The sequence below is a fragment of the Meles meles genome, chromosome 13 (assembly GCF_922984935.1).
Source record: "Meles meles chromosome 13, mMelMel3.1 paternal haplotype, whole genome shotgun sequence".
Taxonomy (NCBI): domain Eukaryota; kingdom Metazoa; phylum Chordata; class Mammalia; order Carnivora; family Mustelidae; genus Meles; species Meles meles.
In genome coordinates this window covers 6712594-6784682 of record NC_060078.1, presented here as the reverse complement: position 1 = coordinate 6784682, position 72089 = coordinate 6712594, and the positions used below count along the sequence as shown (strand labels likewise).

The following is a 72089-nucleotide window of genomic DNA, read 5'->3' as shown; positions in this document are numbered from 1 at the left end:
GGCCAGTGTTTTTCTTAACAATCAACTCTATTAAAATAACCCCACAATAATTAGTTCTTTTTATCTAATCATTTTTCTCAAAGTGTGTTACATTCCTGTTTCCTGGGCATTAGTATGTGTAGTCTAGTCTATTTCAAAAGTTGGTAATATATGGCTATTGATTGCTCCAGTCATTCAATTTGCAATCTATAGCTACTTTCCAGTTCAAGTTATTAAATGTGGGAACACGGGATAATGGACCATTTCCTGAATTGAGGATACTGATGCTCATACTGCAAATTGGAAAGGATAATTCTAAATGTTTAAACAATGTTAGGAAAAGGCTTTTTGTTTGATCATTGGTTGAAAATAAAAGGTCCAAGTAGAGTGCTCAGTTTTTTAGGTGGAATCACTGAAAGTCAGGATTGAAAAACTCTGAAAAATCACCTGGTCTCATCATTCATTTGATGCTTATGTTCCCTTATAACCCCCCACCCACCCACCTGCTGAGCAGTGGCCTGTCTTTAGCTCCACCACCACGGAAGTGACTACTTTATTCCTCTATGTCATAGAAATTCATCAACAAAAACACATTAGTAGCTTTCTATTGAAAATTACTTTTTGGGGGGCACCTGGGTGGCTCAGTGTGTTAAGCCACTGCCTTCGGCTCAGGTCATGATCTCAGGGTCCTGGGATCGAGTCTCGCATCCGGCTCTCTGCTCAGCAGGGAGCCTGCTTCCCTCTCTCTCTCTCTGCCTGCCTCTCTGCCTACTTGTGATCTCTCTCTGTCAAATAAATAAATAAAATCTTTAAAAAAATTATTTTTGGAACAGTCAAGAGATTTTCTAGTTGTTACTCAAAAAACATAAATCAGAATTGGGCTTTTTTACATAGACACAAAATGAGATGTGCAGATGGCATACATATATTGTGGAGTAGGGGGAGGTGCAGAGAATCCTCAGCTAATCCTGGTATGAAGTGCTAGTCCTTTCATAGGTGAGTGTACACAAGGTTATACAGAGTCTGAGCTGTAAGGTGCTATCTCAAAGGAAGGCTATCTTCATTTTCTTTCTTTCTTTTTTTAAAGATTTTACTTATTTGAAAATGAGAGAGGGAGAAGAGAGAGAGAGAGTGTGTGTGTGTGTGTGTGTGTGTGTGTGTCTCCACAAGCAGGGGGAGGGACAGGCAGTGGTAGAGGGAGAAGCAGACTCCTCACCAAGTAGGAACTAGCCCCATGTGGGACTCCATCCTGGGACTCTGGGATCATGACCTAAGCTGAAGGCAGATGCCTAACTGAATGAGCTGCCCAGGTGCCCTATACCTTCAATTTCTTCCATAACCTTGACAGTGCTATAGACACTTCTTTTGTCTCTGCCTTAATACAAGATATCCGTATGGCTACATTCAAAAATCCCACCCTCCTGTGTCATAATTGTGGTCAGAAGATTGAACTGATGATCATTAACGTTTAGTAAGATAACTGGACACCACTACACATTTTTTTCCCTCTTGAAATCACATCATGTAGAGTGAAGAGAAACCTTATTTGAGCTTAGTTGAATTTGATGTTTTGCTTTTGATCTTGATGAAGTCCCAAAAGTTCATTTTCGCTTTTGTTTCCTTGGCCTTTGGAGATATATCTTGAAAGAAGTTGCTGTGGCTGATATCGAAGAGGTTACTGCCTATGTTCTCCTCTAGGATTCTGATGGATTCCTGTCTCACATTGAGGTCTTTTATTCATTTCGAGTTTATCTTTGTGTACGGTGTAAGAGAATGGTCAAGTTTCATTCTTCTACACATAGTTGTCCAGTTTTCCCAGCACCATTTATTGAAGAGACTGTCTTTTTTCCACCGTATATTTTTTCCTGTTTTGTCAAAGATTATTTGACCATAGAGTTGAGGGTCCATATCTGGGCTCTCTACTCTGTTCCACTGGTCTGTGTGTCTGTTTTTATGCCAGTACCATGCTGTCTTGGTGATTACAGCTTTGTAGTAAAGCTTGAAATTGGGTAACGTGATGCCGCCAGTTTTGTTTTTGTTTTTCAACATTTCCTTAGCAATTCTGGGTCTCTTCTGATTCCATACAACTTTTAGGATTATTTGCTCCAGCTCTTTGAAAAATACCGGTGGGGGGGCGCCTGAGTGGCTCAGTGGGTTAAAGTCTCTGCCTTCAGCTCAGGTCATGATCCCAGGACCCTGGGATGGAGCCCACATCAGGCTCTCAGCTCAGCAGGGAACCTGCTTGCTCCCTCTCTCTCTGCCTGCCTCTCTGCCTACTTGTGATCTCTGTGTGTCAAATAAATAAATAAAATATTTTTTAAAAAAAAGAAAGAAAAATACTGGTGGAATTTTGATCGGAATGGCATTAAAAGTATAGATTGTTCTAGGCAGTACAGACATTTTAACAATGTTTATTTTTTATTTTTTTAAAGGTTTTATTTATTTATTTGACAGAGAGATCACAAGTAGGCAAAGAGGCAGGCAGAGAAAGTGAGAGGGAAGCAGGCTCCCCGCGGAGCAGAGAGCCCGATGTGGGACTCGATCCCAGGACCCCGAGACCATGACCCGAGCCGAAGGCAGAGGCCCAAACCACTGAGCCCAATCCAAGAGCATGGAACAGTCTTCCATCTTTTTGTGTCTTCTTCAATTTCTTTCATGAGTGTTCTGTAGTTCCTTGAGTACAGATACTTTACTTCTTTGGTTAGGTTTATTCCCAGGTATCTTATGGTTCTTGGTGCTATTAAATGGAATCAATTCTCTAATTTCCCTTTCTGTATTTTCATTGTTAGTGTATAAGAAAGCCACTGATTTCTGTACATTGACTTTGTATCCTGCCACGTTACTGAATTGCTGTATGAGTTCTAGTAGTTTGGGGGTGGAGTCCTTTGGGTTTTCCATATAAAGAATCATGTCATCAGCAAAGAGAGAGAGTTTGACTTCTTCACTGCCAATTTGGATACCATTTATTTCTCTTTGCTTTCTGGTTGCTGTTGCTAGGACTTCTAATACTATGTTGAACAAGAGTGGTGAGCGTGGGCATCGTTGTCATGTTCCTGATGTCAACGGGAAGGCTGCAAGCATTTTCCTATTAACGATATTTGCTGTGGGTCTTTCATAGATAGATTTTATGAAGTTCAGGAATGTTCCCTCTATCCCCATACTTTGAAGCGTTTTAATCAGGAATGGATGCTGGATTTTGTCAAATGCTTTTTCTGCAGCAATTGAGAAAACCATGTGGTTTTTCTCAGTTCTCTTATTGATTTGTTCTATCACATTGATTGATTTGCTAATGTTGAACCATCCTTGTAACCCAGGGATGAATCCCATCTGGTCATGGTGGATAATCTTTTTAATGTGCTGCTGAATCCTGTTTGCTAGGATCTTGTTGAGAATCTTAGCATCCATATTCATCAATGATATTGGTCTGAAATTCTTTTTGGTAGGGTCTTTGCCTGTTTGGGGGATCAGGGTAATGCTGGCTTCATAAAAAGAGTCTGGAAGTTTTCCTTCTGCTTCCATATTTTGATACAGCTTCAGAAAATAGGTGTTATTTCTTCCTTGAAAGTTTGGTAGTACTCCCCAGGGAATCCGTCAGGTCCTGGGCTCTTGTTTTTGGGGAGGTTTTTGATCACTGCTTCAATCTTGTTACTACATATCGGTCTATTCAGGTTGTCAATTGCTTCCTGCTTCAATTTTGGGAGCTTATAGTTTTCCAGGAATGCATCCATTTCATCTAGGTTGCTTAGCTTATTGGCATAAAACTATTGATAATAACTTCAGATGATTGTTTATACTTCCTTGGTGTTAGTTGTGATCTCTCCCTTTTCATTCATAATTTTATTAATTTGGGCTTTCTCTCTTTTCTTTTGGATTAGTGTGGCCAATGGTTTATCGATCTTATTGATTCTTTCAAAAAACCAGCTTCTAGTTTCATTGATACGTTCTACTGTATCTCTGGTTTCTACCTCATTGATCTCTGCTCTAATCTTGATTATTTCCCTTATGTGTGGAGTTGGTTTGATTTGTTGTTGATTCTCCAGCTCTTTAAGGTGTAGAGACAGCTGGTGTATTCTGGACTTTTCAATTTTTTTCAGGGAGGCTTGGATGGCTATGTATTTCCCCCTTAGAACCACCTTTGCTGTATCCCACAGGTTTTGGACCAAAGTGTCTTCATTCTCATTTGTTTCCATGAATTGTTTAAGTTCTTCTTTGATCTCCTGGTTGATCCAAGCATTCTTAAGCAAGGTGGTCTTTAGCTTCCTGGTGTTTGAGCTCCTTCCAAACTTTTCAGTTTTGAGCTCCAGTTTCAAAGCATTGTGATCGGAGAATATGCAGGGAATAATGTCAGTCTTTTGGTATCGGTTGAGTCCTGCTTTGTGACCCAGTATGTGGTCTATTCTGGAGAAGGTTCCATGTGCACTTGAGAAGAATGAGTATTCTGTTGTTTTAGGGTGGAATGTTCTGTATATATCTATGAGGTCCATCTGGTCCAATGTGTCATTCAATGCTCTTGTTGCTTTATTGATTTTCTGCTTGAATGATCTGTCTATTACTGAGAGAGGCATGTTAAGATCTCTTACTATTAGTGTATTCATATCAATATGACTCTTTATCTTGATTAATAGTTTTCTTACGTAATTGGCTGCTCCCATATTGGGGGCATAGATATTTACAATTGTTAGATCGTCTTAGTGGATAGTCCCTTTAAGAATTATGTGGTGTCCTTCTTTATCTCTGACTACAGTCTTTAGTTTAAAATCCAATTTATTTGATATGAGAATCACTACCCCGGCCTTCTTTGATGTTTTGCTTTGTTTTATTCTACATAGTTAGAATTAATTCCGACTGATACAGATTTTCCCATTTATGACATGAACCTCGGGGCAGGAAAGTTAATGAAAAGGTGATTTCACTGAGGAAGGAGACACAAATAGAGCACAGGATTTTTAAGGCAGTGAAACTTCCATCTGATAGGACAAGGGTGGATACATGTCATTACACATTTGTCAAAACTCATCAGATGTATAACACACAAAAAACAAACCCTAATATCAACTATGGGCTTTGGGTGTTAATGATGTATCAGTGTTGGTTCACTGATTATAACAAATACACCATTCTAGTGGGGGATGTTGATTATTCGGGAGGCCACACAGGTTATGGGAGGGGTAGAGGGGAACTGCACTTTCCACTCCATTGTGTTGTGAACCTAAAATTACTCTATTAAAAAATAATTCCACAAACCTTTCAGATACAAACATAGGTTTTAAAGAAGTGGAACCTCTCATTTCCAAAGTGTTCTCTTGTCATTAAAAACCTTAGAGCCATTCTTGAAAAATTAGTAAATTTCTATACATGGCAATTAAAATAGTACAATGAAGTCATTTGAAAAGAGGACTTCTTTGATAAATAATTTTGTACAGTGAAGAATCACGCTAATTTAGTGGTATGATAAACCCAGAGATGTCTGGAAAAAAGCACCACAGACTAGGAGCATGAGATTTTAAGACATTTTAAAAACAGAACCTGAAAATTGGGGAAAAGATTGTCTCAAGTAATTGTAAAGTTATCTTTAAAGTTATTTTTTAAATAACTGAATATTTTCTCTGTGTTTTCTGACTGTTTTATAACCCAGTGGAAATTGCAGCCTCATAAAAATTGGTAGTATTTTCTAAGAAATTGTAATTGATTTTATTTTTTTAAAGATTTATTTATTTATTGGGAGGGCAGAGGGAGAGGGAGAGAGAACCCCAAGCAGACTCCATGTTGAGCACAGAGTGCAATTGGAGGCTCCATTCCAGGACCCTGAGATCATGACCTGAGCTGAAATCAAGAGTCAGATGCTTAACTAACTGAGCCACCCAGGTATCCCCTTTGATTTTATTATATAGCAATATACTGAGTCCTTGGGATCATGGAAGAAAGGAGAGGCATAAATGACCCATTTCATTCTTGGGGGACTAGAAGAATCCCAAGGATGTTATACAATGCGGTGGGTCATCCTGCTTCTGTGGGGGACTGTGGATAGTCACCGACAATGAGAATCCCACTGGGATTCCAGCCCTAAGAGGAATTATGTAAAAGGCACTTTTAGTGTCTTGAGGAGTATATGCTATGCTCCTCTTTTATTTTTTTTTTCCAGAGAAGAGCATGAGGTTTTATGTAAGATTCTAAATGCAAAATGGACATCCTGTTCAAGTAGAAGGAGAAAATCCTTAAAGTCTGTGTCTATGAGAGATCATCAGAAGTTCCTAAACAGAAGAAAGAAAATAACATAAAATGGAAGCCAGCAAGTATATTAAGGCCAAATGGAATCCAAATCTGAATCAAGATGTTGGCCAGTGAGAGAAGACAAAGCACAAGAGGTAGGGAGCCTACACAATAAAAACCAGACTCTAGGGCTGGAGGGAATGGGGAAGAGGAGACCGTAGGGCAGCAGTTGGGGAGCAAGCGTGAATGTGAGCTTTGGAAAACAAGCAGCAGCACCGAGCAAGGACGAGGCAACTGGCTGGATTCAATATACATATGAGACTGAATCGGGAAAAAACAACTGGATCTGGAAAAAACGAAACTTCTTGAGATTCCAGTGACTGCATGGGAACGCACTGACAGGACGGAAGAACTCAGTTGGGGCCAACACAGAAATACCTCCAGCAGTCACTGAGGGCTACCAACGACCTTCCCTGCCTTTGCCTCCCTGCCCTCACTCTGTCCATGACCTTGGCCCTCTCTACTTCCCGTAATGTTCATCTTCACATTGTAAGAACATCTGCGGTGGTCGCCCTCATGCGCTGTGCCCTGGATCATATGGAGAGTGGACTGTAGTGAGAGCTGGACCAAAGTCAGACAGTCCCAATGTGTAGGCCAGTGGCATAGAACTTTGGGATTATGTGAAGTCTTTTGCATTATGGACATTAGGTGGGAGAGTGAAATTGGCAAAATAATGGTTCTCATTTTCCCAGTTATTACATTAATAGATGTCCCCTGTGATCACACTATATATTAACTTCTAACATAATGCCATGTGTTTGTTACGTAAAAGAAAGTTTTGTGCAAACTGCATATATCTCCGGGTAAACTCCTTTAGAAATGGAAATAATTCTAACGTGCTCAAGTTTATCGGCTTTAATGCTGTTAAGTGAAAATACTTGAGCATGTCACAGCTGAGTAAATATTAAAGAAAAACAGTGAATGCTTTATATAGCAAGCCACAGGTCAGCCAAGGTCTTTCATTTTGATTACTTTTAGTCGCTATCCCTTGTCAAAAGAACAAGAGAAAAGATGTCCTCAGTAAAATCCAAGAAATCTTATCACCAAGCCAAAATTCCCTTTATAACTAAGTTACAGGTGGAAATCCACTTTTTAAAAAATTGCCATTGGCAGGTTGTTAACACAGCAGTACTATCTGCAAAAACACTTGTTTAAACACAACAGATTGCCTCTACTCAGCAGGTCTTTAATCACAATTCAGCTTGCTATCAGGAGTGAAAATTACTGATGTTATTAAATTTCCACCCCATTACCTTGACTTTCATTTGGAACCACACATCAATGATTTCCTTCACTAGAAATCACGAATTCACCAAGCCAAAAAAATCATCAAAAAAAAACACAATACATTTGATGGTATCTTGGAAACCTAAAGACCCAGTGCAAAGTCTCTTAAGCGTTATAGTAATCTGCTCAAGACCATTCTCACACCATTGTTTCAACAACCTTGGGTGTAGACGTTTCAAATAGTGTTTGAGAAAAAAACAAAATGCTTAAAGTAATGAATTTCCGGGAGTGGGTTTCAACCAACCCTCTGACAAGTCTGTTACTGTCCTCAGTCTTTTTGATAGTTCCCAAATACACCTCTGCTTAAGGAACTGGAATCCCTCGCCTTAATGAAAGACTGTCAGCTTCTTACTGCCTTCTCCAGGAATGTTCCTGCCCAATGACCCTATTTCCCAGCTGTCCACAGGAAACGTTCAGGGGTACCCAATCCAGGATTGGTTCTGAGACAGATACCTTCTAAGAGAAATCAAGATTGTAAGAAATAGTAACCAACAGACAAATATTCATCAACTATTGTTCATGGGAACTGAGATAGCCACTAGAGAGAATATAGTACAAGAAGACAGAGTCTTCTGAAACTTTACCGTCTAGATGTCTATAATATATGATACACAGCAAAAGCTAACTCTTGATATAGAATAGCAGATTGTTAGTGCTAAATGAGTGTCACGGGTGGGAACAGCAATAGGGCTCTAGAAAACTCACTCCAGATTACCAGATGAGATGGGCCATCCTCTCAGAGAAGGGAGGGGTATGGAGTACAAAGGAGGGGAGGGGAAAAAGGGATAAAAGGGATAGGGAGTCATTTGTATTTGAGAGCTAAATGGAGAGATACTGCAACAAATATTAGTTTGGTTTTGTGCGTGCTGTCAGTGTATCTATATTTCAAAAACGAGTAAGATTAACCTTAAGCACATTTTGACCCTATTCATTTAAAACCTAAACCACACGGGTCATCCTCGGGACACATAGGCTGATTCTGTTTGGCTCTATTAAGAATCTTGGGAAATAGAGTCATGGCTAGTCCTAGTGGAATGACCATCTACACTGAGATTGTTCCTCCAGGCTAACCCCCTCCCATAATCTGTCCCAACCAAATCAATGACAAATTCTCATTGTTTGTAATAAGGGCCTTGTACGGATTAGCTTCATAGTTGGCCCTGCCCCTTCTCAGATTAATAGATCTGGGAGGCCCATAAATTCTTCAGTTTGCAAAATGATGTCACTTTTAAGATATCTTAGTTCCAGAAAATTAGGTCCGTCCAATCCAGATGCGGCTGGCAAATCATAAATTACTACAAAAGGCAAATTGTTGCTTTTTCTGAGCTGCCAGTATCCAGTATCTGAATTACAACCATGTCTTCCTGAAGGGAAGGGTCATGTCTGACCAGCATCTCTTCCATTTTTTTCTTTCTTTCTCCTTTCTTTCGATTTTATTTGTTTACTTAGAACGAGCACATGCATGAGCAGTGGGGGGGTGGGGCAGAGGGAAAGGGAGAGAGAGAATCTGAAGGCTCCACATTCAGTGCAGAGCCAACGCAGGGCTTAATCTCATGACCCTGACATCATAATCTGAGTCGAAATCAAGAGTTGGAGCTCAACTGACTGAACCACCCAGGCGCCTCCCCCACCCCTTCCCTTTTTACTAAGAATTGAAGGTAGTAGTACACACTGTTGATTTGTGTAACATTTTGCTGATTCCCTGTAGACTTTTAGGGTTGTCAGTCAAGGGACTTGTTCCCTCCCTCCAAGCTAAATTCTAGAAGGAATTTGAATTTTGATAGGAAGGACAAAGGACTAAAAGCAATTGGCATTGACGGGCCCAAAGGCAGTGCCCTGGGAAAGACTCTGTTTAGTGCCCCTGAATGCTGTCCTCATGAACTTGCCTTCCGGGAAGCATGAACAGTGAAATCTTCCTATAAGCACTTCTACATTCTTGTCATTTGCTATTTTTTCTTGAAAAGTTTAGCAGGAGCTGGTTTTTCTTTCAACCAGTAAGGATTAGTGTTGCCACTTTCTTTCCTCTGTCACAACTTCTAGCCACAGTGTTCAAAGTGGAAAAGTTCAGAGTGTCATCGTGGAACTCTGCTGGAAGCAAGGATGACATCACTGGTACTTTGCACAATGATGGCTTCAGTGTTGTTGATTTTAGGGAAAGCAAAGGTACACAAAGAGGCAGGGGGAGAGGACAAATGGAGCAGTCTGTTCACAAAGGAACAACCCGCCCTCCTAACACTCATAACAATTAACGGTAAGACAGATCTGGTAGATGTCATTAGGTATGCATTTGGGTGCACCATATCTTATGCAAAACACCAGCACTTTCTAATTTCACTTGCTTGTTACTTCCTGGGTTGCACTGGAGTTCTGTGACCCCTTCCTCCCACTGACCACTCAAATTGTTCTGCAGGAACAAATCTAGAAGGACTCTAACTACAGACCGTGGTTGCTGCCCTTGATTTCAAAAGCACTAGAGGAACTGAGATGAAAGGTCCACTAAAGGACCTGAGATTTTGTAATAAGAAAATGTATAATCTAAACCTTTTTTTCTAAACTTTTTTTTAAACCACAACAAAAAATTCCCAGAATTTTTTTAATAACATAATCCCACAAAGTATGTGTTAGCAATAAAATAAAATGTGGTGCAGAGATGAGGAATCTTGAAAAAAAAAAAAACTCTATTGGATTGGACAAGAGAAAAGCTTTAGCAGAATGGGAAGAGATCACATTTATATAAGGGACAAAAGAAAATGGGAGGATAGAAAATAGAGGTTTGGCCAAGAAAAGAGGAAGCGTGAAAAAGTAGCTGGACAAGTCCAACAAAAATTCCAAGCTGCTGAAGAGGAAGAGGACTGACGTGGCTTAGAAGGGCCCTGCACCTGGTTGAAAGCTCTGTTGTCCCTGGTTGAAATTCTTGCCATTTTTTAAACCAGGACCCTGAATTTTCATTTTGCACGGGCCCCTCAAATTATGAAAGGCTCAGAAAGGTATAACACACTGTGTTGGCTGATCAATGTCCCCCAAACATGTGTACACCCTAATCCCCCAAACCTGTGAGTTTGTTACCCTATATGCAAAAAGGACTTTGCAGATGTGATTAAGAATTTGGGGGTCTGGTGCCCACCTACCTACCCAATAAATTTTTCTCCTGAAAATTTAAAAAAAATAATTTTTAGGTGGGTAGATTATCCTGGATTATCTGGGTGGGCCCTGTGTAATCACAAGGGTCTTTACGAGAGGGAAGCAGTAGAGTCAGGGTCAGCTAGAGAAAGAATGTAACAATGGAAACCGAGGGAGTAAAGATGTGACAGTGTGGTGTTCAGTTATGAGCTGTAAGGAACGCAGGTGGTTTCCAGAAGCTGGGGAAGGCAAGGAAACATATTGTCTCCTAAAGCCTTTAGAAGATGCGCCCTGCTGATCCAATTCGGACTTTTGATTTTCAGAACTCTACGATAATAAATATGTCTTGTTTACACCACTAAATGTGTGGTCATTTGTTACAGAAGCAATGGAAATCTAATACACACTACATAGTGTAAGCCGGAGTATTGCTAGTTTTCTAGAAATCAGGCTATTAATAAAACGAATAGCAGCTGTCGTTGAACTTCCTTTGTGCCAGCACCATCCTAAGCCCTTTACGTAGTCTTAGGCAATCCTAAAACAGGGTTCGGGTCGGGTATTATTCGCGGAAGAACAGACTGAGGCTCGCGGAGGTTAAGGAACCTCCGTACGTCTCAAGCGCCCTGAGAAACTGGGATGGTTCGGAGGCGGGGGCCGACCCAGGCCGCAGCCCTCCCAGGTCTTCCGAGCGCTCGTCCCCACCCCCACACGTTATGATCAACTCTGACCCCCTTCTTCCGCGCGCGGTCTGCCTCCGCAGGGAGTGGGAGCGGTCCGAGGAGGGGGCGGCGTCCACGCCTGCGGGGCGTGAAGCCGAAGAGGGGCCGAAACCGCCTCGCCCAGCGGCCGGTGCTTGGCGGGGCCCCGCCGGGCGCGGGAGGCCGCGGACGCTGCGGGAGGCGGAGAGCGCGCTCCGGCTCGCAGTCTAAGGCCCCGCGGGGCGCGTCGGGAGTCCCCCGGCTGTGCGGCGTCGGGGACCGGCCACGCCGGCCTGACCCTCGGCCGGGATTCCAGGAGCCACCGCCAGGGAGGGGGCGCGGCGCGGCGCGAAGACAGGCCGAGGGGGGCGGAGCCCCGCCCGCGGCTCCTCTTGTTTTGGAGGCTCGCGTGGTCCTGCCGCATTGGCCGCCGTGGGGGAGGCCCCGCCCCGGCCCCGCCCCCCCGCAGGAGGTGGGCTCGCGGCCGCGCAGGGACCACAACTCCCACAAGGCCCCGCGCTCGGGGGGGGCGTGGCCGGGGCGAAGGGGAAGCCGGAGGCGGGGCAGCCTGGGAGATGAAGTGGGGGCGCTTGGCTCTCCCGCCTCACTCGCAGCTGCCCGGCCCCGGGGAGGGCGTCCCCCGCGTCCCGACGGGCGTGCGGACCTCTGACCCTGGAGCCTCTCAACCGCCGGGAGCCGTCCTCTTGGGTCGTCACCCGGGCCTCCCACCGTTCCCCGGCCCCGAGGGGCCCGGCCGGCCGCGCTGTGGGGAGAGGTCAGCATGAGCCGGGGGGCCCGGCGAGCCGGCGCCGGGCGGGGGGCGGCCGCAGTGCAGCTGCTGGTCACCCTGAGCTTCCTCCCGCGCGTCGTCGAGGCCCAGGTGAGCCAAGGGCCGGCGGGGTGGGGACGCGGGGCCGGACGCGGGCGCTGGGGTGAGCGGGCCGCCGCGGGGGCGCGGGGAGGGTCGGGCCGGCCCCGCAGGGGCTTTGGGGACCGCCTGGTCGGGGGGCCGTGACCCGAACCGCGGCGTCCGGGGGGCGTCTGCGAGACGTTCGCGGTGAGTGCGGGACGGCGACGCTCGTGGAGGCGGCGGCAGGATGAGGGGCGGCGGTGACGGTTCCCGGAGGCGTTTCCGCTTTTTCTTCTGCTTTGTGGGGCTGCGGGGAGTGTGCGGGACACGGGCGGGAGTGGGGACGCCGTCCGCTGTGTGGGAGGGACGCGCGGACTGGGAAGCCCGCCCCTCACCGGGGGGGTCCCCGCGTCCCGCAGGAGTGCCGCGGGAGGGGAGGGACGCCAGACCCCGCGTCCGGGAGCTCTCGGGCTGGAGAGCCCCCTGCTGCGCCCCGGCTCTGCCGTCCCAGTTCTCGCCGGCTGAGCCGATCCGCGGCGTCCGGGGGGCCCGCGTGGGAAGCTCGCGGACACGGCCGGTCGGTGACGGGTGACGTGGGGAGAGTGGGCCAGCCGAGGGACCTTGTGCCACCTGCAGGACGGAGTGCTCTGGAGGTCGGGGTTGGAAGCCAGAGCCTTTCGCCCCGAGGGCCCCGTTCGTGCTTTCCTGCAGCAGCAGGTGCGGCTGTGCCTGGTCGCCCCTGCTGCGAGGCGAAGTGTCTCGGTGGCTCGACCGCTGGGGAGATGCCTTTTGAAGCGGTTGGTGCTCCCGGCTGAGCACAGCTGAAGCCGTGAGTGCAACCGTGTAAACATGTTTTTCTGACTTTGCTCACACACTTTCCTCGTGGCGTTATGGGGTCGTGCACTAAATCCCAGAAAGCCCGAACATTATATTTGTGTGGGTATTTTTTAAATGAGTGATTTGGTGAAAATCAAAGGGGCAGACAGACTTTCAGTTTCGTTATGGGCGAGCGTGTTAAAAATGCAGATTCTCTGGCCCCAGGGCCACCTGTGCTGATTTAGTGGCTCTGGATGGGACCCAGCGATCAGCAGTTTTAAACCGGTTACTTACAACTTGTTTGTAGGTAACTGTAACGCAGTTATCCTCTGAACTACCTTGTGAGCCCCGCTTAGAAAACACTGAACTAATGGAAATCTGGAAATCTTCTAAAAAGTAAATTTTCCAAATTGTCTTTAGCAAAATTATCTTCTAGCGACTGATTGGGTGATAGTTTGGGGGTATACATTTAGATATTTTTCTAAAAGGAGACTTTTTTCATCTTTTTCTTTTTATAGCCTATGTTAATTGTATACTTTGTCATCAATCTGGAAACTTCACTTTAGGTTTTTCTCATCTACTAATTACATGTGTTACTGTTTTATAATTGCATGCTTACTTTTATTATATCCAAATGAATATGTATCATTTTATCATGTCCAAATGAATACATATAGTTCAAAAATTAAAGATTTGTGCATATTCAAAGGAACATTTTGTGAAACAATCCTCAAAAGTGGATACATTTGGTTTTTGTTTCCAGTGGTATTTTCTAATACAATGTTGGAGCATATTATAGATAGTACTTAATCTCCAACGTGTCTCAGTACATATTATCTCATTTTATTGGATCTGTCTCCCAGAAGTGCTGGTTTACTGGTAAAAGCAAATATTCATTTCCTCTGGAAGAATTTATTTTCAACCCAGGCCCTAAAAAATTCTTGAAGATACAGTGTCAAGGAGAATAAACAGCTAATAGCCCAAATTACCAAACACTAGGCACCATGAATGAGGTACTAGAAATATAGACTATGGAAAAAGACCTGTGATTTCTAGAGTTGAAATTAAAAACTCAATGGGTGGATTAGAAAGCTGATTATATTCAGCAGAAGAAAGGATTACTGAATCCTGCTACCATTTTATGTCTTTTTCTACTTAATCCTCCAACACTTCCCCTTTTCTTAGCTCCATATTTCACTAACAAATTTGGAGTCATCAGTGTAATCCATATGTGTTTACCTATTAGTTTTTGTATCCACACGTCGTGACTTCCAATGGATTATCATAGATCAACTGTAAACTCTTTTCAAAGGTCAATCCCTGTCTCTTCTGCATTAGGTCCCATTCCCTCTTTCAAGCACATGGCTGAACAACTCTTCCCTTTCTCTCCTGGATCATTAGTTTTTCCTTCTATGGTGGACTGTTACCGTCATTCTAAAACATGGTGCTAATTCTAGTTTACAGTTCCCTCTCAACCTGCCCATCTCTCCTGGCTCTGCTCCATTTTTCTGTTCTCTATTAAAAAAACTCCTCAAAGGAATTATCCTTATTCCTTCCATTCTGGTCCTCTATTTAACCTACTCCAGCTCCTCGGAAACTGCTCTTGTCAAGGTCCATAGTGTCTTCCTTGTTAAAGCCAATAGTTAGTTTTTAAACCTTAGCTTTACCTATAGACAGCCGTTTTTTCCCCACGGTTCATCAGTTACTCTCCTTGAAATACTTCTTTTCTCTGGGCTTCCAGGATGCTGTCCTTTTCTGATTTTGTGTTGTCTTTCAGGCTAGTCTTTCCCGTATCCTTTGCTTGTTTCTCCTCTTTGGGCCCCACCCATGGCCACTAGGATGGGGAGAGGGGTGCTGGAGATGGAGCTCTGTAGAAGCTCTTAAAATAAGATTGATGCATTTGCAGGTGGGCGAATAGACCCTTGCTGGGAGGGTGGTTTGGAGGCAGAGAAGGTCTGTGTGCACATCCTAATACCTTGCCCTATGCCCCTATCTATTCTATTTGGTACTTCCTGGGTTGTATCCTTTACAGTAAACATAAGCGTTTCCCTGGTCCTGTGAGCCATTGCAAATTACTGAACCAGAGAAGAGAGTCATGGGAACCCCAATTTATAGCTGGTCAGTCAGAAGTACAGGTGGCTTGGAACTTGGGACTGATATCTAAGGTGGGGACAGTCTGTGTATCTGAGCCCTTAATTCTGTGAGGTCTGCTCTGACTCCAGGTGGTATCAAAACTGATTTGGGCACTCAGTTGGTGTTGGAGAGTTGGAAGATTGGTTGGTGTGAGAAAACCCCGGGTTCCATTAAAGCCAAAGTCTTATAATGGTCTCCTATTTCTCCTTTTCACCTACTACATAGTCCCCCTTATTGTTCCTCAGAAACATTGGGCAAGCCGACTGCCTCGGGGCATTTATAGTTTGTGTTCCCAATGCCTGGAGTGCTTTCCCCCACTCTCCCAAATTGTGTGGCTTGTTCCTTTTCCTCCTTCAAGCATTGCCAAAATTTTACTGAGACCTTTTGTAACTCTCCTTTTGAAAATAGTAGCACTCAGTCCTGCAATGCCTATTCCCTGGTTTTCCTGTTACTTTATTAATCTGACAGACTCTGTATGTGGCTCATTCTTTTTTTTTTTTTTTTTCTTTCCTATGAGCATGTAAGCTCATGGAGGGCACAGATTTTTTTTTTCTTTCTTTCTTCTCTTTTTGCTCTCCCAGCAGGTAGAACAGTGTAAGGCTTATGTGAGGTAGATTCTCAAATATGTTGAATGAATGAATGAATGGAAAATAAAAGCATGAATTATTCAGAAGGAAGCTCAGAGAGATAATGGGATAGTAAATTTTAAAGAGAGCTTAAGAGACACAGTCTAATATAATATGTCAGGTTGGAGTTCCAGAAGAATGTACCAGAATACGGGAAGTGTATTGATTCCTGCATGTTAATATGAAAAAGACAACACAGTAGAAAAATGAAAAACAGCTATTTCACACGAGAAATACACATGTCTTATGGAACATAAAGCATTATACTTCATTAGTAAAAAAATCAGATACCCTTTCCTGCTTACTATATTGGTAAAAATTTTTGAAATATCGAATAATGGTGGTGCCTGGGTGGCTCAGTTGGTTAAGCAGCTGCCTTCGGCTCAGGTCTTGATCCTGCAGTCCTGGGATCAAGCCCCACATCAGGCTCCCTGCTCAGCAGAGATCCTGCTTCTCCCTCTCCCTCTGCCTGTCACTGTCTACTTGTGCTCTCTATCTCTCTGTCAAATAATAAATAAAATCTTTTAAGAAAAAAGATTTTATTTATTTGACAGTCAGAGATCACAAGTAGGCAGAGAGGCAGAGAGAGAGGGGGGAAGCAGGCTCCCCGCTGTGCAGACAGCCCAATGCGGGACTCAGATCCCAGGACCCTGAGATCTTGACCTGAGCTGAAAGCAGAGGTTTAACCCACTGAGCCACCCAGGTGCCCCAAATAAAATCTTTTTTAAAAAATATCAAATAATGGTAAAGATATGATTTAGCAGTAACTTCTGTCTGCTGTTGGTAGGATTGTAAAGTGGTATACATATTTTGGAAATGAACTATAGTAATTTCACTTGTAAGCATATAAGCTGGAGAAACTCTTATAAATATATATAGGGAGATAAAGAAAAAAGTGTTTGTGTAGCATTATTCTTTAACTTAATCTGGAAACAACCTAAATATGGATTGCATTAGTTTCCTGTGGCTGCTCTAACAAATTACCAAAAATTTAGTGGCTTAAAATAATACAAATTTATGATCATGTAATGCTATAGGCCAGAAGTCTGAAAATGGGTTTTACGGGGATAAAATAAAGGTATCAACAAAGCTGCATTTCTCCTGGAGGCTCTAGGGGAGAATCATCATTCCTTCCCTTTTCCAGGCTTCTAGAGGCTGCTGTGTTCCTGGCCTGTGTCCTTTTCCATTGTCTTAAAAGCCAGTAATGTAGCACCCTCCAGTCTGACTCTGACACTGTCTTCCTCTTACAAGGATCTTATTATTGAGTCTGCTTAAATAATCCAGTATTAACTTAAATAATCCAGTATGAACTACCATCTCAAGATCTTAATAACATATGTAGAGTCACTTTTGCCATGTACTGTAACATATTCACTGGCTTCTGGAATTATGGCATGGATATCTGCCGACCTTACAGGTCAACAATAGAATAAATACACCGTGATAGTTTGATATAATGCTACATTTATAGCAGCGAAAATGAATGACCATAAAACTCATGATGGTGGGTAGCTGTCAAAATATTAGCAAAAACATGTCATTAATATTAAAGTTCAAAAACAAAAAAAACTCTATATTGTTTAGGGATATATCATATGTGATGAAATTGCAAGGAAAAGTAATTAACAAAAATAAGTTATTCTACCTCCAGGGGGAGGGAGATGGCTATAATTAGAAAGGTTCTTAAAAGATAATAGCCGTATTCTATTTCTATTTTTTTTAAAGATTATTTATTTTAGAAAGAGAAGGGGTGGAGGGTGGGGAGAGGGAGAGAAGCAGGTTCCCTGCTGAGCAGAGAGACTGCAGGGACTGCCTGAGGCTCCATCCCCATACCCTGAGATCATGACCTGAGCTGAAACCAAGAGTCAGATGCTCAGCCAAGAGGCACCCAGGCACCTATTTCTGTTTTTAAAAATTTGGTGAAATACAGGCTTTTGTTTTAGTATTTAAGAGTTAGAAATAAGTACGTGATAATCTTGTATACCTTACCCCAGCCTCTACCACAATTAAAATATTTTTTTAAAAAATATGGTGGTTTACTAAAAAGGAACAATTTAAGAAATATTTGTAAGAAAGATCAGTCACTGGATAAAGTATTTTTAAAACCTAGAAAGTTGTCAGTTGGTATTTCTACTCCCCCCACTCTCCACAATTACTTAGAATTTGAAGTTTTACAAATAGTAAGCTAGAGAAATGGAATACAATTAAATAGAGTTAGTGACAGGATCTTAGTAACTAGGATAGTAAAGCATCTGGAATTCTAGAGCCAAAATTGTTGTGAACAATCCTTTGTTCTTTAAAGATAATATACCTCTGACTCTTTATGTTGTAGGGAGTTTGGGGACACATTTACATTCCTAGGGGGAAAACATGAGAAAGACACAACTGGGAATTTCTGGTTTCCATTTTCTGATCATCTGTGCATAGATTCCTCTAAAGGATCACACGAATGATCTTTAACAACCTGGGTCCCTTTTTTTTTTTTTTTTTTTTTTGTAATTTTAACCGAGGTAAGTGCGGGTTCCATGCAGTTGTAAGAAATAATACAAAGAAATGCCACCCACGCTGTATCTAGTTTCACCCACTGGTACCATTTGGCAAACATACAGTGTGGTATTATCGCCAGGACATTGACGACACACCCGCTCAGATCCCTCCTAGTCTCCCTCATGTCTGTTCACTTTTATCACCGTACCCACCACCAAAGTCAAGATACTGAACAATTTTGTCACCACAAGAACCCTTCCTCTTGCCCTTTTTTAAAAAACTTAATTTTTTTTAGAGAGGGCCAGAGGAGGGAGAGAGAATCTCAAGCAGACTGCCCACTGAGCATGGGCCCTTTGCGAGTCTCAGTCTCATGACCCTGAAACCGTGACCTGAGCTGAAACCAAGAGTCAAAAGCTCAACTGACTGAGCTACTCAGGCACCTCTCTTCTTGCCCTTTTATAACCACTCTTCCGTCCTTTCTACCCCTCTCCCTGACTCCAATTCCTATCCTTACTCCAGTCCTTAAGCCCTGGTAACCAATAAACTTCTCTCCATTTAAAAAATTTTGTAGGGGCGCCTGGGTGGCTCAGTGGGTTAAAGCCTCTGCCTTCGGCTCAGGATTCTGGGATCGAGCTCCGCATCGGGCTCTGCTCAGCGGGGAGCCTGATTCCTCCTCTCTCTCTCTCTGCCTGCCTCTCTGCCTACTTGTGATCTCTGTCAAATAAATAAACAAAATCTTAAAAAAAAAATTTTTTTTAAATGTTGTATAAATGAAATCACATAATATGTAACATTTTGAGGTTGGCTTTTTTTCACTCAGCCTGATTCCCTGAAGATTCATCTGAGATGTGGATGTCAGTGAGTCCCATTTTTAAATTTAGCTGAAGAATGTTTTATGGAAATTTTGGATTTTGAACTCGTTTTGTAAATATCATTTTCTGTTCAGTTAATGTATACTTTGAGTAGTGGATAAAGCATGCATTTTTAAGTGTGATTATTTGGGGCTAAGTCTCATTTTTACTTTGGAAAAATTATTTTAACTATGCTAAGCCTTAATTTTCTTATGTGTAAAATGAGGATAATAATACCTATTTCATAGAATATTTAAAGAATAAACGAGGTAACATGTAATGTTCTTAGCACTATGCCTATCACATAAGTGTTCCATAAATGGCAGTAGAAAAGAAAGATGGGGTTACTACAGCAGGATTATTACAGTCTGTGACTTTTAGGTTAGTCTTGGAAGAAATTGCTTTAGCATTCCTACTACATTTGGATTTTATGTATGTTTGGGGAAGGGGGGGAGCATTCAATATATTTCTCTAGCCACTAAACAATAATGCTTAGTTCTCCAGAATAGGTATATCTGATCCTTCTGTTGTTCTTTACCTAATTGGCCACAGTAAAAAGTAAATGATTGCTTTAATGTTATGTATCTTTTTTAAAAGGATTTTATTTGAGAGAGGAAAGGAATGAATGGGCGAGTGGCAGAGGGAGAGAGAAAAACAGGCTCCCTATTGAGCAGGGCTCTTGATCCAGGACCTTGGGATCTCTACCAGAGCTGAAGGCAGAGGCTTAACCGGCTTAAAACGACTTAATCGACTTAACCAACTGAACCACCAAGGCACCCCTTTAATGTTATGTATCTTAGCAAAGACTAGTTACCTCAAATGAATAAACTATCTTTTTATACAATAGTACAGATTTGCTAAGGTTGAAATATCTATAATTTACATACTTTAAATTTTATATGTATATATTCCCCACCCCCAGGTAACCGGAGTCCTGGATGATTGCCTGTGCGATATTGATAGCATCGATAACTTTAACACCTTCAAAATCTTCCCCAAAATAAAAAAATTGCAAGAGCGAGACTACTTCCGTTATTACAAGGTATAGTTATAATTTTTGATTCCGTTAATAGCAAAAATTTTTACAAAGCTCTCTACAGATGTGACTTTTATGACCCTTTTGAAAACCCATTTTGACTTCTCAGAACGCTCTGTGTTTTGTTTTGTTTTTAATCATTGGAATATATTAAGTATTGTAGTGAAACCTGATCGTCTTTTTGAACACTAAGAACCTGAACCCTCTTCCTGTGTTTGGGAAATTCCTCTCTTTCAGTTTTGGTTTTGGGACAGAGACTACTTTCACAGAACCTGAAAGTGCCACAGACTTATCTGTCAGCCTTCGTTGTAATTTAGGCTCTGCCATCTAGACCCCTCCCCAGGCTCTGTGTTGTGCTGGTGGCCCTGTCCTGTGTTAGTGCTGTTCGCAGTGTAAGTATCACAGCAGCACGCGGTTCCTGGGGAACTCACTGGAAGGGCTGCCGAACCAGGCTGAGGGCACTAGCAGAACAGCCTTCGTAGTAATGCTGCGGGGTTGGTTCTTAAATTGAGCGCTCTGCTCTAGCCCTTTACAGAATAACCAATGCTAGTTTAAAGGTAGCAACAATAAGCAATATTCAAAAGCAGTATTTTAAATCGAAGAACAATATTTTAAAAGCTGCTGTTATGCTTTGTTTTGCTCTTGTTCTCAGTATTCAATTGGGTTTATAATTTGATATTCATTTTTAGTTTATTTTAAAAATTGAGCGTGATTTTCTTTTATATCCTGATTCTATATAGTTATCTTAGTCTTTAAATATTTCTGAGGATAAAAAAAAAAATTAGAGCAGGAACTAATGGCCATTATTTTTATGTCACCACCAAAATTTTGGCACCATTAACCATTGCCCCTTTTTTTATTTTTTGAAGGTGACAAAAAATTTTATTACGTCATGTGCCTAGCAAGAAATGCAATAGCCATTTCCCATGTTTTTGCAACACTCTATATCAAATTTCTGGAAGAAATTCCTCTCTAATTTCTGGAAAAACACTTACACAGGTGTCTAATTGGTCTAATTGACCAAAAGAGGGAAAGACACTTGGGTTAACAATCCTATGTGCATAAATATAAGGGGGAGTGATTGTTTCTCAAAGGAATGTCAGGGGTTACAGGAGGAGGAAAAAATGGAAGTTGGATAGGCAAACATAACAGTGTTCTAAGAAAACGTTCTAATCAATTTAATGAAATTATTCCATATGTAATGGGAATATCCACTTACTTCCCAAGGGAGGGTAATGCAGTGATCTGGTTAATGCATTTGTCTCCAAGTCAAGGATATTCTGGTGATGATTATTCCTTTTTCTAGTTCTGCCAACCTACAAATTAAACAAAAAGGACATTTAACCACCGACAGTATACTCTTCATACACTAGTGGCAGAAAAGGAAGGCAAAGAGAATAGGTTAATTTTAAACATGTGCAAACATACTTATGATTGAGCAAGGATACCTAGGTGGAAGCCACAGTCTACCCCTGTCAACTGCTCAGTTGGCTGCTGAGTTGGTATTTATAATTTCTTATACTATTTGTTCCATTTCTTTATTCACCAAATATTTATTGAATAATTACCTTGCAGTAGGCGCTCTTTTTTAAAGAGTTTTCCTATTTTTATTATCATTATTATTATTGTTAAAGATTTTGTTTGTATGTCAGAGAGAAAAAGCACAAGCAGGGGAAGTGGCAGGCAGAGGGAGAAGCAGGTTCCCCGCTGAGCAGGGAGCCTGATGCAGGGCTTGATCCCAGGACTCTGGGATCATGACCTGAGCTGAAGGCAGGCGCTTAGCTTACTGAGCCACCCAGGCATCCCGCAGTAGGTGCTATTCTAAGTGCTGTCAATACAATAGTGAATAACACAAAGACTCTGACTTCATGAAGCTTTTATTCAGATTAGGAAGACAAACAATAAACAGTAAAATATAATTTCATATGGTTGTTAAGGTTAATGCTATGGAGAAGAATAAAGTAGGAGACAGAATAAATTAATGGGGTGGGGAAGTTAGGTAGCTTTACTGTTAAAGAAGATGAGCAGGAAAGGAAGGTATTCGTGCTGTGTCATTTGGGTAAAGACCTACATAACGTGAAAGCCATGACAAGATACAGAGAGAGAACATTCCAGGGAAGAAGAGTAGAACTACAGGTATAAACGTCTTGAGTGCAGGCATAAAGGTTGCCCGTGTTTGAGGAATAAGTTCAGCCTGGCTGGAGCAAGGTGAGTGAGATATGGAGAGTTGGAAAGTAAGAGCCAGATGAGAAAATCTTTTGTAAGGATGTTGAATTTTAGTGTAAGTATAATAAGCTTTGGGGGGATTTGTACAAAACAGACTCTCGGGTGTGAGATAGGAAATAGAGAAACCATGTAGGTTTTTGCATGAGACCAGATGGAAAGTGATAGGGGTTGGAATAGGGTGGTAGAGTTGGAAGAGGTGAAAAGTAAACAAACGAACATTGTATGTAAGAGGTAACACCAACAAACTTACCTGATGGGGTGAATGTATGCTGTGAGAGTAGAAGTGAAATCAAAGATGATGTGGAGTTTTGAGCATATTACAGAAAAACATATCCTGACCAAGTTAATCTTATTCTAAGAATGCAAGAACAAGGCTTTTGGGTCCTCAACACAATTCAACACACATTCCTAATTTTTAAAAAATTTAATAGGAATGATGGATAGATACTTCCTTAACATGATCCTAACATTAGCATTGCCACGATCTTGCTTGTTGGGAAATAGTCGAGGAATTCTCACTTAGGTGAGGGACCAAGGGTACCCACTGTTCTTTATTGCTGGAGATATTAATTAGCATACCAAACAAGAGAGAGCAACTAGAGGCATAAACATTTTTTTTAAAGATTTTATTTATTTATTTGACAGACAGAGATCACAAGTAGGCAGTGAGGCAGGCAGAGAGAGAGGAGGAAGCAGGCTCTCTGCTGAGCAGAGAGCCCGATGTGGGGCTCAGTCCCAGGACCCTGAGACCATGACCTGAGCCAAAGGCAGAGGCTTTAACCCACTGAGCCACCCAGGCGCCCTAGGCATAAACATTTTTGAAGAACAAGTAAAACTATCTCCATTTATAAATGACAAAAGAATACTAGAAAACTCAAATAATGAACAAAAATGATAAAAAAATGCATTAAGATAGCAGGCTATAAACTTAATATACAAAATTCCATATCTTCATAAATATAAACAATAAGATACAGCAAACAAAATCCCCATTTACATTAAGCAGTCAAAAAAGTCACTATCCACCAGCCCCATTATTTTCCATCACAAAACCTGGATGTTCCTTTGTAACACTTACTACAATTTGTAATTAAACAAATATATATAATTTCTAGTCCCTCCAGTAGACTCCAGGTGGGTGAAGTACTTTTTTATATCTGTTCTTTGCCCTAGACCCTACACAGTGCAGATAGGGAGTGCTCAGTGTACACTGAGGCGGGCGGGCACTCGGGAGAACCCTAACGGGTAAGGTGCTGACAGACATCAGAGTACAATGCTGCCCACGGTCTGCAGGTGAGCAGTGTACTTGGACTTTCTTCCTTTTTTGAAGTGTCAGAGGACTAATAACAGTTACTTTTTTAAAATTAATATTACAACTGGGTGTCTGAAAAACTGCAGTTTCAAATTTTGAACCCTATAGATGCCACAGGGTAGGAAGCTTTTTCTTCTTCCCACCACCACGTCAGTGGTGCCCAGCACAGGAACACCTAGAGAGTGTTGAAGAACTGTGCCATACGTGTGCTAACGTTTATCCAATCTTTCTCTCAAGGTCAATCTGAAGCGACCATGTCCTTTCTGGGCAGAAGATGGCCATTGTTCAATAAAAGACTGCCATGTGGAGCCCTGTCCAGAGGTAAAATAAATTAAAAAAAAAAAAAACAAAAACACTGCTTCTTCTTGGGCTCTTAGATAAGCATAAATTTATATTTTAGGCCACTGTTAATGGATTTAGACTTGTCCTTGAATTCATATGCTGTCAGCTGTCTCTTTTTAACCACATTATTGAAGGTTTATTTTATACTTGTCATCAAAATGGGTTTGAAGAAACTCTTGTACCCAGTAGTATCGGTTGTGGAAGTATAGTATGCCAGGGGGAAGCCTGGGCAGCCTGTTCTAGGACTGAATCTACAATTGGCTAACTCTTATTTCATGTTTATTGAATATGCTTCTTATTTCATAAGAAAAGTGATGTTACTGGACCTTAACTTTTACATTTAGAGTGGGAATTAGAGTGATTTGTAAAGTAGAGGAATTTCAGGCTTGGTATGAGGTCTTCACTTGGTGGTTTGCTACATTAAAAAAAAGCTATACTTATATTTTAGACTTTTTTTTTTAGACTTTGTTTTTTGACATCTACCATAATTAATTCTTCTTAAACAGTAATTCATTATAAGCTCTGTTTTCATTTCACTTTTTACTTTTCTTACCTAATCAATTAATCTAGTTTGTTATCCTTAAAAATGGGGAAAAAACTTTCTTAACCAATGTCCTTTCTAAAGGGACAATTTAAAAAATTCTCTTCATTTTCCTTTAAGAATAAATTTTTTTAACTTTTTAGTCTGAAATAATTTCAGACCTATAGAAAAATTGGGAGAATAATACCAACAGTCCTCATTTATTTTTATTCAGATTCCCTGAATGTTTATCACGTTTGCTTTATTACTCTTTGTATATATTATTTTCTAAACTATTTGGGTGTAAATTACCAGCAAGGGGATACATTACCCCTAATTACTTGTGTTTCCTTAAAAACAAGATTATTCTCTTATGTAACCACAATATAACTAACAAAATCAGGAAATTAACGTTTTTATAATACAAATGTCTAATCTATAGACCTTAGTCATATATTGCTGAATGACTTAATAATGTGCTATATAGTTAAAAAAAAAAAAAAGTGTTTTACAGTGTTACATTCACTTCATGTGTATAAAATAGTGCTTCAGTGGTTCCATATACTACTCAGTGCTGATCAAGATAAGTGCACTCTCAATCCACTTCCGCCTGTTTCAGCCATTGCCCCCTCCTTATCTCCTCTCTGGTAACCATCTCTTTGTTCTCTAGTTACGAATTTGTTGTTTTGGTTTGTCTCTCTTTTTTGTTCTTGTGTTTGTTTTGCTTCTTAAACTCAGTGCACGAGTGAAATAATATGGTAATTCTCTCTAACTGGCTTGTTTCCCTAAGCATTATACTCTCTAAATCCATCCATGTTTTGCAAATGGCAGGACTTCATTCTTTTTTATGGCTGAATAATATTCCATTGTATGTGTATACACCACATCTTCTTTATCCGTTCATCTATTGATCGACACTTGGGCTATTTCATGGGTTGTCTATTATAAATAATGTTACTATAAACATAGGACTGTAGGGGCGCCTGGGTGGCTCAGTGGGTTAAGCCTCTACCTTCGGCTCAGGTCATGATCTCAGCGTCCTGAGATCGAGTCCCACATCGGGCTCTCTGCTTGGCAGGGAGCCTGCTTCCTCCTCTCTCTCTCTCTCTGCCTGCCTCTCTGCCTACTTGTGATCTCTGTCTGTCAAATAAATAAATAAAATCGTTAGAAAAAAAAAATAGTGTATATATGCCTTTGAACTAGTGTTTTTGTATTCTTTGGGTAAATACCTAGTAGTATAATTGCTGGATCATAGGGTAGTTCTGTTTTTAATTTTTCAAAGAACCCGTATGCTGTCTTCCACAGTTACTGCACCAGTTTGCATTCCCACCAACAGTGCATGAGTGTTACTTTTCTCCACATCTTCTCCAGCACTTGTTTCTTGAGTTTTCGAGTTTAATCATTCTAACAGATGTGAGGTGATAGTTCACTTTGTTTTTGATTTGCATTCCCTGATGATGCGTGATGTTGAGCATCTTTTCATGTTTCTGTTGGCCACCTGGATATTGTCTTTGGAGAAATGTCTGTTCGTGTCTTCTGCCCATTTTTTAATTGGATTATTTGGGATTTTTTTGGTGTTGAACTGTATAAATTCTTTATATAATTTGGATAGTAATCCTTAGTTGGATATATCATTGCAAATATCTTCTCCCAGTTAGGTTGTCTTTTAGTTTTATTGGTGGTTTCCTTTGCTGGGCAGAAGCTTTTTATTTTAGTGTAATCACAATAGCTTATTTTGCTTTTGTTTTACTTGCCTCAGGAGACGTACCTAGAAAGATATTGTTATGGTCAACATGAGAGAAATTACTGCCTGTGCTCTCTTCTAGGAATTTTATGGTGTCAGGCCTCACATTTAGGTCCCTAATCCATTTTGAGTTTTTGTGTGCAGTGTAAGAAGTCCCATTTCATTCTTTTGCATGCAGCCATGCCGTTTACCCTTTGTTGAAGAGACTTTTTACCATTAAATATTCTGCCTCCTTTGTCAAAGATTGACAATAGCATCGTGGGTTTATTTCTGTGCTTTGTATTCTGTTCTGTTGATCTAAGTGTCTATTTTTGTGCCAGTACCATACCTTTTTGATTACTACAGATTTGTAATATAATTTGAAATCTGGAATAGTGTTCCCTCCAGTTTTGATTTTGTTTTTCAAGATCACTTCGGCTATTCAGAGTCTTTTGTGGTTCCATACAAAGTTTAGGATTTGTTTTTTCTAGTTCTATGAAGAATGCTGTTGGTATTTTGATAGGGATTGCATTAAATGTGTAGCTTGCTTTGGGTAGTATAGAAATTTTAACAATATTTGTTCTCGTAATCCATGAGCATGGACCATCTTTCCATTTTTTTGTATCATCGTCAGCTTCTTTCATCAATATTTTAATAGTTTTCACAATCAGGTCTTTTTACCTCTTTGCTAAGTTTATTCGTATCTGTTTTATTGTTTTGGGGACTGTTGTAAATGGGATTGTTTTCTTAATCTCTCTTTCTGCTGCTTCCTTATTAATGTATTGAAATGCAACAAATTTTTGTACATTGATTTTATGTCCTGAAACTTTACTGAATTCATTTTTAGATCTAGTAGTTTTTTGGTGGAGTCTTTAGGGTTTTCTACATAGAATATCCTGTCATCTGCAAATAGTGAAAGTTTGACTTCTTCCTTAACCAGTTTGGTTGCCTTTTATTCCTTTTTGTTGTCTAATGGCTGCAGCTAGGACATCCAGTACTATGTTGAATAAAACAGTTAGGGTAGATATACGTGTCCTTTTTCTGACCTCAGGGTAAATGCTCTCAGTTTTTCCCCCCATTGAGTATAATGGATTTTCTATATAAGGCCTTTATTATAGTTGAGGTATGTTTCCTCTAAACCTACTTTATTGAGGGTTATTGATCATGCATGGTTGCTGTATTTTATTGGATGCTTTTTCTTCATCTGTTGAAATCTGAAGCTTCTTTTCCTTTCTCTTACTGATATGATGTATCACACTGATTGATTTGTATATACTGAACCACCCTTGCAACCTGGGGGTAAATGTTGATCAGGGTGAATGATTTTTTTTTTTAATGGATTGTTGGACTTGGTTTGCTAGTATTTTGTAGAGGATTTTTGTATCTATGTTCATCAGAGTTATTGTCCTGTAGTGTTTTTTTTTTTAAAGATTTTATTTATTTATTTATTTATTTGATAGAGATTGCAAGTAGTTTTTTTTAATTAAAAAAATATTTTTGTTATTTTTTGTAGTTCTGTTGTTTTTTTTTTTAAGATTTTATGTATTTATTTGACAGAGATCACAAGTGGACAGAGAGAGAGGGGGAAGCTGACTCCCTGCTGAGTAGAGAGCCCTAGGCAGGGCTCAATCCCAGGACACTGGGATCATGACCTGAGCTGAAGGCAGAGGCTTTAACCCACTAAGCTACCCAGGCGCCCCATGTTGGGAATTTTTTGATTACTGATTCAGTTTCATTGCTGGTTATCAGTCTGTTTAAATGTTCTTTTTTCCTGTTGCTGTTTTGATAGATTATATGTTTCTAGGAATTTGTCCATTTCCTCTAGGTTGTCCAGGTTTGGAGTATGTAATTTTTCATAATACTCTCCTGTAGTTGCTTGTATTTCTTTGGTGTCCATTGTTACTCTCTTTCATTTGCAGTTTTGTTTGGGTCCTCTCTCTTTCTCTCCACCCCCCCCTTTTTTTTAATGAGCCTGGCTAGAGGTTTATCAATTTTGCTTATCTTTTCTAGGAACTAGCTCCTGATTTCATAGATTTCTTCTATTTTGTTTTTAAAATTTTTTCTGTATCATTTATGTGTTCTCTAATCTTTATTATTTCTTTCCTGCTGGTTTTGGGTTTTGTTATTCTTTATGTAGCTCCTTTATGTGTAAATTTAGGTTGTTTGAGATATCTCCTACTTCTTGAGGTAGGCCTGTATTGTCCTAAACTTCCCTCTTAGAACGCTTTTGCTCCACCCACAAGATTTTGGACCATTGCATTTTCATTTTCATTCGTTTCCATATAATTTTTTATTTCTTTGATGTCTTAGATGACTCATTCATTGTTTAGTAGCATGTTATTTAACCTTGATGAATTTGCGCCTTTTCAGATTTTTTCCTGTGGTTGACTTCCAGTTTCATAGTGTTGTGGTCAGAAAAGATGCATGGTATGACTTCGATCTTCTTGACTTTGTTCAGGCTTGTTTTATGGGCTAATCCGTGATCTGTTCTGGAAAATGTTCTGTATGCACTTGCAGAGAATATGTATCTGCTGTCTTGGGATGGAATGCTTTGAAAATATCTTTTAAGTCCATCTGGTCTGGTGAATGAAGCCATTGTTTCCTTGTTGATTTTCTGTTTGGACAATCTGTCCATTTATGTAAGAGGGATGTTACAGTCTCCTATTGTTATTGCATTCCTATTGATTAGTTTTTTTATGTTTGTTAGCTGTGTATTTGGGTGCTCCCATGTTGGGTGCATAAATATTTATAATTGTGTATCTTCTTGTTGGAGTCTCCCCTTCATCATCATATAGTGTTCTTCTTTATCTCCTGTTACAGTCTTTGTTTTAAAGTCTGTTTTGTTTGATTCAGTATTACTACTCCAGCTTTTTTTTGACATCCATTTGGATGACGAATCTTTCTTCATCCTCTTACTTTCAATCGGCAGTTATTTTTAGGTCGGAAATGAGTCTCTTGTAGGCAGCATTATAGATGGACCTTGTTTTTTTATCCACTCTACGTGATCCAAAGACACCTTATGTCTTTTGCTTGAAGTGTCTAGTCCATTTACATTCAAAGTAGTTATCGGTAGATATAAATTTATTGCCAAGTTGTTACTTGCTTTGTGATTGTTTTGTAGTTTTCCTCTGATCTCTCTCTTGCTCTTTTTTGTGGTGTTTTGGCTTTCCTTAGTGATATACTTGGATTCCTTTCTCTTTATTCATTGCATATCTATTGCTCGTTTTTGATTTGTGGTTACCATTAGGTTTGTATGTAACATCTTCTGCATATAGCAGTCTGTGTTAAGTTGATGGTCACTTAAGTTTGAACCCATTCTTTATTGCTTTCTGCTTAACATTTTGTACATATGGTGTCATATTTTATATCCTTTGTGAATCTCTTGACTGATATTTACAGATATACTTATTTTTACTGCTTTTATATTTCCTACTCAGTTTTTTTTCCCCTCAAAGAGTCCCCTTTAACGTATGGCTGGTGTAGTAGTCATAACCTCCTTTAGTTTTTGTTTATCTGAGAAACTCTTTATCTTTCCATCTCTTCTGAATGATAGGCTTGCAGGATAGAGTATCCTTGGCTGCAGATTTTTCTTCTCAGCACTTGAAGTCTATCATGCCACTCTCTTCTGGCCTACAAATCTTCTGGTAAAAAAATCAGCTGATAGCTCTATGGGCTTTCCCCTTGTATGTAACGGTTTTCTTTTCTCTTGCTGCTTTAAAAAAAATTTTTTTATCACTACTTTTTGCCATTTTAACTGCTATGTGTCTTGGTGTGGATCACCTTGGGTTGATTTTGCTGGGGGATCTCTCTGCCTCCTGGATCTCAATATCTGTTTCCTTCTCCAGATGTAGGAAGTTTTAGCTATTATTTCTTCAAATAAAATTTCTGTTCTCTTCTTTTTCTTCTTTTTCCAGGATCCCTGTAATTTGAAAGTTATTACACTTAGTGGAGTCACTGAGTTCCCTAAGTCTATTCTCATTTTGTATAACGTTTTTTTTCTCTCACATGCTCGGCTTGATTACTTTCCTTTACTCTGTCTTCCAGGTTGTTAATTCATTTGCCTGTTTCCTCTAGCCTACTATTTATTCCATTTCGTGTATTTTTATTTTCATTTATTGTGTTCTTCATCTCTGAGGTGTTCCTTTTTATTTCTGTGGTAAGGGTCTCACTAATGGCCTCCATTCTTTTCTCAAGCCCAGAGAGTATGTTTATGATTGTTACTTTAAATTTTTTATCAGCCATACTGCTTATATCCATTTCACTTTGGTCTCTTGCTGTGGTTTTATCCTGTTCTTTCATTTGGGACATATTCCTTATCTCATTTTGTCTGATTCTGTATCTGTTTCTGTGTGCTAGCGAAGTCACTCTGCGTCCTCCTCTTGAAGGTCATGGTCTTATGGACAAGATGTCCTGTAGTGCCCTGTGGTAGAGTTGTCCCCTGTTCTCTGGGACCTGGCACTTGAGGGACTGTCTCCTGTGTGTGTTGCGTATGCTCTGCGCTTGTGTCCTGGCCAGCTTTTCCTTTAGTCGAGTTGTCTAAGAGCCTCTCTTAGCTTGTTGTGGGCTGTGTTTGGTCCCCCGCTGGAGTGCTGCACATTTTAACAAGGCGTGTGCTGCTCTGTTTGTGGGATGAGACCCGTTTCTTGCACTGGCGGATGGAAGGCTGTGTGGGTGGGGTACCAGTTTTAACAGGATGTGTCCTGAGCTTCTGCAAGGTCCACAACTGCCCAAACTGAGGCCCTGCAAAACGTGTGGGTCAGGAGAAGCTGCATTGGTGATGTTTATACTGGTCTTCCGTGGGAGGGGATCCAAAGCCAGAACTGAGACAAATGTGTCGAAAGGGGGACCTTATTAGGTGTGGGTGGGTGGGGCTCAGTGTAAGCAATGTAGCCAGGAAGTGTTGCATAGTGCTGGCTCCCACAGGTACCTGTGTGTTTATGCTGGGAGTCGGGGTGCGGAGGTGAGGGAAATGGTGCCTGCCTCCTTTGTTCCTGGAGGGGTCTCCCTGTGATCCCTGCCTTTCTGGACATGCTCTGAGATTAGTAAGTCTCCCTCCCATATGCCCTAGGTGCTGCTTCTATGCTGTAGCTACCTGGGTTGTTTGTCCTATCTCCCCCCCGCCCCCGCCCGCTGTCTGTTTTAAGGGCAGGAACTCTGCTTCCTAATGCCTTTCAGCTCTCCCAGAGTGGAGGTGCTGGTTTTTAAAAATCCAGGCTTCAAGTCCCACTGGTTGTAGGAACTCCTGAAATTTGGAGCCTCTGGCTTTCAAAACCAAAAGTTATGGGGATTGGTCTTCCCTGTGCAGGTGTGATAGTCTCTCACCCTTCCCCGTACCTGCAGTTCTTGACTGCGGACAGCCAAGGCCTGTTTCGTTCCCCACTGCCTCTCTACCCTTCCTACCCTATTCCATGTGGCCTCTTCTCTGCCTTTAGTTGCGGAGTTTGTTCTGCCAGTCTTTGGGTTGTTTTCTAGATTATTTGTGTGAAGTTTTTGTTTTCTAGTGGTATCTGTAGGATGAGGTGAGTCTAGGGTCCTCCTACCCCATCATCTTCCCAGCCTCAATCCCAGCTGGTTTATTGCATGCTTGATTTAGTTATTAGTTTTACATTTTTCATTACTTCTAATAATTCTCTTCTGTGATTGTTATGTGTTATTCATGACAATCATCTGTGATGCCTACCCCAGTATTTCTAAAAGGTTTATTGTTAAGCTTTGCATAAGTCAAGTTATTGTATTTAGCATCAAACCTTTAGGAAAGCTGCTAAAGATTTTGATTTTAGCATATTATACTATACTAGTCAGAGGACACACTGTAGCCAGCAGTCACTTTTGGTTAGTATTCCTTCCACATTTTTTTTTTAAGATTTTATTTATTTATTTGACAGACAGAGATCACAAGTAGGCAGAGAGGCAGGCAGAGAGAGGAGGAAGCAGGCTCCCTGCTGAGCAGAGGGCCCAACGTGGGGCTTGATCCCAGGGCCCTGGGATCATGACGTGAACTGAAGGCAGAGGCTTTAACCCACTGAGCCACCCAGGCGCCCCTCCTTCCACATTTTAAATTCAGGTTCGTGGCTGTTAGATTTGACTTAAGTTTTATAGTCTTCTCTCTTCTGCCTTTTGTTAGATGTACTAGCAAATACTAAAATAATAAAATGCTGGCAACAAGTAATGTTTTAATCTATTGATCTTTTTATTGATTAGGGAAATATCTCTTATCATTATTTATATTCTTCCACCTGACAGGAAGATATTTATTCTGAATATTTGGTTAAATTTACCTAAGTAAAAACTTACCATGACACATGAAAAGATTTTAGTAGGTATTTTGCTATAACATAGATTCCGATGCTGGAAATCAGTCCCTTAGATTGATTAGAGGATCAACCTGTGATTTTCTGCTTTCAGATACGATTTTTTGTTTAAAATTGTGTCTGATGAACCAGTTATAATGATTTCTAGGTTTGTTTATTAAAGCCTGAAACTAGTTATTGGCTTTGTAGAAAAGAAAGCTGGACATATGGATTTTCTATTCGTAAATCCTGATTACCTGGATTGGTAAACCTAGGTGAATCCTCTGCACCAAGGAACTAATTCTTTCTGTATTAATCCCAAACTGCCTTCACTTTAAATGTCAGTTTAGAGCAGAAATTAAGATTGAGCATAAAATTTTTCAAAGAACTTTGAAAATTTTTAAAGCTTCTGTTTTTGTGGTAGGAAAGTTTATGGAAAAGTGATTTTTGTCAGTTTTTTTTTTTTAAACCTAAAAATTATGTGAATTATTCCATACTGCATTACAGTTTAAATTATAGCTGATTTGGGGGTGCCTGGTTGGCTTAGTGGGTTAAGCCTCTGCCTTCAGCTCAGGTCATGATCTCAGGGTCCTGGGATCGAGCCCCACATTGGGCTCTCTGCTTAGTGGGGAGCCTGCTTCTCCCTCTCTCTTTCTGCCTGCCTCTCTGCCTACTTGTGATCTCTGTCTGTCAAGTAAATAAATAAAATCTTTTAAAAAAATTATAGCTGATTTTGACACTGTTATTTTGTATATGTCGTTCAGTTTGCTAAATTATGATTTACAAGTCCATAAATTGGTTTTTTATTAGATAGTATGAAAACAATTTGAGTGAATGTTCATTTTTTCATCATAGAATAAAATAGTCTCTGTATTTGAGCAGTGGCATTACTAATTTGTGAAGAAATCTCAAGAAAAAAAATGAAGATAACTTCCTAAATTTTTCTTGTTATTCTTTTAAGAGCAAAATTCCAGTCGGAATTAAAGCTGGGAGTTCTAATAAGGTGAGTCACTTTTCTTCCTTGAATATTTTTGCTTTACATTGTGAAACTTAACCATTTCCTGCTTGATGGTGGTTGCAGAAGAGAACTGTTCTGGAATTAGTTGGCAGTGGGAACATTTTGCTCCATAGTCCCACCTTTCTAATCCTTTCCACAGGCAGAAAGCTTGTATGTTTTTACAGTTAAATTATATAGATTCTTTTGAGATACATCAATTCTGTTTTCTCTAGAAGAACTGTGGTAGTGTAGTATAGTATGTAGAACTATGTAGTGTAGTGTAGTATCAGATGGCCTGTGCAACAGGTGTTTTATCATGCATGTATTTTTAGTCTTGTGTTCCAACTAGTCAACCTGTTATCTTCAGGATTATACTGCGTAGGGTACACAGTTATCAAGGTATTTGGGGCATAGTACTTTTAAATGGCATTAAAATTTTTTTTATTTTAAAAATATTTTTTCAGTTATTTTTTATTCTTATGGTTTTGAAATGTTGTCTCTGTTAATATATATAGCTTTGTTAATTTTAATAGTTGTGTAGTACTCCATAGTATGAGTATCTCATTGGTTAGCTCTTCCTCTGTTGATGGGCATTTCAGTTGTTTGGAGTTTTTTGCTATTACAAACAGTGATGTATCAGCATTTGCATCCTTTGTCTCATTGTGTACACATGTAAAAGCAGGTGGATATTTAGGTAGATATTTAGAAGTAAGGTTGCTGGGCCATTGATTATGCCTATCTTAGCATGATGAGATAGTACCGAATACTTTCTAAAGTGGTTGTACTTCATTTTTGGTTTTGTTTTTTAGTGTTGCTCTGGATATGGTTTTAGTTGTAAGACTGTTGGTTCAAGAGTTTATTCATTTTTACAGCTCTAGATAAACATTGTCAAATTACTTTCCAAGAGGGTTTTCTTATTTTACATGATCACCAGCATATCAGTGGTAATTGTTTTTAATGTCTTCTTTAGTTGGTGGGAATTTGTGACTCATTTTGATTTCCATTTCTTACATAAGTGAGAGGTTTTGATAGTAGGATGTATCTGTGTCATCATTGACAGATTGCCAGTGGAACTTGAAATAAAGAGAAAGCTAATAGTTATTACTAAACTTACTATGTACTTCCTTTCAGTACTCGAAAGTAGCAAACAATACCAAAGAATTAGAAGACTGTGAGCAAGCTAATAAACTGGGAGCAATTAACAGCACGCTAAGGCAAGTTTAAAAAATATTCTCTTATTTAGTATATTTATATCAGAAATATTCTGTTTTTCTTGTGATTTCGATGAAACAGTAAAGTCATTCTTTTTTTTTTTTTTCAAGTCATTCTTAAAAGAAGAAGTTACTTTTCATCCTAAACTTCATGATTGCTTTGCTTCCTTCTCGTAGTGGATTTGTCCTTAAATTTCAAAAATATATCATCAATAGTGACTTTATCAAAATGTAAAAATATAGAAGATTGTTCCGCTAGCAGGACTTAGGGATCCATTCCTCCCGGTTCTTATAGTAAAAGGAACTTGAACCTCTAAGTCTTTTGCAAATAGTAATTCAATCTGTGTGTTGTTACATTTTGAACAGTAAAAGTTATGATTACCATGACTATTAAGTTTCATAGATTTTTTTTTCCTATTGACTTTTCCTTATTTTCTCTAAGTAAAAACCTGCTTGTGAAGGCCAACATAATTTGTGAGTGGTCTCAGATGATGCACTATGAAATGACTGAACATATCTATAATTGAGAGTAGGGAATGGATTATTACTAATCTTTTCAATTTCCCTATTCGCTTAGGTTGGCATTTGTGTACTTAATAGACTTAATAAAGTTATCAGTCATTATTTACTGAAAAATTTTAGTATAGAAAACAAAGAAGATAATATAATAAGATAACATAATAAGATAATGAAATAAATTCATTCCAAGTGAATAGATATTAACTTTTTCTACTATGTTTTTAAGAAGAGAGAAATATAGATAAATTTGAAATCCCCTATGCCCTATTTCCCAATTCTATTTTCTTTCCTTCTTAGAGGTAACTACTATCATGAATCCATCTATGGTTTTGTTTTTATTATATATATATAAAATGATGGTTATTTTACATATTTTATTTTTTCCTTATGTAAAATAATACTGAATTTAACATCCAAATTTATTTTTACACTGTACATTTTGCTTTCTAGATCTGTGTTAAAACATGGGAGATTTGTCTCATTCTTTCAGCTGATGAATGGTTTTTATCAGATGACTATTACCTATTTTACTTATCTGTTCCTCTACTGATAGACATTTGAATTATTCAGATTTCTTACTTCTACAAATTATGTGACCTTGAGTGCCCTTGATAATTTTTTTGGCGTACACTAGGAAATTTGGCATGCACTAGTGAGATTGCTGAACCTTACAATGGCCCCGTGCACACCTGTTCTTGATATTGCCTGAGGGCTTTCCAAAGTGCTTGTATGGCTGTGTACTTCCTCTGGGGCTGAGAACTGGTTTTGGTCTCCGCACCCTTGCCAAAAATTAATAATGTTTGCAGATGAAATAGCATCTCATTTTTGTTTGATTTGTATTTTGTTGATTACTAGTAATTTTGAGCATTTTTAAAATCTGTTTATTGCATGTTAGTGTTTCTTAATGAATGCCTACAATATATGTCAAGCACTGTTCTAGAGTAGTAATAAGCATATAGTGGTGAACATGACAAATTCTTTTTCTCATGAAGCTTAATCCTCTTTGGAGATCTGCAGTAAAAAAGTAAAATGTATAAAAAGTAAGTAAAGAAGTGGTGATGAGTGCCTGGGAGAAAGATAAAGCAGAGAAGAATGACAGAGGGCTAGGGGTGGTGTGGATGGGGATGGGGAGGTGGCACTGTTTTAGACTGGGTGGTGAGAGAAAGCCACAGCAATAATGGGACATTTGAACAAAGTGCCCATGAAGGCATAAGTCGTAAGTCATAACATGGCTGCCTGAGGGAGAAGTATTCTAGGCATGTATAATTGTTAGTAAAAAGGACCTTTGACAGTGTGCCTAGATGATTTGAGGAGTCCCAAGAAGGCCAGTGTGGCCGGAGTACAGTGGTCAAGGGCAAGGTAGTAGAAGACTGAGTCAGAAGATACTAGGAATGGGGGAAGGGGTAGGGTGGGGTGCAGGGCTTGAAGAGTTACGAATACGGCTTTTAAACTGAGTGGAATGAAAAGTTGCTGGAGGACTGGAGAATGCTTTGCGACAGTCAGGTGTTATGTGGTCATTGTACTAATCCAGGTAAGACAGAACTGTGATAGCTGTAGAAATGATGAGAAGTGGTCAGATTCTGGACAGATTTTGAAGAGCGAGCTGACAGGATTTGTTGAAGGATTTGATGTGGGGTATGGAAAAAGACAGGAGCTCTAAATGACTACAAGATTGGGAAGTAGAGGCCTCTGCTCCAGCAGTGGCCTAGAGAGCAACAGCGAACACATCGCTCAGCTTTCCCACGTGTTGCCACCTCCTGTGGAGCCTCCGCCTCCTCTGCTCCCCAGCTTCCTCCTCCTCAGGCTACAGTTAACCCGTATGCCCACTGGCTCCACAGTGGTGACCTGCAGCCCCAGCGTCATGATGAGTGATGATGAACCAAGTGATGACCTAGACTTATTCCGTATACCTCATCATTATGCTGAAGATTTGGAAAAGGTGTTTATTCCTCATGGAATTATGGACAGACCGAGCAGCTTACTCAAGATGTGATGAAGACATGGGAGGCAGTCACATCGCAGCCCTCTGTGTGCTCAAGGGAGGCTATAAATTCTTTGCTGACCTGCTGGATTGTATCAAAGCACTGAGCAGAAATTGTGATGGATCCTTCCCGGTACTGTAGATTTCATCAGACTGAAGAGCTACTGTAATGACCAGTCAACAGGGAACATCAAAGTAAATGATGGAGATGATCTCTCAACTTTTTTTTTTAAGATTTTATTTATTTATTTGTTAGAGAGAGAGAACAAGCAGGTAGAGTGGCCGGCAGAGGCAGAGAGAGAAACAGGCTCCTGGCTGAGCAAGGAGCCCAACACGAGACTCAATCCCAGGATCCTGGAACCATGACCTGAGCCAAAGGCAGCAGCTTAACCGACTGAGCCACCCAGGCATCCTGATCTCTCAGCTTTGACTGGAAAGAATGTCTTGATTGTTGAAGATAAATTGACACTGGCAAAACAATGCAAACCTTGCTTTCATTGGTCAAGGAGCATAATCCAAAGATGGTCGAGGTCGGAAACTTGCTGGTGAAGAGGACCCCTTGAAGTGTTAGCTATAAATCAGACTTTGTTGGATTTGAAATCCAGACAAGTTTATTGTAGGTTATGCCCTTGACTATAATGAATACTTCAGGGATTTGAATCATGTTTGTGTCATTAGTGTAACTGGAAAAGGAAAGTACAAAGCCTAAGATGAGAGTTCATGTTGAGTTTGGAAGCATCTGGAGTCCCATTGAAATTATCAGTAGAATGTTCTAGGTCTGTGGCCATCTGCTTAGTAGAGCTTTAGTGCATGTATCCTCAGAATTTTATCCATTTTGTATTTTAGAAATGTCCATTGCTGCATTCCTGAAGTCTTTATTCACAGTATGAGCCTACAGCCTGTCTGTTCCTCTTTGTGCGGAGTGTTGTTTGACTTGTGAATGAAAAATCATCTCTTAAACCACACCACTGTTGAATGAAAATATTGAAATTGTATCTGTAGGAAACCTTTAAAGAGAAGATATATTAGTTTTTTAATTGGTATTTTATTTTTTGTGTATTTAAGAAAGAAGAGAAGTGATTGAATATTGTTAACTGTATACCACTGTGTTTTAGAAGAGTAAGGAGCAGTCAGTTTTTTTATTAGAGACAGCATCTACAGTATTGTTCTGCTGGGTAAACCATATGTCTTGGAATTATTTTACTGTTTCAGTAGAATTAACTGTTTTCTTGTGTTTAGTCAGATGATTTCCAGGGAATCTGTGTCAACAGTTCCTTTTAAATACAAATCAGTAAATTCCAAAAAACTTAAAAAAAAAAAAAAATTTGGAACTAAAAAATAGGAGTTGCCGTTTACTGAACTAGGGATACTTGCAGGAGGAACAAGTTTGATGGAAAATTATAGTTCAGTCTTGGACTTTCTACATTTGAGATGCCTATGAGACATCAGTTGGAGATGTCGAGCAGGTACTTGGATCCACAAGTCTCAATTTCAGGGGAGAGATAAAATGTGGGAGTCATATATGAATATATGGCATTTTAAAACCATATGACATTACCCAGGAAAGAATATAAGTAGAGAAGTTATCCAGGGATTGGGACTTAAGTCATGATAGAATTTTAAGGTAAAGTTCCTTTTTATATTCTTTGCTGTTGTTTCTCCATGGTGAAACAACATGGGGTTGGCGTGGGGTGTGGAGGTGGGATAGTATGTACTTTGACAATATTATTAATTTGGGGGCACCTGAGTGGCTCAGTGGGTTAAGCCTCTGCCTTCAGCTCAGGTCGTGATCTCGGGTCCTGGGATCGAGCCCCGATTGGGCTCTCTGCTCAGCAGGGAGCCTGCTTCCCCCTCTCTCTGTGCCTGCCTCTCTGCCTACTTGTGATCTCTCTCTCTCTGTCAAATAAATTTAAAAATATATATTATTTGTAGGCATTCCTCATACAATCTGATCATAATTCTTCGGCTATATGCATTGTTAGGGCTTGTCTTTTAATTTTGCTTATAGATATTTTGTTGAACAGAGTTATTTTTAAATCTAAGTATAACAGAAATATAATAAAGTATATAAATCTTAAGCATCAGTGTGATTTTAATTTTACAAAGTGAACTGAGCTCTGCAACAACCATCCAAAACTAATGTACTTGCTGCCCTGAAGATTGCTGTGTGTACTTTTCTGGTCATTATCACTGTCCAAAGTTAACCATAATTTTGAAATACAGTAGCGGAAGTTAATTTTGCCTATTTATATAAAATAATATGGAATGTATTTTTTGTCTGGCTTATTTTATTAGGCATCATGTCATGAGAGTCATTCATGTTCTTGAGCTTAGTAGTAGTATTTAATTCTTTTTTCATTGGTTTCCATAGTTAAGACTGCACCAAAATGTTCCCATCCTATCGTTGATAGTTGGGAGTTTTCCATTTCGCAGCCATTCCAAAAAATATAGTGGTGGACATTTGGTGGTTGCATTCGGTATGCATTTCTATGTAGAATATACCTAGAGGTGGAATTAAGTAATACTGCCAAGCGGTTTTCCAAAATGACTCCTAAAATGCATTGCTACTGGTAGTGCATGAGAGAGTTCCTCATTCCACAACTTCTCCAGCAGTTGGTACTATAATTTTTAAACAGCCTTATTGAAATTTAATTGACATGCTGTATACTGTACCTATTTAAATATGCCACTTGGTGTTTTGACAAGTGTGTACACATGAAAATCAGTTTAATCAAGATAGTTATTTTGTCTACCACCCTGAAAAGTTTTCTCATGCTCTTTGGAAATAGCTCTGGCCCTTTCCTTCCTGCCCCTGCATTGCCCACTTCGAAGGCCACTCCTTTTAACTCAGCGCCATCTTGACAGGAAGTCCCTGGTAAAGACTAGGAAATTATTACGTAAGTAGCTTGGCATCCATCTTCAAACCGACTTTTAGAAAAGCTGGACTACTTCCCTTCTAACCCACCTATAAGCCAGACTGAGCCAGCTCTGTTAGCATTAGATTAGCCTTCCCCATCTTTTCTGCTGCCGTGGCTTTCAGGCAAGGTTTAGGATGAAACGATCAGCAAAGCATCATCACATAAGAATCCTCAAGGATAAAAGTTCCTCTAATCACATTGTCAACAAGAAAATAGGAATTTATGTCACAATTGCTTTGTTCTTGACTATTTTCAAACAGAAGACTTCTCTAATTAAGTAACATAACTATAGTTACCATCTTAGCTGTAACTAGAACTTAGGCCTTCTTGTTTTATCACATCCTGTATTCCAGCTGAGTCAACTATGATACAAGTATTTCCATTAACCTTTATTATTAAGTTAATTGGATATTCCCATAAGAGGGAAAAAAAATCCCACTGTGAATTAAATCGGCAACATTTTTTGATAGTGGATTTTGTGCAGCCAGCCGTATGTGGACTGCTAGTGGTTATATCACGTAGCGGTTTCTCAAATACAAAATAAATTCTTGGCTAAGATAGTAACATATTTAAGAACTACGTGATTTGTACTTGGTACACGAATAATTTTTTTACCTTGTTTTTTTCCTGTTGTGTAGTAAATAAAGAAGAGGAATAATAGCTCTCCTATAGATGTTGCTGTTATTTAAGACAGAAGGTCTGAATATAGGTTAAAGTGAATATAGGTCAGAGTTTATTTGAATGACTGTAGTTGTTCCTTTATTAGTTTTCCAAGTAGAGATCTTGATCTTTTATTTTATTAAATGTGAGGTAGTATGGAAAGTGAATGATATGCCACAATTAAAGTGACATTGGTGTTACCAGTGAATACCACGTAAGAAGGGAGATCCTAGAAATGCAGTTTTTGGTATTTTTGTCCTATAAATACAGAAGCAGTTTAAGTTAAAGGAATTATGAATGTAAATTTAATTCGTACTTTAGAAAAAAATGATTGCTGCCATTTCTAAGTCAGTCGAAAAGGCTAGGTTGACTTTTGTATTTAACTACATCTCCTGTATTTTTGTAAATTAATTTTCTAGTGAAAGTTATTATTGAAATGGGGCTCGTAGTTTTAGTATAGTTAAATAGAAACACTTCATGGAAGTTAATACCTATATTTTTCATGTAACTTGTTTATCATTCCTTCAGGTAACCACTAATTGAATTTATGAAACTATCTAAATTAAAGACATGACCTCAGATTATCTGTTTTTAATTATATAAAATACAGTGTAACATTTTCCATTCCCAATTTAAATCATTTTTCTTTTTTATTCCTTCTTTCTCCTAGTAATCAAAGCAAAGAAGCATTCATTGACTGGGCAAGATATGATGATTCACAGGATCACTTTTGTGAACTTGATGGTAATAAACTATTGTAATGAAGTTATTTTAACCTTATTCCTTTTATAAGAAATGGAAATCAGTGAAAATATAATCAGTTATACCTTGAATATACTGGGTGTTGCTGAGTGGATCTTATTATTCGTAATGGCATTTATTGAGAGCTTACATTCTAGACCCTGTGCTGAGTGCCTTAAGTACATTATTGCCAATCTTTATAGTTACCTTAATAATGTGTATTATTTCATGTCCGGGGAAACTGAGTCTCAAAAAGACTAACTTGCCCAGGATCACACAGTAACAAGAGGCTGAGACAGGATTCAATCCCAGATCTGACTGGATCCCATACCTATATTTTTCCCATCATGACACATCATCTCTTATGGACCTCTATTTCAAACCACTTAGTTTAGGCCTATGAACGTATAAACATGTTCACACTGGAATTTTCTGGAGGTCCCAACAAACATAAAGACACAGTACAATATTGGGGAGGACTCTAATTTGACTTCCCCACAAGACTTTTCCCAAGAGTCCCCTGGAATAGTATGAGAGAGGGTGCTGTTCAACAGTAACTACCATGACTCTTACTTCAGAAGGTAATTAAAGTGACTCAAAATTTTTGATCTAAGAATATTCCCAAGAATTGTGCCGAGTAAACGTCAATCATTCACTTGGCCTCTCTTCACTTTTTACCTTAATATCATAGGTGGGGGAGAAGAATTTGGGGTTCAGGCATGCATGGCTGGAGGCAGCAGGAGTTCCTCAGAACTTGGAAAGCACTCAAGTAGTCATAGAGCTTCCTAAAGGGCTTTAGGGGATCCATCTGTAGAATTGTGTTTGTCCTCCAGTCTGCAGTGCAGCAAGTTAGAGTGAGCTGCTACAATAGTGCAGCAGATTGAGAGGTTGCAGGAGGTGGAATGTTATCACCATGGTTTAAAGGGTTTCAGCAAGGACATTTTTTGTTTTTCAAAGATTTTATCTACGTATGTATGTACGCATCTATCTGTCGAATGTGAGCAGCGGGGAGGGGCAAAGGGAGAGGGAAAGCGAGAACTCAAGCAGTCTCCAGGCTGAGCATGGAGCCTGACTGAGGGTTTGATCTAACCACCCTAAGCTCATGACCTGAGCCTCAATCAAGAGTCACACACTCAGGCACCTGGGTGGCTCCGTGGGTTAAAGCCTCTGCCTTCACCTTGGGTCATGATCCCGGGGTTCTGGGATCGAGCCCCGCATCGGGCTTTCTGCTCAACAGGGAGCCTGCTTCTTCCTCTCTCTCTGCCTGCCTTTCTGCCTACTTGTGATCTCTGTCTGTCAAATAAATAAATAAAATCTTTAAAAAAAATTTTTATATATATATTTATTTATTTATTTGACAGAGAGAGAGGGAGAAACAGGCTCCTCACTGAGCAGAGAGCCTGATGCGGGGCTCGATCCCAGGACCCTGAGATCATGACCCGAGCCGAAGGCAGAGGCTTAAACCACTGAGCCACCCAGGCGCCCCAAAAAGAATTTTTTTAAGAATCACGCACTCAACCAACTAAGCTGCCTAGGCAACCCCAGCAAGGATTTTTTTTTTTTCTTAGATTTTCTTTAGTTGACAGAGAGGGCACAGCAGGGAGAGTAGCAGAGGGAGAAAGAGATGCAGACCTCCCCTCCCCTCCCGCACCCAGGTGAGCAGGGAGCCTGTCACAGGACAGACCCTGGGATCATGACATAAGACCAAGGTAGATGCCTAACCAACTGAGGCACCCGGGCACTGAACCTGCCACCAGCAAGAATATTTTTAAGAGATCTGAAAAAAAATTTCTTTGGGTATCTGGATAGAATAATGGGAAATTAATAAAATACTCCTGTTATGATATTTAGAATTGGCAAATGTTTCATCAAAGCAAGCTGTTTACCTAGGCTAAGGATTGACATCACTGCTTACTCTGTAATTTTTTCTCAAGTTGTCATTCTTTTTTTTTTAGATTTTTATTTATTCGTTTGACAGAGATCACAAGTAGGCAGAGAGGCAGGCAGAGAGAGAGGAGGAAGCAGGCTCCTGGCCAAGCAGACAGCCCGATATGGGGCTCGATCCCAGGACACTGGGATCATGACCTGAACTGAAGGCAGAGGCTTTAACTCACTGAGCCACCCAGGCGCCCCACTCAAGTTGTCATTCTAATTATACTTAGTGTTTGACACTCACAGTCACGTCTTGCCAGCTTATCATTTTACCTATTTTTTGATTAAAATAAAAAATTCTTAGTGCTTAATATTTTTTAAATTAAAAATCATTTCTGTGAATATTTCTTATAGTAAACAATGTCAGTATATATTTCTTTTATAGGTATTTAACAAAAAATGCTACTCCATTCCAGAGATCACTTGGTATGAGCAATGATGTACTCAGTCACCTCTCATCAATATAGTGTTAACTAATTTTTTAACATTAGTTCTTATATTATAAAAATGGAAGAGATGTCCTGCAAGAATTTAGGATTTCATAATTTAAAAATTAGTAAGTTTTATATTATGTGTAGTCCTGAAACATATAAACCATTCTACTGGTTGGATTACCACTACTTCTCTGGGTTGTAATGTTTGTGTATGTCCTGATGATTTATATATACAATTTTTAAAAACACTTCAGATTAGCTTTAGAGTCATTGTCTAGTTATTTCAGTTATGTAAAACATTTTGATTAAAACAATCTAAAGAATATTCACCCCAGTTTATTGGAATATATCTCTACACCCCAGTTCTCCGTTTTGTTTTTGTTCTGTCTTTATTTGAAGAGAAGATGACCCTGATAGATCAAATAGTAGATTTTTAAATAATTTAACAGTTCAAGGCAAGCTGCTTTCCCTACTCCTGTTTTGTTGTTGTTGTCGCTGTTGTCTCTATGCATGGCCTCTTCTGCTTCAGGTTTCTGCTCAAATGTCACCTCATCAGAGAAGCCTGCTGTCACCTGCCTGTAGGAAATAGCAACCACTCTCACTGTCAGTGTGGACACTGCTGCCCACTCTGAGTACCAAGAATGACCAGAGAGTGCAGGCAGGTTATTTAGTTAATCTGTTTGTTGTCCATCTGCTCCAACTCGATTGTCAGCCGCCTGAGGCTTTGTCTTTCAGGTTCACTGCTTTATCCCTAGTGCCTAGAACAGTGCCTGGACATGGTACTTGCTCAGTAAATGTTTGCTGAATGAAGTTGTCGGTTCATAAATAACCTATATAATATGAAAGATTGTTACTTTCATATTTTCCCTTAAAACGTGTTCATTAAGGGCGCCTGGGTGGCTCAGCCAGTTAAGCTGCTGCCTTCTGCTCAGGTCATGATCTCAGGGTCCTGGGATTGAGCCCCACATCAGGCTCCCTGCTCAGTCGAGAGCCTGCTTCTCCCTCTCCCTCTGCCTGCTGCTCTGCCTACTTGTACTCTCTTATCTTTGTGTCAAATAAATAAAAGCCTTTAAAAATTCAAAAAATGTTCATTAATAAATTGAAATTATTGTCTAAAACAGTAGTTTCCAAATCTGGCTGTGTGTCAGAAATTTACTTGGGTGCTTTTTAAACTATAGATTCTCCTCACCTGAATAAGTTCTATTTTAATAATGCATTACTAGCAGTCAAAGTTAGAGTTGGTGACGGAGGGTGGGAGGCTCAGTCCTGAGTCTACAGCAGTATTTTTTATCTGTGTCCATAAACAAAAAGACCGCACGCTAAGTTGACCTGTGCTATGTTTGAAGAGATATTTGGGTTAGGAGGGGTGGAGGACTGGCTCCCATCCTCGAACATGCCAAGTAGCCTCCTAACACTAATACTCAATTAAGTGACCGTGGAAAGCAAATTCATTTGGGGAGAAAAGGTATACTTGAAAAGGAAGAAAAAGCATTAGTTGAAATTGATGAGTTCCCAGAATTAGGTATTTTGATTCCGTGGACATTCTTCAAATCCTTTGGGAATGGTTGGCACGGTCAGATGGAAGAGTTTGGGAAGAGCTTTACAAAGGGAGCAAGAAGAGAAAGCTCTGGGGAGGAACACGTATTAGGGATCCAAAGAGCATTATCCAAACGAAAGCTACAGCTGTGCAGATGGGAAGAAGTTGTAGTTTCTGAACAGGTTAATAAAATCGTGTCACAGGTGGCCCCAGGGGGAGGATGGGGGTACCAGCACTGGTGCGTTTGTAGGGGAACTCAACCTGTGGATGCCCCCTCACCCCCACATCCTCATTTAGATGCCGTGAAGTTCTTGTCAGTGTAGGTCAGCGCTTGAGAAACATTTTCTTCTGTCAATGGACAGATAGTAAAAAGTTCAGACTTCGTGGACTGTACGGTTTCTCTTGCAACTACTCAGCTGTGCCGTAATTGTGTGAAAGCAGCGAATGAATGTGGCTTATGTTCCCATAAAACTTTCTTTACAAAAAGTATACAGACCAGATTTGGACTATGGGTCATAGTTTGCTAACCCCTTCTGTAAATTAACAAGACCCGCCTTTTATGATTTGAAAAAGTATTAAAATTTTTAAGAACCACTTAAACCGGCAATGCACTTTTGATTCAATTAAGGGAATACACATTAAGGACATTGAGAATATAAGTTTTAAGTTAAACATTGATATACTTGATTTTACTCTTGTGATTTTCACTTCCTTAAGGTATAATGATTTAAAATGTAGTTTAATATCTTAATCTTGTTTTTCCTTATTGGTTGTTTAGTCGCTTTTGTTGGGTTGATATTAGTCTGAGGTGTACATTCATAGATGACCCCGCATATGTGTAGACTTACATGCACACATTCTTTATACACGTGTACACACATATCTCAATGAATATATATGCTTCTGGTAGGTTTAGTATTTGTAAATAATGAGATCAGTTTTGAAATGAGCTTAATCAAGACCACTTCAGAGAAATTAAAAATATATAACAGAAACTAGTGAATTGTAAAACTTCTGTTTGAACCTTAAAAGCCACACTCCATAATTTGAATCTTTCTTTTTTTTAATGAAGATTTTTTTAAATTACTGTTTTTAACTCTTGAACCAGTCCATGTCTTTGGACAGTTTCTGTAAATCCATCTGTAAATTACCTATTTTCTGTGCCTTAACTTATATAGTGGAATATCTATATAATGTTAGGGTAGAAATAGAGCCAATATTCTTCAGTTCATGTTTCTGTTGTCTGTAAGTTAGATCTAACTTGTTTCTTTGTGTTCTTCCTAGTTCCTACAGAAGTACCAAGTAGTCAGGATGCCATTTTCCTCTTACAGTTATGGATAATCTCAGTTATGGTCACTGAATGCTCAATGAATATTGTTGGTTAAAAGGAAAATACACTATTAGTAATAAAAAAAAGAGGGACCATATTTTAATGGCCATATCTGGCCCTGTTTTAAGTCAGGTGCCTGCATACTGTTGACTTAATCTCATGACATGAAAAGGTAGGGCACATACAAATAAAGGAGTACCTCTGTGTCAACGTAGATAGTTCTTTCATTTCCATGTATTATGATCATCCACTTGTGAAGCGTGATTGTTACAATTTTTCTAAAGGTATGAAAGCATGTATTTCCCTTTTCTATCCAGAATGTAAGCCTTGATAATTAAGATCATTTTCTTTATCTTTTGTATCCTTCAGAGATCTCTATTAAAATGTCCAAATAGTGAAGAACTAGTAAACACTCATTTGAATTTCAACACAGAAAATAGTTATTTAGGGGCACCCAGGGTGCTTAGTTGTTGAAGTGTCCGACTCTTGGTTCCGGCTCATGTTGTCATCTTGGGGTCCTGGCATGAGGCCCCGCATGGGGCTCTGCACTCCGCGCCGAGTCTACTTCAGATTCTTGCTCCCTCTCCCCTGCCTTCACCCCTCCCTGCTTGTGCGCTCACTCACTCGCTCTCAAATAAATACATAAAATCCTAAAAAAAAGAAAAGAAAAGAAAATGGTTAATTTATATGTCTTAACAATTTCCTGAAGTTGTGTCTGCTGTATATTGGCTTGAGAGGGCAAAAGTACTCTGTATGAACAGTGATAGGAACAAACTGTAATGTGTATTTGTTTAAACTAGAACACTGTGTTAATTCTAAGATCAAATTTGAATTCCGAAGTTATTGAGCCATTTATTTCATAAGTCCAGAGTAGAGAATAGCAGGAAAATCTCTCTTTTTAGAATACTATATGCTAAAAAAATGTTTCTAAGCCTGTGTTTAGGTAAGTGTATGAATAGGGAAGAAATCAAATCAAGTAGTAGAACAGGTTATGATTCTGTTAAGTCTTTTCGATCCCAGTTGGTTAAAACTTAGGAATGATGAATGCCTCTCAGAAGGGGAGGGGTGTTCTGTTCCTTAAGAGAGCACTGAGTATCCGGAGGAAAGGGAGGAGTTGTTTTTTCCTCTCAGGAGTGTAACATATCCTGGGGCAAGTACAGTCACAAGCGTGCTAACCACGCTTTCGCCTAAGTTGGACATTACTTGAAAAGCGTAGACTTTCCCTGACCTTTTAGTAGTTATGTTTGCATTACAGTGCTACATTTCAGACAACTGGTGACCTACGGGTGGTTTTGATGAATTGTTTCTTGTTCAGATGAGCGATCTCCAGCTGCTCAGTATGTAGACCTGTTGCTGAACCCAGAGCGTTACACCGGCTATAAAGGGTCCTCCGCGTGGAGAGTGTGGAACAGCATCTACGAGGAAAACTGTTTCAAGTAACTGGAGGGGGTGGGGAAGGAGGAGGAATGGCTAAAGGGAGGGTAGAGGAAGGGGAGTAGGATTCTGTTGGGAAGAAAATTATGTAAAACCATTTTATGTTTGAGTTTCACACTTGCTTTTTCAGGCCTCGATCTGTTTATCGTCCTTTAAATCCTCTTGCACCTGGCCGAGGTGGGTTTTTCATACATTTCCATGCTTTTAGAGATTATTTACAAAATTTCTTTGTACCTAACTTAATCTGAGTAAGTTTTCAGCTATTTTATATTTTCTTTAATTTGATCAAAAGTAAAAGTTTAGTTCATAGTTCAATCTCAAGTTTTCTGCGTGTTTTAGGTAATTACTGGCATTTATTGAGTGCCTGGTATGTGTCAGGCCCTAAATAAAAGAGGAGTTTCGTGGTAAATAAATCAAAATATATGAGTAATCCATATAACAGACGCTTTCCAGGGAGGCCCAGGCCCTACCCCGGACTAGTTAAATCAGAATCTGTGGGATTAGACCCAAGTGGTGGTGGTGGGTTTTTTGTGTTTTTTTCTTTGTTTGTATTTTTAACCATCCAGATGATTCCAGTACGCAGGCACCTTTGAGAAATAGTGGCTCCCCACATGCTTCTCAAACTTGAGTGTGCATATAAATTACCGCAGAGCCTTGTTGAGATACAGGTTCTGATTCTGTGGGTCTTGAGGGAGGCGCAGGGTTCTAAGAGCTCCCAGGCGATGCCCGGTGTGCTGGCTGGTCCACACTCCATGCCTGAGTGCTAAGGATGCAGAGTTGTTCAGATACTTGTGATGCCTGCAGCAGAATGCTTTCTGGCAGGGTCCCCGCTTGCCCCACTGGGCTGTTGAGCACATGCAGTATGGCCAGCGCAGAACCAAACTCGACATTTCACTGAATTTGTTTAAATTTAAGAACTGAAGCAGTGCAAAATATTTTTGTCATTAAACAGAATTTTATTGTTTTGATAGCTCTGGCCTCACACAGTGTACAATTATTGCATTGTAGCACATGTATGCTTTTTACTTTTTAAAATGTGGATCCTAGGAAAAATTTTACTAGAAATTTTCCTTAGAAAAAAATCGGAATTATATATGTGGCTGGCATTATATTTCTATGGGACAGCATTTTTGGAGGTTAATCAAACTTACTGGGCACATACTTAGTCTGTTGTCAGCAAGGAGCCAAACCCTGGGAGCAGTCCTGTCATTGACTTGCCATTCTCTTGTTTTCTTTAGACCAGGACTGATTTAAGAACTTGAATTTCCTGGTCTAGTTGTATCTTTAAGACATTTCTGAGACCCAAAGAGACACAGAAAGGTTAACTGAAGGGACTGCCTTCAGATGCTGTCTTATAATGCAGCAAATGTTCTGTCGCAAATCATTCTGATACTGCTGGAAAAGGGAATTGGATCATGAAAAAGGTGTGCATGGTTTCTTATCCTTTGCCTGTTTCACCCTTATAACTTATAACAATGGAAACCACATGCACACACACTTACAAAAATAGAAACAACACAAAAGTTATGTAAAGTAAAAAGAGAAAGCTCCCCCTGCTCTGCCCCCATGCCCACCCTGCCCCCACACATCTGTTCCATAGTGTAGAATTTGGTAGGTATTCTTCGGGTCTTTCTTATGACTACTTGGGTTTTTCGTTTGTTCATTTTTGTTTGTTTTTTATTTTTAGGATTGGAGTTAAAATATTTTTAAAATAGAGGTATAATTAACATACAACATCACATTAGTTTCGGGTGTTCAGTATAATGTTTAGATATTTGTGTATATTGCAGAATGATCACAGTAAATCTAGTTAACCTCTGTGACCATAATTACAGAATTTTTATTTTTGTGATGAGAATTTATAACTTTCAAATACAGTGTTATTAACTGTAGTTGACAAGCTGTACATGACAATCCCAGGATTTACAAGCTGGTACCTTTTGACACCCTTTACGTGTCTTGCCCACTCCCTACCGCCTGCCTCTGGCAACCACCCATCTGTTCTCTGGATCTATGAGCTTGGGGGTTTGGTTTTGTTTTTAGATTCCATATGCAAGAGAGCATAGTACCTGTCCTTCTCCGGCTGACTTCTCTCCGCATGAGGTCCTCAGAGTCCATCCATGTGCTTGCGAATGGCAGAATTTCCTTTTTTGTGGCTGAATAATATGATCACTTCCTTTTAAAGCAGAAAATATAGTTAATTTAATGAAACCATCCCAACCTAAGAAATCCCTCACATCCATGTTGTGACAAATTAGAGACGTGAGACCTCTGCAAAGAAGAGAGGAAGGAGAGCACCACTTAGGAAAAGACAGAGGCAGAGAGAGGGGGAGGAAACCCGTCCTAAGAAAGAAGGGAGACGGAGACCTGGTGAGGGGAGAACGGGGGTCCTGGTCCATGCAGTAATCAGGGCGCTCGGGCCGATGCTGTCTGCATGGTTCCCGCCGGGGCTGCCGGTGTTGGCTCCCAGCTCTTTAGCCTCTCCGCCTGGCCACACACGCTCCTGCCAGAGCTGAATGGTGAGGCCCTCTGGCTGCCTCTCCCACAGCTTTTGAAAGATGGGACCTTTCTTCCCAGAAAGGAAACCTGGGCTCAGAATCCCACATCCAACACAGCCCAACCTCCGGCTCCTTCCCGCCCTGTGGGCAGCTCCGTGGCACCCCGGTGAGGGTTTCACTGGTCCCAGTTTAGGAAATACTTTTCTTAACGTGCGTGTAAGTGGAGGAGCAGTAATTTGGAAGAGAAGAGAGAGTTGTATGTACATAATGAAAGGAGCGCCTGTGTCCATTTGTTAATTACTGAATCTAGTGATCTTTACGAGTAATTTTAAATGTTTTCTGGTATTATTTACTGTGTAAGACATATGAAGATCTTGTACTTTGGGCCTATATTCTTATTAAGAAGTCTCATTTGCAAGGTGACTTCTGACCACAGTCTGTAGTATGATTAATAGTTCAACAAACAGTAAGTTTTAATCTCATTTTAAGGTAAATAGAATTGGAATCTGAACTGTGCAGGACAGTTTCTAAAATCCTGTTTATTGTTTTCTTTTTCAGGAGAAGATGATGGTGAGTTAAAATTCTTATGTTTGGGTATGCCTCAAGTGTAGAGGAAATGTTTTTAATGATCATAATTTGATTTTTCCTCTATTTAATTCAAAAGAAAATGTTTATCCTATTTTTTCAGAAATAGGACAACAAATGGTGACAAAAAGATTTTATAATGTAAATTTACCCTATGTTTAAAAAAACTATGAATTCCCTTTTGCTGAAATGTTTCATTTAGAAACCAGGATTACATTCCAACTTCCCAATTCTCTTGCTATTATAATCTACTAAAATATATTCTGAAGAAATGGAGAGAAGTTAAGATAGTTTTACCAGATAATTTGTCTTGTGACTTTATTTTCTTCCTGACTTTGTAATTTATAATCTGTTGTTATAATACTTAATCTGGTGAATAGTGATTTATCAACAGTTGGTTTTTCAAGGTTATCAGAGGAATGTCATAATAAATTGCCCCAAAACATCAAAATAATTATTTCAAGTGGATGTTTACTTATCTGTGTTCAGGGACACAGTGATGGGCATTGTGCAGGATAGAAATAGGTGTAAAACATTACGCCTTCGCTCCGGGAGCTGACAGTACGTAGCAGGAGTGATAAGCACTATGCATGGTGACAGGAAGTGCTGCACTTACAGACTGCGCATACCATCTACAAGCCGTAGGTGGTAGAGCTCTTCAGAGGCGGGACAGAGCCTGTCTCACTGGAGAGATCTGAAAAGCTTATTACAGGAAGTGATATTTGAGATGAGTTTTGAGTAATGGGACAGACGTAATCTGGTAGAATTGGATCCTGTGTGCCATGAGGAGAAAATGGCATGGACCAAGGAGTTGGAAAGAGAAGAATCAAGCATGTTTGAGGAGACCCTGTTAGCAGTAGGGAAAACTTTATGTAGGAGTAGTTTAAGTTAGTAGGATGGGAGGCCAGATTATTGAGGACTTGGGGGCTCAACTTTCCCTGATAGCATTTGGGGTTTCTCGAGTAAACAAGTCAGATCATGATCAGTGGCCCTTAGGAAGAGTTTGTTGAGTGAATTAGTATGTGGGGAAATGTTTGTGTAGTTTCGCAAAGTGTGAAGAGTCTCGGGAAACAAAGCAATTCCTCACCATTTAATTTATCTCCTAGAATCCTTGCTCAGTTGTCTATGTGTTGAGTTTTTCTTATGCTTTGCTTTTCTTAAAACAGAAGTAGGTAACTTACAAAGTGCATTAGCCATTTTGATCTGTATTGACTGCCATTTTTGTTCCTCTTAGAATAGTACTGATCTAGAAATAGATCTTTTAGCATTAGTACATAGGTAAGTCAGATCCCTCTGTATTCTAGTCATTGACTTTTCTGAAAAATTATCTTGAAAATTAAGGGATTTTTAAAATATTCCTTGAAATTTAGTAGTCTTAGATAATTGAGGAAATATACGTAGCTTTACTACTCAGGAAAAAAAATGGAATAATTACTAATTTGATTTTTATATTATAATTCACTTTGTTTTTTCTAGAATTTTTAAGGAGAGGAGTTCTAAGGTTGTTATCAAAAGCAAATTTAAGATTTTTAACCTTCCATACTTATGGATATTTTATCCTTCTAATGAATAAGATTACATAATATTTTGACTGAAATGTTTCTTAAAATTTTTGTTTAGTTAAATGTCATTTATAAGAAAATTGTCCAGAGTTACTCAAATTACTTCGGGGCTTTATTTCCTAGAACCATATCCCTATTTTTCTACTTCACATGAAACAGTGGCCACTTCTGGAGATACTCCTTAGTCTGTCATAGGAAATATTTTATATACTTAATTTATTCTAATTTGTAAATGACTATTTAAAATATTTTAACCCAAATCTCTGTGTGTGTGTGTGTGTATGTGTGTGTGTTTTGGTTTTTTGTTTGTTTTTAAAGGAGAATCGTTCTACACGTGGCTGGAAGGTAAACTTATATGTCTGCATTTTATATTTATCAGATTCTTGTTAAAAATGTATGGATTAATATATTTTTGTAAGTTCAGGATTCATTACCTAGACAACTAATTGTAACGGTGCTTGAAAGAGAATCATATATTTAAGTTACTGTATTTTAGGATACAGTGGCTTAAAAATTTTGAGGCTGTTGCTCTGCCAAGAATAATCAGCATTAGGGAAATACACAGGACAGATACTGTCCTGAGGCTTTTGTAACTGGCTTCTCAGTGTTATTTTGATTCTGTATGAAAATTAATTCTGTATATACCACTCATCCACACTGTTTTCTAGTAACCATTATGCAAACCTACTTTGTAAATAAGAGACCTTCTTTTTGGAAGGAAATACTATATATGTATATATTATATATAATTTATATATATATTATTTATATATTTATATATTTTATATAATTTATATATATATGAAATTGAGGGAAGGCAAATTTGATTTCAGAAGATTTTAAACAATGTTTACACATGTTAATATAGCCTAAACTTGTCTAATTAAAGGATAAAGCAATATAGATCCTAGTAGATACTTTGCATTCCTGTGTTTTCTAGTGTTGAAAATACAAATGCTATTAATGGAAAGCTGAAACATTCTAGGATTTTAATAGCTTTGTTAGAAAACTGGATATATAATGCTTTTAAAAAATTTACCAAATTGCCATTCATTCATAAAGCAAAAGTTAAAGGTATTAATGAAAGATAATCAAGTTGAATGATACAGGAGATCATAACCTTATAGGAACTCTACAGAGTAAAAACTAAGTACTTAATTCTGTTTTCTGTTTGCTAATTGGTGATGTTAACTTGTGAACAAAAATAATTTCTCTTTGTTTTTAATGAAGTGTCTACATGTATTGGCCATCTTTAAGGTGAATGTTATTGATACGCCACTAATACTAGGAGTGATATTGATAAATGGTCCACGGGGAAGATGATTCTTAACTTTGTTTCATTAGCTGTCTTGTAAAGACACAAATTATGAAAAGTAGTATTTAGGTTAAAAGAGGTGGTGAGAGACTCTGAATATTGATAGTGGAAGATGGAAGTGAAATGTATGGGCAATAATGAATTCTCAGGTATTCTGTTTTAACCACTTTTGTACTATCCTACTGATGGGAACCCCTGAATATTGATATATGGTTTTAGAGAACACTCCTATTTTTATAGGCAGCTGACTCAACTTTTCTGAGATTGTTTCCTCATCTGGGCCATGAAACTGACAGTTGCCAACCATCTTACCTACTCAGTGTCCAAATGTCACATAATCTTAATTACAGTAAATCTAGCCCTTTTGTGAGAGAAAAAATTATAGTCAGTGTCTTATACATCACTTGATGAAGGTAAATTTGAATGAAATTAAATCCAAAAGAAAGAGACCCACTCTCTAAATTGGAGAGTTGAATTTGCTCTGTATTGTTAGAAATAGAAAGAACTTCTGAAACTCAACACCTGAAAAACAAATAATCAAGTCAGAAAATGGGCAGAAGACATCAACAGACACTTCTCCAAAGAAGACATACAGATGGCTAACAGACACATGAAAAAATATTCAATATCATTAGCCCTCAGGGAAATTCAAATCAAAACCACATTAAGATACCACCATGCACCAGTTAGAATGGCAAAAATTAACAAGGCAGGAAACAACAAATGTTGGTGAGGACATAGAGAAAGGGGAACCCTCCTACACTGTTGGTGGGACTGCAAGCTGGTACAGCCACTTTGGCAAATAGTATGGAGATTCCTCAAAAAGTTAAAAGTAGAACCACCCTATGACTCAGGAATTGCACTACTGGGTATTTACATCAAAGATACAGATGTAGTGAAAAGAAGGGGCACATGCACCCCAATGTTCATACAACAGTGTCCATAATAGCCAAACTGTAGAAGGAGCCGAGATGCCCTTCAACAGATGAATGGATGAAAAGGATGTGGTTCATATAAAAAAAGGAATATTACTCAGCCATCAGAAAGGATGAGCATTTGCATCAGTATGGATGGAACTGAAGGGGATTATACCAAGTGAAACAAGTCAGACAGAGAAAGACAATTTTATGTGGTTTCGCCCATCTGTAGAACATAAGGAATAGCACGGAGGACATTAGGGGAAGGGAGGGAAAACTGAAGGGGGCAGGAAACAGAGGGGGAGATGAGAGATTATGGACTCTGGGAAATGATCTGAGGGTTTCAGAGGGGAGGAGGGTAGAGATATGGGTTCCCTCCTGATGGATAATAGGAGGGCGTGTGTTGTGATGAGCACTGAGTGTTATACACAAACAATGGATCATGGAACACTACATCAGAAACTAGTGATGTATGGTGACTTAACAAACATAATAAAAAATTACTATTAAATCAGGAAAAAAAAAGAGAAGCTGGTAAATTTTTACTTTGTAAATCAGTCCTTGCAGATGTTACTTAACAGTCATCCAGGAATTTCAACCAGTAAACAATGTACATTGACTGTTCTATATGAGCAGAATCATATCAGATGGAGTGCAGGAGTATGACAGAAAATTATTTTACGTAGCCTTACTGTGTTGCCTACTGTGTTATTTAAACACTTCCGTCAGGACTTCCGCGGTTGGAACTGCAGCATGCAGGGAAAAGCCGTCCAGCATTTTCCTGCCAACTGTATTGTAGGTCTTATTTGTACACTCAATTGGCACATGTTTTATTTTTACCATTTTGCTTGAAGTTACCTAATTTTCAGTTTACAGAAGTATCTTTCTACTCCTCACTCTCACTTAGCCATCGCCATTTCAAGTACAGAGCTTTGAGGGCTTTACAGAGGAGAATGGCCTCCTGGTTTATGCTCTTATTCTTAAGCATATGAATCTTCACAAGCTTTGCTTTGTTTTTCCTTCTCTGGTCTTTAGATGTCTTACTGGGTGTCAGCACTGCTTAGAGAGGTAGGTTAGAAGGAAGAGAAAGTAAACTTCAGATTTGATCATTTTGCTGTTTGGTAACAGATTTGACTGAAAGTTTTACTAGAAGAAAAGTCAGTAACTAATATTTTATCTAACTTGTTCATGATGGTTGTATCCCTTGCCACCATGAACATTCAAAATTGCCCATATACTTTTAGAAGAAGCTGCAAAAAAGAACTTAATTTTTACTTTTTACAAATTCCCATTTGTAAAGATGGGAATATTCTAACAAGAATTCTGAACTAAAGAATGAAATCTCAAAAGAATTATTTTTTCCTATGAGAAAATACTTGCTTCAGAGCCATATAGGGCAGAACATAGAGTAAACTGAAGATCTAAAAGATCTTGGGGAAAAAATGCAAAGTAAGCCACATATATACTCTTACATTTTAAAAATCCCTCAGCTTATAAATGAGGTTATTTCTTAGTTCCTTCCCACTACTGAAGCCCATTTCCTCAGGAGTAGTTTAAAAAAATGACATAAGCCAAAAAATGCTGTTGGACGGTAAGGGAAGGAAAGAGCCAATTGCTTTGAATGTAGTGGATTCTTAAAACTTAGGTCTTTGCGTTTTTCTTTATTTAAAAAATTATAAAGAACCATTTCTAGAATTTTTTTCTCTTTTTATTATGGTAAAATATATATATAAAATTTACCATCTTAACCATCTTAAATTTAGTGGCATTAAGCACATTTACAATGTCTATTACTCTTATAATAAGAAAAAATCTTTTAAAATTGAGGCAGAGGTAGGATAGGAGAGTGGGATTATCTTGACCTCCATTTGAGCAAAAGGCTTAAGAAGTCTACATAAAAGAATTTTCCATCATATTCCGTCACTCCATCTGATATGGTTCTGTTCACATGGTAGATAGTCAGCATATATTGTTTATTAGTTAAAATTCCTAGATGACTCTTTTCCAGGTTTGAGTTCCTTGCAAGTGGACCATACAGTTAAATAGACCTGGAGAATTCTAGGGCAGAGGATTAGTAAGAGACACTGAAGAATCTGGAGGAAGAGGAGAAATGGAATGCAGTCTCTTCTTCCTCCACGATCAAGTAGGTTCACAGAAAGAATATCTCTAGGGAAGGGAATGGGAGAAAACAGCCATTGTTAAGCCAAAGCAGTGACTTTGAATTACATTTGCTTTAGTTTAGCCAAACCCATGAAAAATCTGTGCTCTTGCCTCCTAGGTAGCGTGGGAGCTTGCCAGGTACATCCATAGTGCTTTGACCTCCAGAGCCCCACATTTTCTGCCTCATTCTGCATTAAGTTATCATAGTCATAACTCCATTCTTTTTTTTTTTAAGATTTTATTTATTTATTTGACAGATCACAAGTAGGCAGAGAGGCAGGCAGAGAGAGAGGGGGAAGTAGGCTCCCTGCTGAGCAGAGAGCCCGATGCAGGGCTCGATCCCAGGACCCTGGGATCATGACCTGAGCCGAAGGCAGAGGCTTTAACCCACTGAGCCACCCAGGTGCCCTGTCGTAACTCCATTCTAAAGTCAGAATCTTACTTTATCTTATAGGGAGAGCATCTTGATCTAATAATTTTATATTATTCCTTGATTCTTTTTAATGTCCTTGAACATTAACTTTAAAAATAAGCATGTGTACTGAATCTTTTTGATTCAGTATTTCCGTTATCTAAATGGATGTGATTTCTTTTTCAATATTTTTCTGAATAGGTTTGTGTCTGGAGAAGAGAGTCTTCTATAAGCTTATATCTGGACTTCATGCTAGTATCAATTTACATCTGTGTGCAAATTATCTTTTGGAAGGTAATCACATTTTTATCTACGAACCTTGCCTTTCATTACTGTAAAAATTGTTGGAGGGGGTATATATATTCTCTAGAGAAAAAAATCGTATTAAAGCTGTATTTTGTATTTTACTTTCTCTTTAGAAACTTGGGGTAAACCTAGCTGGGGACCTAATATGAAAGAATTTAAACGCCGCTTTGACCCTGTGGAAACTAAGGGAGAAGGTCCAAGAAGGCTTAAGAATCTATACTTTTTATACTTAATTGAGCTTCGTGCTTTATCAAAGGTGGCCCCATATTTTGAGCGCTCAATTGTCGATCTTTACACTGGAAATGTAGAAGAAGATGCGGACACAAAAACCCTTCTACTGAATATCTTCCAAGATACAAAGTAAGAATTGGGTATCTGTGATCTGAAATTCTGCACTCTGAATATGAATGAGATAGTGCTTGAAATAAAATAGAAACTGACTCCTAAAAGTTAGGAAGAGGGAAAATTAGAACTGAGAAGGAACGTGGTCAGTAGAACAGGAGACAGCCTAGTCACACTTCAGAATTGGCTCTATTTTCAAACAGAACTTTGAGTTTTGTGTAGTATCAAAGTTTAATGCTATTTTATTTTATTTTGAAGATTTATTTATCTTAGAGCAAGTGAGGGGAAGGGACGTCAGCAAGTGAGAGAGAAAGAGTTTTGTTTTGTTTTTAATTTATTTGAAAGACAGAGATCACAAGTAGGCAGAGAGGCAGGCAGAGAGAGAGGAAGGGAAGCAGGTTCTCTGCTGAGCAGAGAGCCCGATGCGGGGCTCGACCCCAGGACCCTGGGATCATGACCTGAGCCGAAGGCAGAGGCTTTAACCCACTGAGCCACCCAGGCGCCCCGAGAAAGAGAGAGTCTTAAGCAGACTCTAGGCAGATTGCAGAGCCTGACTCGGAACTTGATCCCATGACCCTTAGATCATGACCTGAGCCAAAACCAAGAGCAGGATTCTTAACTGACTGCGCCATCCAGGTGCCCCAAAGCTTAATGTGGTTTTTTAAACCTATTTTTAAAAATTTAACTTTCTTTTTTCAGTGTTCCAAGATGCATTGTTTATGTACCACACCCAGTGCTCCATGCAATACGTGCCCTCCGTAATACCCATCATCAGGCTCACCCAACCACCACCACCCTCTCCTCCAAAACCCTCAGTTGCTGTTTAAATTCAGATGGTTCTATCCAAATGAAAGTAGATACCTAAGGGAACATTAGCTTTACCTTCTAGAATATACCTCTTCTTAAAAAATGCTGTCTATAAAATTTCAGTTCACTGGTTGTTAAAATGAGCATGAACCAAAGTCGGATTAAGCAGTGTTTAGAGGTGCCTGGATGGCTCAGTTGGTTAGGTGTCTGCCTTTGGCTCAGGTCCTGATGCTGGGGTCCTTGGGTCCTGGGGATTGAGTCTGACGTTGGGCTCCCTTTTTGGCAGGAGAGTCTGCCTCTCCCTCTGCCCCTCCCCCGTGCTCATGCACTTGCTCTCTTTCTCTCTCAAATAAATAAAACCTTTAAAAAAAGTGTTTGAATTATGCATTAAAACTTAAAACATCTTTTTAATAGTGTTGCACATTTTTCAATAAATTGCTTTTAAGTTATTTATTTTTATCATGTAATTTCTTTAAAACATTACAGTCTTTTAAATTACAAAGCTACTTTATGTTGCTTTACTCTTTTTTTGAGTAGTTTACATGTGAACTATGTGCCACCTTCCTGTGTTATTAAACTTTACACACAAGTAAATTACAAATTGTAAATATTTATGGGGATAGAAAATTCTACCAGAGCTCTACTACATAGTACGTGAATTTTTCATCTGTAACTTCTAGTGTTGTCATTTCATCAGGTCCTTTCCCATGCACTTTGACGAGAAATCCATGTTTGCAGGTGACAAAAAGGGGGCCAAGTCATTAAAGGTAAAAAGTTCTTGATTGGAGGACGGGGTTGGGGAGGGGAGAGCAATTGACCAGCTGTGTTTTAATCCCCTCCATCTAAACTCTTCTTGCCCAGCCCTCCACCTTGTTGAAGTTGGTCTGACTGGGTTTTACTATAAATGGCACAGAAAGCCTCTTCTCCAGACTTTTCAGTTCCTTTCTCCTTTCTAAGAAAGTTTGGCCACCTCTTAGTGAAGCTTCTGTTGGTAACTGACCGGTGAATACGGCACCTTTGTAAAGGTTTTTTAAGGGGTTTTATTTTGAGAGAAAGTTTTCTTACTTTAAAATCACAGTGCATATTGTTTTGATTTTAAAAATCATGACTGTCCACCACTTTGAAGGCAGTAAATACTATATTTTCCTAAAGTTTATTTTATGAAATATTTTATGGGATGTTCGAGTTTCTGGAACTATTATGCCTTTGTCTTTATGGACTCTAACATAAAAGGCAAAAATTACCTGTTACCCTGTGATATCAAAGGAGAATGTATTTTAGGAACATTTTCAAACTTCATGTTGGGAGCTCTTTGTTTTCATTTGCTTACAGCGTATCAAGGAATACATTATAGCCTTAAAATGTTCATAAAAGTATTGGAAATTGAATGGCAAATAGTCTTCTGTTTGCAGCTCCAAGGTCTTATATATGTAGTTCTGAAATCCAGAAAACTCCAAAACCTGAAACATTTTTCTTATGTTTGGTGCCAACTAATTTGTTGGCAAAACCTGACCTGTACTGACATAAGACTATTTATAGTGCTTTTTTAAAAAATTCTGCTTTGTTTGAATATTGTGTTTTGCTACAGAACCATTAATGTATATGATTGCTAGGTGTTGCTACACACTCTGGTGGGGTGTTTCATAAATAATGTATGTACTATATTTCTAAAATTTGAAATTCTGAAACACATCTGGCCCTGAGATGTTTCAGATGCTCACTGATAAATGAGCACTGAGTGGTCCTCCATTGGTAAGAGTCTCTTGGTGCTTCTGAAGTGAAGTAACCTAGTCACAACTGTATTTTGGTTTTGGAAAGAGGTTTTGTTTTGTGATTATTTAGGGTATATTGCTATTGTGGTATTGACTATGACATTATTTTTGTAGTGCTTCCTATTTTTTAAGTATTTATATAAGTAGCTCTGGTTCTCTTTGTGGAGGAGGAAGATGGGAGTGAGAAAAGAACTGGCTGTCATCTATGAATTGCTGGAAATTGTGTTTTCTATTTTTCAAAGGTGTATAAAGGAGAACTTAAGTCCCTTTTTTTTCCATTTCCTCCCAAGAACATGAATTACATGAGAATGAAGAGCAAAGGACTTCTGTGTTCTGTATATTGTCTTTTAGCCAGGGTCCTGTTTCTTCGGAACCTTTCTTCAGAAAGCAGCCAGTCAGGCCTTCTGGTGGCCAGAGTTTGGGACTGCTTTCCTCTAGCTTCTTGCAATAAAATGTTTACCTCAGTACAATAAGATGAAATTTATTTTCTATGTTTATCACATGGAAAAGATGAGGAAACTCTTAGCTACTGTTAGCTTCAGATGAGACTGGCCTTAGAGTCCTAGAAACCATGCCCAGTTGCTCACAGGCAGAGGAATAGTGCCCCCTCCCCCCCAAAAGGAAGCAGGGACCCAGGGATCATAGAGCCCTGGGATCACCGGTGCTGGTGCAGCCCCCGTTGCAAACAGTGTGTGGTCCTAAGGAAAAAGATGAAAACTGATCATTGGTCTAAGACTGGCTTTCCGATTTGGACTCACATGAGCAATACATGAAAAATAAGTCAAACATAGTACAGATATGTTTACCACTGGCTGTATGCAGATATCAAATGTGGGCAGCAGTAAAGTTCCTTAAAAGTAAAAACCATGTATCACTTACTTTTGTTTTTCCCGTCATGCCTTTGTTGGTGCTTTGCACAGAGTAGCACCTCAATAAAAAGTTTGTTGAATCAGCATGTGGAATGAATGTTATGAATTTCCATGGCTAGTTGTGTTAGTGCCATGTTATGCCATACAAATCCAATTATTTTTCTTCTTCACTGCTGAAAAACATAAGTCATTCATTAATCTTCAGAACTTTTATTTCTTGTAAATCATACAAGTGCAGTTTAATTTATAAAACTGTAATGAGAATAAAAATATTTTCTGCATGTTAGGAAGAATTCCGCTTACATTTCAAGAATATCTCCCGTATAATGGACTGTGTTGGATGCGACAAATGCAGACTATGGGGAAAATTGCAGGTTTGTGTTTTGTTTTCTGTTTTAAAACTATTACTAACCTTAAATATTCCTACTGGGAACTTGCAACTTTTTATTATAATACCCTCACTGTTCATTGAAACAGAAGATCTGAAGTATGGCGTTTCTACTTTATTGATGTAAAAGATGAATATATTAAATCTGTGTTATATGTGTAAGAATGTTTTCCCTATTCTATGCTAATCAGTCTGGCTTTACTATATGTGTTTCTGTTGGTACAGTCTTGAGATTCATTTCTGAAGTCGGTGGTTATAAATAGAATATTAGTATTTTGTAGACCTATATAAAAATAAAATATAAAAAGGCTTAGTTGTCAAGCTTCCATCACTGAATTTATTTTAGTGATCAAAAGAAGACCATCTAGTCACAAAGAAAGTTGTGCCAAGAAGGCCCATTTCTCTCTATATGTATTCAGTGTAAAAAGGATTGTTTGATATTTTGTCTTACTTTTTCACAAAGATGGTAAGTCAGAAAAATCAGGAGACAGAATTATTTTAATTTTAATTATTTTAATACGTCTTCTCTAGTTCTAGTAATTGGTAAATTTTTAAGTGTAGTTATTACTAATAATTTCTAAGTTTTGAATTGCTAGGAGATGTCAAGAATGCTTTCAAGGTTACATATTGAATATTGTGACCCTAATGTGATATTTTCTAGGTTAAGAAAAGGCATTTTCATAATTTATGTCCAACAAACGTTGAACAATTCAGGTTCCTTAACAGTTAAGATAAATTTATCATGCATAAGTATGAGGAAGTAGAAACTCTATCATGCAGTTTAACATTTTGGTGAGAAGTTCAGTTCATGCGAATTTCTTGACTCTCATCACAGTGGCTGCGTATTCCTTTCAACCTTTATAGTAATTACTACATTAATTGTTATGTGTATCTATTTTCTTAGACTCAGGGTTTAGGAACTGCCCTGAAGATACTCTTTTCTGAAAAAGAAATCCAAAAGCTTCCAGAGAACAGCCCATCTAAAGGCTTCCAACTCACTCGACAGGAAATAGTTGCTCTTTTAAATGCTTTCGGAAGGTAAGAATGGTTTTCACAGTGAAGACTTGCTGGGTTTTGCTGGTTTCAGCAAACTTCAAAGATCATCTTCTCTGCTAAAGTAGTTTGTTTTGATATGTTGTTATATAAACAACTCTGTCTGTTATATATGAGAGTATATAACTCTGTCGTATCTGCACTCACAAGCCAGGGTCTCAGCAGGCCACAGGAAAAATTTATAGTGTGAGATTGGCAGTGTTTCTGATAACCTTCTCAGTTTTGTGGGGAAGATATCCTGATATTCAGCTGGCTATAGCTTGGTCAAGTATAATAACAGGTCAGGAAAGGAAAGCTTGGTTGAGATGGTGATGAAAGAAGAGATTAAATCTCGTTGCTTTTTTTTTTTTTTTGAAGATTTTATCTATTTGAGAGACAGAGCAGATGCACACAGGAGCAGGGGGTAGGGGCAGATGAGGAGGGAGAGAGAGAATCTCAAGCAGATTCCATCCAGCCCATCTCAGAGCTTGATTCCATGACCCTGAGATCATCATGACCTGAGCTGAAACCAGGGCTCGGAAGCTTAACACACTGAGCCACCCAGGCACCCCTGCTCTTTATTTTTTAAGCTGAGGAGGCATTTTCCCTCTGTTCATTCTTAACCCCATTTTCCCCTGAATAGACCTATAGTTTACTTTTGGTTTATGCCACACATGGTTTCAAACAGAATTTGAATTTGCCTGCGGAGATATATATGATACCAACTAACTGAGGAATATAGAACAGAAGGAAAAGAATCCGGGAAAAATAAGAGAAAACTGTGCTGCCCTGGAAAATAAAAAGTCGAGGAAGAACTGTTTTGTTTTTGTTTTGTTTTTCAAGGCCAGGGAGCCAAGTTACACAGATTATCTCTTATGTTTTCTTTACAAGCATTTGTAAGCTAAAAAGGGGCAGTGAGGTGAAAAATAAATTGTTCCTTCCCCACCGTGTTTTTCTCCTGTTGTTGCCGTGTATTTACAGCTGGCTATGTAGGTTGGGGTTTCAAGCATAAGCTAGACGTAGGGTGTCCATCGGTAATTAGTACTTCCTGAAGAATTTCGCTCACTCACTTATGAGGCCTGTAAATAAGCTAAAACAGGAGAAATTGAATTAAATTTAGATTATTTAATGAAATTTAAGTGAAAAATATTTTCAATAATTTACACATTTTAAATCCAAATAAGGTTGAACTGAGAAAAAAAACTGATGTTGACTTCCTCAGAATGTCTCTGAGTCTCAAAGAAAACATCCATAAAGTCAACCCCATCAGCTTCAGGTCTCCATCGAGAGTCTGGTATTTCTTCTGCTGAAGGAAAGTGCAGAGAACTGGGCTCGGAGCCAGCCGTGCTGGAGTTCTGCAAGCCTGGGCTTGCTGTGTGCCGTCCGCACGGGTTCCACCGGGTCACTCCACTCTCCCGGCTCACCTCCACGCACTGTGAAGTGAGCGCAAGAGAAAGCCTTCTCCAGAGTTAACGCGAGGATGACCTGAGGTTCAGTGTAACTGCACTTTCCAAACTACAAGATGGCAGCTGGAGCTGTGACGCTGCTTCACAAACCACTGGGTGGCCGGCGCTCCTGTTCTCCAGTGCTTAAAATACTGTCTGTGAAAACTGTTCTTCTCCTAAGGGCAGTGACACTTCCTTACACAAGGAAGGGTACAGCCCAATTTAATCTCCTTTTTCCCCTCCAGGGAAAAACAAACACCAGTTTATCCATGTGCTAATTAAAGCTCTTAAAGTAATCCCCTTTCCCTGCCCCCCCCCAGTTATAAAAATAATTCAAGGTCATCATAAAATTTTGGAAAAACGTATGAAAGTTTAATTTTAAAATAATTAACAATCACTGCTATCCCCACCACCCCGGACTGTTTCAGCATTTGATGTATTTTTAATGTGTATTTTCCCTTGACTTGTAAGTAAAATATTTATGTGTTTGTATGTGTATGTTTATATATGTATATGTTAACAGAGTTGAAAGCATTTTTTTTTAGGTACTCTCCTGTTTTACTTGGCATTGTATTATAATCATTTCCTGATATTACTACATTTTTTTCATAAGCATTTTGTTTTTTGAGAAGAAACTGTAACATTAGTTTTAGGTGCACAACATAATGAACTGATACTTGAATATATATTGTGGAACTTTGACCACAGTAAGACTAGTTAATATCACCATCACACAGCTACAGAATTCTTTTTCTTGTGATGAGCTTTAAGGTTTACTTTCTTAGCAACTTCCAAATACATGAGCATTACTTTATTTTTTATTAAGTTTTAAATTCCAGTTTAGTTAACTTGGAGTGTGATACTAGATTCAGTTGTACAATATAGGGATTCAGCAGTTCCCTAAAACACCCAGTGCCCCTCAGAAGTGCCTGCCTTCATCCCCATCACCTGTTTCCCCCCATAGCCCCACTGAGCTCCCCTCTGGGAACCATCGGTTTGTTCTCTGTAGTTAAGTGTCTGTTTCTTGGTTTGTCGCTCTCTTTTTTCACTATATGCCAATATTCTGTTATAAGGGCATACCACAATTTACTTAGCCACTCTCCTTTTAATCTTAGTTGAGCCCTATTTTTTAATTTATATGGATTCTGTACATCTACTTTTTCCTTAGAGAATGTTACAGTTTTTCTTAGTAATTGTTAATGGGATCTTTTCATTTTATCTTCCACCTGATTATCAGTCCTCCTGTCCTTAATTTGGCTGTTACCTTTGAGTTTTCTGATCATCTCCCATTTGTGTCTAAGTCAGACTTTGAGTGTACTTTTTCATTCTGAACACACCTCCTGCTGCTTACGTGGGCTCTCTTTTTTTTTTTTTAGTTTTAGGGCTTGGTCTTTTTACCATATTTTCATATATATTTGACAGTTTTGTTTTTTAAAATAGGTACTTTAAGGTGCAGCATATGATTTTACACATTTAATTTGTTTAATAATAATATTCTGTTGTTTTTCCTAATAATTAAAAACTGTCTGGATCCTTTGATATTCTGACGATTAGAGTAAGAATTCACTTTCTGCTAATTCCGCAATTTGCAAGAGAAAAAGAAAATGTTGAAACTCTAGAGAGCACGGACTTTTTGAGAGGTTATATAATCATGAGACAGGATGAACTGGTGACCCTGAAAAATTACTTATTTTATTTCAGTCTCAGTTTTCCTCAAATTGGAACATCAGGGTTAATTTTATCTACTTTGTAGAATTTTTTTATAATGATTGAGAATATGTGTGTGATATGCTCAGGACATTGCCTGGCATACTATAACCTCTTGGTATAAGAGAAGTTCTTATTTATTAAGTACTTAGAGTAAAGAAAGAAGCTTAACACTGTGTACTATGTCATCTTATGTCATAGAAAGAAAAGCATTAGATTTTTATCAAATCAACCCTGAATTGTATATTATCCTTAAACTGAGCTTATAGAATTGTTTTTTTATGATTCCCATTCCAGAGTTTTACTTCTGGGCCCGGGCCCAAAAGCATGCCAGCATTCATTCTCTCGTTCAATAATTACTTATTATTAACACTGTAAATAGTGGATGTAGGGCACAGGTATTCAGCAGTAGATAAAATAAACAGTCGTTACCCCTGTGGAGCTAACATTACCCCCCATGTGGTCAAAACTCCATGCAACTTTTGATTCCCCGAGAACTTAACGACAATTAGCCTACTGTTGATCGGAAAAGCCTTACTGATAATACAGTTATTTAGCACATATTTCATATGTTGTATGTATTATATGCTATATTCCTAAAACTAAGTAAGCTGGGGAAAAGGAAGTGTTAAGAAAATCATAAGAGAAAATACATTTGGGGCGCCTGGGTGGCTCAGTGGGTTAAGCCTCTGCCTTTGGCTCGGGTCATGATCCCAGGGTCCTGGATCAAGCCCCACATCGGGCTCTCTGCTCGGTGGAGAGCCTGCTTCCTCCTCTCTCTCTGCCTGCCTCTCTGCCTACTTGTGATCTCTGTCAAATAAATACATAAAATCTTTAAAAAAGAAAATACATTTATAGTACTATCTTTATTGAAAAAAATCTGAGTAAGTGCCCCACCCAGTTCAAACCCTTAGTGTTCAAGGGTCATGTGTAGGGTATTTGGGGGACAACAAGGAAGGACATTTGGAGAGGAATGTGCAGAACGAACTTATAAGACCACTTGTAAATGATTAGAGATTCTTTATTATAATGAGTTATTCGTATCACTGCTGCCATCATTAATCTAGAATCTATTGATAACAAATAACTGGCTCCCTTTGCCCCTTCTAACTCAAGAGTGAAGAACTGCAGCTGGGTGTTTCGTCAGTATTTAATAAGTAATTACAGCACATGCATTTAAAAATGGAAATTTCATTGGTCAGTGTTGTATATATTTTATTTTGAATTTTGCTTTCAAATTATGGCTCATAGGATAGTATCTTATTCGAAATATGTACAGACATGAACTATACTGATACGTCCTTTTTTTCCTCTATAGGCTTTCTACAAGTATAAGAGAGTTACAGAATTTCAAAGTCTTATTGCAACACAGTAGGTAATAAAGGCTTTTCTATGTCTAATCAGAGACATAATCTGACTGTGTGAAGCCTGTTAGTCTTGGACATTCAGCAGAGGAGACTAATCTTCAAGGACTTGAAGAAGGAATTCTGAACTCTTAAAGAGAAAATTCAAATGTTCACTTGAATATTTATGATTTTTAATAGATTGTCAATTAGAAATATTTATAAATGAAGTATATACTTTTAAAACATGTAAGTTATACTAATTCTATGTTTAATTTCATGTTTCCATCTGTTGAATATTTTGCTATTCTGTTTGTTTAGAATTGTTTTTTTCTTATTCTGTTCTTTATTTCCAGTTGTCGGACTTAAATGACCATCCTAATAAACACTGTTAGCAGTCTGTTATGGAAAAGGAGAGCTAGAGAACAAATGTTGCTTCAGATTAGGACCAGGGATAAATTTTTATCGGTGACTTTTGTGTTCTTAGCCTTGCTCGATGTCACCTTCTGTAACCCGGAAGTGTCCGTGTGATGAACGACCCTTTCAGTGTGTGGTTACAGAGGAACTGAAGAATCCCTAAGACTTCAACTTCAGTTTCATTGGTTTTCAGTTAAGATTTTTAGTTGCTGCTGTTGCTGTTTTCTTTTGGTCTAAAGGCCCTCCTTCAGTAAAGGTGATATGTACTCTCCCTTCCCCTAGCTGCCCAGCCGGACAGCCCATGTGTGTCGTGGGCTGCTCCAGAGGATTCTTTACTTAGAACCCATACTATGTATCCATTTCTTTTGATTTTGCATTTCTTTGTCCTGTGTCCAATTTTAGAAGATTTTTGTCTACTTTGAGAAAAAAAAATTTGCATAAATATGTAAGTTTCACTTTGATAAAATTTGAATGCGATTATAGGGGTTTATAATGCCACTTTAAAACAGTATACACAAAATTTACCCTTCTAAGCGTTTTTTTCTTTTTTTTAAGGGTTTTATTTTAGAATACAATCTATGCAATCCTCTCTCAACCTGAATTTCTTTGGCAGGTTAAACAGGTAGATGAGTTCGAGCCTCGTGAAGCTTCCCCTCTCCCTACCTTTCTTTTCATTTTGGTTCGTTGTATATAAATGGTACTTTGTGTGACTTGTACCAACAGATGACCTTCGTGTCCTAAGCTCATTTTCTAAAGCTGCGATTTAAATATCCTCCAATATTTAAAATATTCTTTTAAAAGCTGTTAGAGATAGAATGTGATTAACTTAGAAGGAGGCATCTGTGGAGAAGTAATGCGGGTACAAAACCTAGAGTTTCTCCTTCGACTCTTCAGTCTTTTATGAAGTAAGTGCTCTTAAACCCACACCTTACCTGCCAGAGTCTGAAGCGTGTTCCTCCATGACTTAGTGGTGTATTTTAAACTGTCTTTAGTCGGCTCACCTCTCTTTTAAAAATATTTGGTCATCCCTTGAAGGGATATGGTTGAAAGGTATAAAGTCTCACTAATTATTTTCTTGCCCAGTTTCAACCTTTATAGACCCAGGGGTTTTTTTGTTGTTGTTGATGGTGGTGACTTTTTGTTAAGTTGGATAAAACAGGCTTGATTGGAGTCTTCTCCACTTCTTCATTTTTAGGGATGTAAGTATTGTGTGTAGGAGAGGGGAACCTTAAGGGAAACTTGTCTAAAAAGTGAGTAAGTAATCTTGCTGATAAATTAAAAAGAATTATTCTTAGTGTTCATTCAGAGTTTAAGAAAATGTGAAAGCTTTGCACTTTGTCTATTATTACTGTAAGTTTAAAAATCTTTTTGGTAGTGTTACTTCACTGTTCCCTCAGTTAAAAGCTATTATTTAAATTCTGTTAACCAGAGAAAATCCTTGGTCATTTCCAGTGATTGTTGGTTTGTTTGTTTTTTTCCTTTACTGTGATTTGTTTCAAGCTTAGGAAAAAATTATATATTAGAATGAGTACTAGGAAACTAAAAGGTTAATATTAAAAGTTCTTCTCAAGTGTTTAATGAATTTTTGCACCACCAAGAAAATAAACGAATGAAGTATTCTTAAGCTGAAATTTGAGTAACTTGATTTTACCACAAATTGGATTGTGGGGGGGAAGCCTACATTTTTGTGTCTGTGTGTATTTCTTAAATGATTGTATAGGTGTAGGACTGTTTTGTAGCCTGGTAATACTGTATGATCTTTGTGATATAACCTGTTTTTCTATGTCCCAGACCCTTTGTCATGCAGAGACACTAGAGGACTGACTGCCTTGTGCAAAGGCTTGGCTGGTAATTCCTCTCTTGTTTTGTCTTTATCTCATCACCTAATTTCAAAGTCCAGCACTTGATAATATAACTGACAGAAATGATTGTACCAGCTGACAGAGTCATGAAAATGAAGGAAAGAATTCCTTCCTTCAGTGGCATGAGTTTTTTTCTTTTTCCTTAAGTGGCATCTATGTAAGTTAGAAATACTATATATTAAAATTGGTGAAATTTGAGTGTTTCTCCTGTGTTGATTCTTAGATTACAAAGATCAGACGGAATAGTAAAATTTTTCCCAGTTTAGGAATTTGATTAAGGCAAATGCTGTGACATTGTAACATTGTGAATTTACTCGATACTTGTGGTCTCTGTATGTCCCTGAAACTGCCATATTCTCCAACTTTACCCAGGTGCCAGTGTAAATACGAAAGGACAGCTATTTTTTTTTAAGATTTTATTTATTTATTTGACAGAGGGAGAGATCACAAGTGGGCGGAGAGGCAGGCAGATAGAGACGGGGAAGCAGGCTCCCTACTGAGCAGAAAGTCCGATGCGGGGCTTGATCCCAGGACCCTGAAATCATGACCCGAGCCGAAGGCAAAGACTTAACCCACTGAGCCACCCAGGTGCCCCAGAAGGACAGCTGTTTTGATCTTCATCAGCATTGCCTTCAGCTGGAAGTTTGGGAACAGTTTACAGTAAACCTCTCAGCAGAACACAGAGTGAAGTACCTGCAGAAACCGTAGCTGTTCACGCAAGCGCACAGACTGGTCATGTGGTGTCATGGAAATTTTCTGATAAAATCACACATGCAGACACACACAGGTGGTTGAACTCCATTTGTTCAACTAATTTGTTGTTGTGCGCACCAGACTGTAGCGAATGTTGAGTTAAATAAATGTTTCCGCAATTTTTCTTTCTTGTTCCCCTCCCCCCTTTGAGATGACCCCCCTCACGAGCTGATGATTTGATTATAACTTGTGGAGAATGGAAGAAGTACAGAAGGAGCGTGAGCTTGCTTCTTACCACGGCAGGCGTCGGCAGCCACTGTCGGAAGGGCTTTCTATGGGTTCCTTAATCCTCACAGCTGCGCTAGTGGGACTGGTTGGTAGGTACAATTACTAGTCCGTTCTATAAGAAAACTGAGGATAGGGTGCCTGGGTGGCTCAGTGGGTTAAGCCTCTTCCTCAGCTCAGGTCATGATCTCAGCGTCTGGGATCGAGTCCCGCATCGGGCTCTCTGCTCGGCAGGGAGCCTGCCTCCTCCTCTCTCTGCCTGCCTCTCTGCCTACTTGTGATCTCTCTCTGTCAAATAAAAATTAAAAAAAAAAAAAAAAAGAAAACTGAGGATAGTAGTGACTAACTCGTTTGTAGTCACAAATTCTGGGTTGTGGGGCTAGAGTTTAAAACCAGAAAGTCTGGGGCGCCTGGGTGGCTCAGTCATTAGCGTCTGCCTTCAGCTCAGGTCATGATCCCAGGGTCCTAGGATCGAGCCCCACATCCCTGCTCGGCAGGAAGCCTGCTTCCCCCCCTCCCACTCTCCCTGCTTGTGTTCCCTCTCTCTCTGTGTCTCTCTCTCTGTCAAATAAACAAAATCTTAAAACAAACAAAAATCAAAAAGTCTGACCTCAGGTCCTTAGCTAGCATGTCCCGTATCTGTGTTACTACCTAAGTGGGCTTATCACTATACCACTAGAAACTGGAGACTTTTAGCATCTTCTGATGTGTGCAGAGTCATAAGGCTTTTTAAATCTCCTTTATTTTTCAAATAGGTGATACATTCGCATGGTTCAAAGACCAAAAAAATAGGAAAGGCTGTACAGTGGAATGTCTTCCTGTCCTTGGCCCTTCGTCCATACTGCATATTCTCCCCAACCCCTCGCCCCGTGACTCGGTTCTTGGTTCCTTGTGTTTCCATCCATCCATTTTTAGGCATATACAAACAAATACAAATGTAAAGTCTTAGTTTTTCCCTCTCATTTTTACCCAGAGTGGCACCCTATACATACCATTTGCTTTTACTCACTCTAGTTTTCATGGTAGTCTTCCCACGTCCCTAGACAGCTTACTCAAAGTTTTCTTTTCTTAGCAACTGCTTGGTATTCCATTCTCTGAATGTATAATTGTTT

At 39.1% G+C, this 72089-nt stretch overlaps 1 protein-coding gene and 1 pseudogene across 1 annotated transcript; both read left to right on the top strand.

Annotated features, from left to right (window-relative positions):
• The first annotated feature begins 11897 nt into the window (after positions 1–11897).
• Positions 11898–69768, top strand: ERO1B (endoplasmic reticulum oxidoreductase 1 beta). Its single transcript, XM_046027019.1, has 16 exons — positions 11898–12234; positions 20040–20159; positions 23929–24012; positions 33528–33569; positions 34695–34777; positions 41523–41596; positions 48142–48262; positions 48391–48437; positions 51317–51328; positions 53224–53250; positions 57911–58003; positions 58129–58375; positions 59862–59931; positions 62093–62179; positions 63098–63231; positions 67696–69768. Exons 1-16 carry the CDS (start codon positions 12136–12138, stop codon positions 67754–67756), a joined length of 1401 nt encoding a protein of 466 aa, XP_045882975.1. The 5' UTR covers positions 11898–12135; the 3' UTR covers positions 67757–69768.
• LOC123955533 lies at positions 36954–38013 on the top strand (annotated as a pseudogene).
• Positions 69769–72089: the final 2321 nt, after the last annotated feature.

Bases quoted from the DNA above. Each gene is read 5' to 3' on its own strand.
- ERO1B (XM_046027019.1), top strand. From the start codon at position 12,136: ATGAGCCGGGGGGCCCGGCGAGCCGGCGCCGGGCGGGGGGCGGCCGCA. The intron at 20,160-23,928 runs GTATAGTTATAA...CTTTCTCTCAAG, and splicing joins ACTACTTCCGTTATTACAAG to GTCAATCTGAAGCGACCATG. The intron at 63,232-67,695 runs GTAAGAATGGTT...TTTCCTCTATAG, and splicing joins CTTTTAAATGCTTTCGGAAG to GCTTTCTACAAGTATAAGAG.